This window comes from Lactuca saligna, chromosome 3, assembly GCF_052625555.1.
Source record: "Lactuca saligna cultivar CGN05327 chromosome 3, ASM5262555v1, whole genome shotgun sequence".
In the NCBI taxonomy this organism is placed as follows: Eukaryota; Viridiplantae; Streptophyta; class Magnoliopsida; order Asterales; family Asteraceae; genus Lactuca; species Lactuca saligna.
In genome coordinates this window covers 121,647,479-121,719,567 of record NC_136419.1, presented here as the reverse complement: position 1 = coordinate 121,719,567, position 72,089 = coordinate 121,647,479, and the positions used below count along the sequence as shown (strand labels likewise).

Here is a 72,089-nt window from a genome sequence, read left to right as displayed (position 1 = left end):
GATTCTACTTGTATCCCCCCACCCATAAAACATTTAAAAAGAGTTTAAAACATTAGTTAAGGGGTATGAACTCACCTGCAGTAAGTGACTGGAATTGAACGAACTATTATCGTACGGAAGGATCGGACAAGTGCTGGGTGTCAAGTGGAGACTTAGACACACACAATGATCCTAATTACATATGAAAACATATGTATATAAATAACTAGTGATTATAACACTAATTATACAAGTAATAACATTTAAGCGCGAGGATAACACTTTTGGTCAAGTGCTAGGAGGCTAAAGGGTTGCAACAAAGGAGTGCAATGCCCCTAATGTGAGTTTAAGGTCAAAAGACCATATTCTTTGGAGTTTACGGCCCAAGAGAGTAAGCTCCTGGCCGTAAACTCCCAACCAAGGCTTGGGATGGTACTTTCAATTACTACAACCTTAGTGGGAATTGTTTCAAGGCATATACAAGTGTTTGGGCACCATATTGACTCCTTTGGGGAGTTTACGGCCAAAGACCCTTTTCCCTTGGAGTTTACGGCCGTAAACTCCCTTGGGAGGGTGATTATGGTGCTTTCAAGTCTCAAACATTTCTAGGAACAAGTCTAGGCTTTAGTACTTGGCTTTAGGAGGATTTATGGCACCATTTGGTACCATTTCTTGGAGTTTACGGCCATAGACATCTTGGGCCGTAAACTCCCTCACACATGGGGTTCTAAATGTTTTAGCTAGTCCATAACTCATCTAGGTACTTGTCCAAATTGTCCCTTGGCCTAAGGAAGTGTTTAGGGTGTCCTTTGACCCTTTTATGGGAGTTTACGGCCCAAGAACCATTCTTGGCCATAAACTCTTCAATACTTGTGCTTTTCTTATGTTTGCTAGGTCCTAAACACATTAAGGTTTTTGCCAAAAATAGAGTCCAAGCCTTTGGGGGTGATTAGGGAACTTTTAGCCCTTGAAAAAGGGGTTTACGGCCCAAGAGCTTTTCTTGGCCGTAAACTCCTAGAACTTTATGATTTTGAAGTGTTTTTGTGTCCAAATTAGCTACAAGCATTAGAGGATAAATGCCTTAAGCCTTAGGGGGTCATTTAGGGCACACTTTGGCCCTTGGAAATGGTGTTTACGGTCCAAGAAACTCTTGGGCCGTAAACTCCAAAAGCTTTATGTTCTTGGATGGTTTCTAGCCTCAAAACATCCTACAATAAGTCCTTAACTAGTTGTCTAACAAGGAAATGGGACTAGGTGGCCTTTAGGCCTTGTTTTGGAGTTTATACCCCAAGAACGTTCTTGGGCGTAAGCTCCCAGATCTTGTGTTTTGGACATGTAAATAATGTTATTAAGCATATAAAAAGTATTAAAACACATCTAGGGAAGTAGACTCACAATCTGGGATGAAAACCCGAAGATCCGTGAGAGAGAAATTGGCTTTTCTCTAAATGGAATTCAACTAATGAACCAATTTGGTTCAGAATTCTATTTATAGTCCTGAGATTTTTGGCAGAAAATATTTCTATTCTCGGAATGGATTCTAATGATCTAGGGTAATGGAATTTACAGTGTTTCACAAAATCCTAGTGCAACCCCTCTCCTAATACCCTTTTTTTGTGTAAAACCCTGAAACTGCCAAACTTATATTCTAAGTCTGAATTTTCACTGTAACTGCTCTACTTCTATTGGATTGAAATGGTTTGATTAGAATGGAAAATTTCATGTTGTCACATCATCCCCCTGTTAAAGGGAATTTCATCCCGAAATTAGAATTTAGGCAAGGAAGTATGCACGAATGATCGAGTCGTGAGGAGAAAACTTCCTAATCGATTGGTTCTAGCGCACTTAAGTGAAATCGGGCTCTCGGTTGGCATTCCAACGAACCTTCACTATCTGGCAATGGCGTTTCTTCGTCCGGTTGACCTCTTGGTCGAGGGTCACTACGGTTCTAATACGAAGGCGAGGATCTCGACGAGTGGACTTGCAAGAGTCCTAACGGAAAGGTATGGTTTCACGATCGAGAAGCGGAGAGTAGAAAGTATGTTACTTAGTTCGTGGAGTAGGTCTAGTTTGTGCGAGGCACAGGACTGATTCTGATAAGAATCTCGGAGGTCCTATCTAACTTGGATTCAGTTTTCCAAGCTTTACGAAGCGTATTAAGCCATTCCCAGAGTGAGTTATTCTAAAGAACTTGGTCACTCACTTGGAATCTCAAAATTTCTTTTTCTTGCGTAACTTCCCAGTCAAAGGCCACCCCTTGCTGGGTTAAAGTCGTACGAGTTTCTGTAGCTTGCGAGGAGTTCTAAATGAACTAAGGCGGTAGGTTGGTAAGACTTATAATTTGGTGAGTGACTGTCGGCGTCTTTGGTTTCGATAAATGCTCAACGGTTTTGACAAATCGAAAGAGTACTCAAAATTTCCCACACTACTAATAGTGGGTCTTAGAAGTTTGACTCTTCAATTTCAAAACTCGTGCTTTGAGAACATTGTTGAAAGTTCCTCTGAAGGAGGTGTTTTCCCATGGGTTCCTTCTTACTACAAGGGTAGATAAGTAAGTCATTTCATGGAGAAATGACGAACTGATCCAGGTAAGAAAGACGTACCCTACTCGTTTAGCTCATAAAAGCTATGGGTGCTTTGGTCCTATTCGAAAGGTATCACTATGGACTCGAAGTGTCCGTATCGAGTTCGGGTGATAGTCTTCTGGACATCTTTCCCTAACACTCGAACTGGTGATATTCGGATCCCTGATCCATTCCTGGAGGTAGTTTCTTTCTTTGCGTTTGCTCAAACATTTTGTCTACGCGTGGCAGAGACAACGATTTCTAATGAAAAATCTCGACGGAGTCCTCGATAACCGAGGTACATGCAATGCGATCCGTCGATCTCTGGAAGAATATGACGAGGTTCTCTAGGGTGAGAAACCTAGTCTTCTAATTCTACTTATGTGTAGTTTGCTAAGTTGTCCAAACTGTTCTTGTATCTCCGTGGGCGTTTAAACTATAAGGTGATCTGTTTACGGGAGTCGTACCGGGTTCTATGCTTGTGCTCATGACGATGTGATTACTCGTACTTAGGCAGTTCTCCGTCCTGAAGTTCATATTAGAATTCATACCTAGTTTCACAATCACACTTTCGTGTATACGAGTCATATATAATTAAGGTTGAAAAGGTAGTCGAATAACTGGTTCTTCTTTAAGTTCGCATCCCATCGGGGAAAAAGAATTTAAAGTGGAATCATCAATTCTAAACATGTAGAACCTTGATTATATATCACTCTTATGCATACATTCTTCAGTGATAGATCAACCGCATGAATCCCTGGATTAAACTTGACGTACTGTACGAGTGGTACTTCGGGGATTTCTTCGGAAAGAAATTAACTAATAGGTACTCCTGGCATGATTACTTCGATGTTATGATGTGACGTTTTCGCTGGAAAAGTGATCTAGAAGAAAGAGGTGTACGTATGAAGCTGTTTTCGTGAGGATCAAATTGAATCGAGTCGTATGATAATATCGGAATCATACAGAAACTTAAAGACATTAGATTTGAACATAAAACGTTTACAGACAAAAACAACCGTGCAACCATGAACAAAGTTACAGTACTTTAGATTTACTACCAGACTATTGCTGCGAATAAGGTATACTACAAAAGACAAGTGTACGCAGCACGAGAATCCCTATTCAGATAGGGTCTCGCAAAAGGTAAGACTCTAGTTGCACTAGTTTTAAACATGTTTCTGATCATACAAAAATTGACGATTTGGAGAGAACCTATACTATATTAGGGTTCTTAGCCGTCTTTTTCTACTCTACGATCAAACTCCGTCAGGTTTGTTGTTGTCCTTCTTTGCTGGACAGTCCCTCTTGAAGTGTCCCATGACGCCACATAGATGGCATATCTGAGAGGTTTGGACATTGGTGGTTGATGTGATGTGCTGAATCTGAATTCTACAACAGGTGGTAGTATGTCCATTCCTGTTGCACCTAAAACAGTGTAACAGACGACAACTACCCAGATGATGAAAGCTACACTCATAGCATTTTGGTAGGTTTCTAGCATATTGCTTGGCTGGTGTAGGGACAATCGGGACACCAGAAGGAATGGTGGTAGGAGGTGTAGATGTAGTAGCTGTGAAGGTCGTTACCGGTGGTTGTTTCTTATTCGCCCCTCGAAGCAATTTGTCCTTCTTTTTGGCCCAAAACTTCCGTTTGGTACTCTTGGTCCTAAAACTCGGGGTATCGTGGTGGTTTGTTTCTCGTCGAGGTATTGGTTTGTCACTTGGATTGGCATTGTTGTTAACAACTCCACTAACATTTGCATCGTTAGCGTGAAGGTGGGTCAGAATAGCTGACACGGCAGCCGAGACTGCAGCTTGAAAGGTAGCTGCATCAATCTGGAGGGTTGGTGCTTGGTTGATGGGTTGCTCATCCTTCTTTGGCGACATGATTCTGTTTCACGGAAAGAAAATGAATTTATGAGCGATTCTGGTTGACCCTGATGTACTTAGATTGTTCATGTAAAGAGTACGACTATGTTCTCGAAAGTTTGACCTACATCCCTATGATGCAATCCTAACACGGAAATGGAAGTATGATCGCGAAGGTTTGACCTACATCTCTACGATGTAGTCCTAGTACTGAGTAGAAGTGTGTTTATGAAAGTTTGACCTACATCCCTATGATGCAGTCCTAGTAACGGGCGGAAATAAGTTCGTAGAATGGTCTCAATACGTTTGTTGTTCAAGTTGAGGTATCGTGGGTTGGTGAATAACAAGATCCAACCACTGAAGAGACTTGGAAATGTCTCCAGAGATAAATCACTATAGTCCAATGACTTGACTAAAGCATGATTCAGATATACTCTAATGAAAGAATGATAAGAGTACTTGAATGAAGAATGACACAGAAGTTAGCCGGCTGTCAATATCTTTGATATTCACGATGTAAAGATTCTGGAAAATGACCTTGTAAAGGTCTTACATCATATCCGCAGAAGATATTTCCTGACAGTATAAAGACCTAGCTAAAGTACTTACAGAACAAGATAATTTCATAGAAAATGCCACATCCGGCATAGACAGAAAAATACGATTCCTTTTTATAAGGGAAATAAAGTAAAGCGTCTACTATTGGCGATGGTCATCCCTCTGGTGAACTCTTAGTTCAACCAATTGACGTTCCATGTCAAGTAGGTGTATTTCGCACACCATCTGGCGTACTCGGAGCTCTATGACTTCGGCTCGTGATTCGGCCAGTGCTTGCAGCAGGGTTTCATGGTTTCTCTCTAATCTCTCGTGTGCATATTCTAGATGAATGGTGTGGAGGGTATGCATTCTAGCATAGGCGACTACTTCTATAATCTGATGTAGGGCTGTCCTGCCTTGAATCTCATTTCGGGCCACTCTGCAACCCAAGATTGGCAAGACTATATCTGCTAAGCCCTCATTGCTTCAAGTCGTAAAAAGCTTCGGTCGCCATTGAATGGCATAGAATGATCTTTTCCTTGGCTCCTCGTTTCCATGCATTCCACTCACTCAGGGTCGGGTCATGAAAAGCCGGGCGAAGGTTAGGAATTGGAAAAAGAGCTGCTCGGGGTATGTTCTCAACCTCTGCTTCGGAGTTAGCATCATACGAAAAGTCTTCATCATGGTGATCATTCAAGGAGATAGGATGATCATTCTCTGGTTATTCTCCAAACCAACCAGCTATGACTTCATTCGGAAGGTACTGGTTGCCGAGGGGATGGAGTCCAGTTATGTTTTCTATGCGAGAATTTAGGGTAAAAGAATAATTATTAGATGAACTATCTAGATAATTATTTAGAAAATCTTATTAGTTACATCGCTATTTGTGAAGTGCATACCAGCTATGTGTAATCTAAACAGGATAGACCTTCGAATAAGTGACCTTAATTCCAAATTCACACAGAATAGGGGTAAGGCAAAATTATCACAGATTCTAAGTCTATAACATCCTAATTACATATAGCCTTAGTGTATCCACTTAGCAACTATCAACTTAGTAATGAAGATCCCGTTTTAAATTCTCAAGTATAAAGTACTTCTAGTAACACCAAATACTCCTATAGTATTTTAAATTTTAATGTTATGTTCTATTGTTCTCATTGTGGTAGGGTTGGTAAGATTTTAGCATTGTTGCAACCACACACTTAAACTTAGGCACATGCTAGTCAACCCTCGGATAATATAGGTGATCAGGCTACATCTTCCCAGTTTTGACCATATGTCTCTAAGCCCACTTGTGTTGCCCAACAATCGTAATTCTTTTGTACTGTCCTAGTGACACTGATTTTAGTATGAATGTAGCACGTATACTTACTTAAATATTTTACTATTTAAAGTATAAACTCTTGGTCAGAGTATATTTTAATCCCTTATGTATTTATAGTTAGTATATCTTTTATGGGTTGATATACTTAATTCACTATAAACAATGCTCTGATACCAATCTGTCACACCCCAAAACCAGGAACGGCGGAAACGTTCTGGGGCGGAGGACGTCATGTATAATATCAACAACAATGTAAAGTAGTAAACAAGCAACAACATCATCCATTGCATTAATAATATAATTATTATACAAATGTGTTCTGTCAAATTTTGATAAACACTAAAGCATAAATCAAAATGAAAGATAAGTCTTGAACAAGCTCCATCTTCCTTTCTCCTTGCATCAGTACATGTCTATGATGACCTGAGGATACAAGTAATTTTGAAAGCGAGTATCAGCTTTAAAGCTGGTGAGATCATAAGTATTAATGTATCTTAATTTGTAAAACTTATAATTTTTAAGACTTGACATTGTTTTGAAAGAAAGCTCGTATAAGTATAAAAATGTTTGTAGAACAACTGTAAATGTTTGAAAAACCCTAGAAATCCCTATGATTCCTATTAGTAACAAAAGGAGTCTTCTACCAAGACTTGACTGTTCTCAATGTAATCTTCCACCAAGACCTAACTGTTCTGAATGTAGTCTTCTACCAAGACCTAACTGTTTTGATTGTAGTCTTCTACCAAGACCTAATTGTGTTACTATTATTATCATTATAAGAATTTGTATCCTTTGGTACTAAGATACTTACATATAATTCACCTCATTGGTTATGTGAATGAGTCACAAAATAAAGGCAATAATACAACTAACCTGAATATTACCCTTTGGTACTAGGGTAACTATCATTGTTAACTTTAAGACATCCGTAGACGTACTCTTACCTCTGTTGCTAACAACTGGGTATAGGAATAGTTAATCCCTTAATCGTATACCTGTAATGGTACCAACCGTTGACATCCATGGATGTACTTTCTGTTGGATAAGGTGTCTAAGTCCATAACTATTTCTGGTATGTACTTGACCCGACCCGGCATGGTCCATTTGGGTTGCATGGCATCATGCAATTGGATAGACTAAATGAGAGAAATAACACTTGGAGATTATTAATATATTATAAGTTCTAATATATTAATAATATTATTTGATTAGTTTGATCAAGAATTAATTTAGAATTAATTATGTGATCAAAAGATAACTAATTAAATATATGGGTTGATTATGTAAATCATCCATATCTTGTATAGTGGGCTAAAAGGCTCCATGGACTATCAAGTTGGGTTCCACCCATAGGATGCTCCATGGATGCTCCATGGGAGTTACAAACCCATGGGTCATGGAAATGAAGAGTCATGACACATTAGGGTGTAACCCTAGATGTGTCAACACTATATAAGAAACATGTTCTCTACCTAAAATCGGCTACACTAAGAAACAAGAGGGCTTGGCCGATTTTTGAGAAGTGTGTGTTCTCTCATAAGTTCTTCCAAGAGCATTTGGTGTTGTGTGAAGCATTTGAGGCATCACACTTGGGGTGCTAGGCTCACAAGGTTTCAATGAACACAAACAACAACAAGGTAAGTTATTCTATCTATACTTTAAGTTAAAATTGTTCCCCATGTATGCTAGATAGGAATATAACCTTGGAATTCAACTTTGCATGATAATTAGACAAACATAGATCCAAGGTTATTAGGGTTGCATGTACACTTAGGAAGTGTTAGAATGCTCAAAACCCATCAGTGGTATCAAAGCCAAGTTTGTTTGCTCTTATTTGTGCTTAAAAGTTGAAAAAGAATCGAAAATCTTGCTGTCTGCGAATGGACTCGTCGAGTCTATAGGGGGAACTCGTCGAGTTCATGAGTATCTTCAACCAACTCGGCGAGTGAGTTCATGCACTCAGCGAGTAGGGACGACTGATTGCAGAATTTCGATTTAGTTGCTGGGAATGAATTAGAAACATTACCCTAATCTGTTTTGGTAATTGAAAACTTGTTTTTGGTGGTGTAATGTCTTTGCTAATTCCTTTACAACAACTAGTTATCAAAATTACAAAGTTTTAAATGTAATTTTTGATTGTGTTCATATTCATGTTCTTGTTCTTATGATGTTTTAGATGATCATAGGAATTATTTGTAACCTATGTGGTAGATTAATTCTTGATCTTAATGTGTTTTAATGGAGTCCATAACTTGTCCTCAAGTTATGGAAAACCAAGAGTCACACTTGAATTAAAACCATTAAAACAAACACAAGAGTTAGAAAAATGAAGAGTCTTCATTTTATTACTCTATTAAACTCATAAGTTACAAGAAATGAAAAGTTTTGAAAGTTACAAAACTTGCCCTAAAGTTTTGGAACAAGAAAAGTTAAGTTAAAACTTTAAGTTCCAACCCCTAGAATTTTAAAAGTTAAAATTCAACCCTTAGACTTATATTATGATGATTTAATAATTATATATATATGTATAAGAATAAAGTCGTCTTACCGCTAGTACGCCTCATTCACGAAGCCGGTCTATAAGGTGGGTATAAGGTTGTTGCCTATAAAATGGTGACTTAATGGGTGTCTACTCTCACCCACCGCTTGCTTGACTGGTGGAGGGTCGTTAGCCGAACGGGTAAGACAAGGACTTATAAACTCTCATTCAAAGTATGATGAATATTATAAAGTAACTAAAATGTTTTATTAAATTCCCAATCTTAGTTACTTTAGGAAAGTGTGAATAAGGTGCTAATCCATGAAATTACACTTTACACTTTGTCTAAGTCGTTGGTGGAGCGTGTGTGGTTAACCGGCACACTAACTTGGACTTAACAAGGTAGGTAAAGGGTGACTTAAGGTTTATTATAGTATCGGTGGAGCGTGTGTGGTTTACCGGCACATCGATTGAGTGATAAACTTTAAGGGTACCAAGTGATTTGCATGGTTACTTCACACCTCGTTTTGTGATCCTCGGTATCCCAGTCACAAAACTTGGAGGGCACTCTCGAGATTGAAACATGCCTTTGAAAAGTTCATTGAATCTCAAAGAATCTAGGAATTTCTAAAAAATCAATAAAACCTAATATCTAATATTTCGGTTTTCGTGGTGGAAATTGGTGAATCGTCATTCACCTACCTTTCAAATATAGTATAGCTTAGATTACGACATACCTCTTCTAAGTTATATTATATTGTGATTGGATCCTAGCCTTAATATTACATTTGGGTGTTTTATTAAGGACTCTCTTAAATCTATACTAAACTTGTTCTTCTCTTTCAGATGTCTTCAAATAATGCTTCTGGCTCGAATCCTAATGGCTCCTTTACTCTTATGAGTTTGTGTGGGAAAGTCACTTTTGATGGATCCAACTTCAATGAATGGATCAGAAACATCAGGATGATTACCCGCTACAAGGACAAAGAATATGTCCTTGACAAGGAGCTTAAGGAGATTGATGAGACCACTGCAACTCCTCAGGAGATCGCTGACTTTCAGGCACATGAAAGGGATGCTACGAAAGTAGCATGCATCATGATGGCCACAATGACAGCAGAACTCCAAAAGTCCTATGAGGATTTCTACCCTTATGAAATGCACCAAGATTTGATGGAAAGATACCATCAAAGTGCACGACAAGAGAGGTACGAAATCATCTGCTCCATGATAACAACCATGATGAAGGACGGGGATTCCGTCACGAGCCACATGCAGAAAATGCAAAGGTATGTGGATCGATTGCTGAAACTTAATGTGAACCTCCCTGAGGAGCTAGCAATAGATATAATTTTGCGCTCCTTACCATCGTGCTATGATCAATTCCGCATGACATATCACATGAATAAGGAAGAGGTCACTCTCAGCAAACTTCAGGGACTTCTCAAGACTGCAGAAACAGGTCTTAAGGGGAAGTCGGTTGCTATCACTCCTACTCCAAACTCAACTCCGGTTTTGGCAATCGGGAAAAGTCGAGGGAGGAAGAGAAAGAGATCTTCGAAGGGTACCAAGGCTCGGACCCTTGATGGCTCTTCTTCAAGTGGAACCAAGAAAGGTTTCATTACTCCTTCTTCTGACCCAAAAGAGGCTGAATGCTTCTATTGTCATGAAAAAGCTCATTGGAAGCGGAACTGCCCAAAGTACCAGCAGGATGTGAAGGATGGTAAAGTCAAACCCAACCATGCAGGTATTTACACTATCATTTCTAATAACTCACCCCATTCGAAATCTTGGGTCCTTGATACCGATTGTGGTATTCATATTTGTTGTGACTTGCAGGGACTAAGAAGAAGTGAGGATGTGGAGCAAGGAAGAATAAACTTGATCATGGGGAACAGGAAAGCTTCACCTGTCACCAAGATTGGAGTTTATACTTTGTCGCTAAGTAGTGGGTTTAGTTTAGATTTGAATAAGTGTTGTTACTCGCCAGGAATGGCAAGAAATATTATTTCCTTTCATGCTTTGTACAAACAAGGGTTTACCTTTTCGTTTAATAATGAAGTTGGTTCTACTGATGCTTTCTTTAATAATGTTCTTTATTTTAAAGCATTACCTTGTGATGTTGTGTATGAAGCTGTGTCTGTTGTAGATAACTTAGGAAATAATGTTTTGTGTATTGATTCTACTACTAATAATAACTTGGATAAAGCATCATTATGGCATTGTCGTCTTGGACATATAAGCAAGAAACGCATAGGCCAACTCCAAAAGGATGGAGTCTTGGAGTCGTTTGACCTAAAGTCAAATGATAGTTGCGAATCATGCTTACTTGGAAAAATGACAAAGTCACCCTTCATAGGCTCGTGTGAAAGGGGTGAAGGTTTGTTGGAACTTATACACACGGATGTGTGTGGATCATTCAAACATGCCACAAGGGATGCTAATCGTTATTATTTGACTTTTACGGATGATTACAGTAGATATGGATATGTCTACTTAATCAAGCATAAGTCAGAGACTTTCGAGAAGTTTAAGGAATTTAAACAGGAAGTCGAGAATCAATTGGGCAGAAACATTAAGATGCTTCGATCCGATCGGGGTGGTGAGTATCTTAGTTCAGAATTCCTTGACTATCTAAGGGAATGTGGGATTGTCTCACAATTGACACCTCCCAGGACACCGCAGTTGAATGGTGTAGCTGAGAGGCGTAATCGAACCTTGTTGGACATGGTTCGTTCCATGATGAGTCGAGCTTCGCTACCAATCTCATTCTGGGGGTATGCCTTAGAGACTGCCGCCCATATCCTTAATCTAGTCCCTACAAAGAAAGTTGCCAAAACTCCTCACGAGATGTGGACTGGTAAAGTACCTAAACTAGACCACATCAAGATTTGGGGTTGCGAGGCTTTCGTGAGACGCGAGACTCATGATAAGCTCGAACCTCGAAGCGAGAGGTGTATTTTCATCGGCTACCCACAACAATCCTTTGGTTACCTCTTCTACAGACCTAGTGACAATGTGGTCTTTGTATCAAGAAGAGGAGTCTTTCGAGAAAGAGAGTTTATAAGCCAAGGAGACAGTGGGAGGCAAATTGATCTTGAAGAAATTCAAGAGTCAAGTGGTGATGGAACTTCAAACTCTAGCCCTCAACTTGAGGAGGAAACTCCTGTTGAGCCAATTGACGAATCTGTACCTCTGAGGCGTTCCACGAGAGTTAGGAGTGCACCTGAGCATTACTATGGATTCCATATTACTGCAGAAGGTGAGACACTTATTAGTGATGGAACACTAGTAAGTCAAGATGACCCTAACAGCTACGAGGAAGCCATGGCAGGCCCCGAGTCTGCTAAATGGAAAGAGGCTATGGATAGCGAGATACAATCCATGCATGACAATCAAGTTTGGAACTTGGTTGAAAATGTACCAGGTCGTAAGACAGTGGGGTGCAAATGGGTCTTCAAGAAGAAGACCGACATGGATGGTAAAGTACACACTTATAAGGCTAGACTGGTTGCAAAGGGCTTCTCTCAAATTCCTAGAGTGGATTATGATGAGACCTTTTCTCCGGTAGCCAAGATTAAGTCTATTCGGGTTCTGTTAGCCATAGCCGCATTTCATGACTATGAAATTTGGCAAATGGATGTCAAAACCGCTTTCCTTAATGGAAAGTTGGCTGAAGATGTTTACATGAGTCAGCCAGAGGGTTTTGTCAGCAACAAGTACCCCAATAGAGTGTGTAAGCTTGAGAAATCCATTTATGGGTTAAAGCAAGCACCTCGCTGATGGAATCTTTTCTTTGATGAAAAGGTCAAGGAATTTGGCTTTTCTAGGAGTGAAGATGAATCTTGTGTGTATGTCAAGGCTAGTGGGAGTATAGTTAGCTTCTTGGTATTGTATGTGGATGGCATACTACTCATAGGAAACGACATTCCAACCCTGCAGGAAGTAAAGTCCTGGCTTGGAAAGTGTTTCGCTATGAAGGATCTTGGTGAAGCTGCCTATATTTTAGGGATAAGGATCTTGAGAGATCGGAGTAAAAGACTAATTGGACTTAGTCAAAGTACCTACTTGGATAAGGTGCTGAAGAGATTCAGAATGCAAGACTCCAAGAAAGGAGAGTTGCCCATCCAGAGTAACGCCAAACTGAGTAAGACACAAAGCCCTAGCACTGAGGCTGAGATAGCACAAATGAGTCGAGTACCTTATGCTTCGGCTGTAGGATCGATCATGTATGCTATGACGTGTACTCGACCTGATGTAGCTTTTGCCCTGAGCATGGTTAGCAGGTTTCAGGGGAACCCTGGCAAGGAACACTGGACTGCGGTAAAGAATATTCTCAAGTACCTACGAAGGACTAAGGACTGGGTCCTTACCCTCGGTGGGAGTGATGACTTGAGAGTTGTAGGGTATAGTGATGCTAGCTTCCAGATTGATAGGGATAACTTCCGCTCTCAGTCGGGCTGGGTCTTTACCCTAAATGGAGGAGCAATTTCTTGGAAGAGTTCCAAGCAAGAGACAGTGGCAGATTCTACTTGTGAATTAGAGTATATTGCAGCTAGCGAGGCGGCAAAGGAGGCGTTATGGCTGAGGAACTTCATTGGAGACCTTGGAGTTGTATCAGCTATTAAAGAGCCAATGGAAATTTTCTGTGATAGTGAAAGTGCTGTTGCCTTAGCCAAGGAACCAAGGGATCACGGGAGATCCAGACACATCGACAGAAAATACCATTTCATCAGACATCGGATCGAAGAAGGACTCCTCGTGGCAAAGAGGGTATCATCAGATGAGAATCCGGCAGATCCCCTCACGAAAGGACTGACTCGGGTTAAGCATCTCCAGCATGCTCGGAGCATAGGGCTGAAGGATGATATTAGATTTAGTAGTTAGGTAACCTCGAAAATTGTAAAGTGTAATTGACATCTGATGATGAATAAAAGTGTTTTATTTATGAGTAAAGTGTTGCTATCTCTTGTCAATCGTTTACTATATTTCTTTTGCATGTTTTGACTTCCAGAATAATTTTTGTTTGGTATAACATATTATTCAAACCTCCACAGTCGGTCATATGTCGGAAGTAGGTATTAATCAAGACTGTCATGTTTGGTTGTAGAGGTCTTGGACAAGGCTACAACAATCATGAGTGCTCATAAGTTCTGAGCATTGGACTCAACCCACGCTCACTGGAATCACTTCATGGAATTCTATCTCGAGTGATCGTGAGACGGTAATATCGTATAAGTCTTCAAACCTAGAGATATGATTTGTTACTTACAAGTTGGTTATGCATTGATTGTACGAAAAATGCATTGGTAACTCGATGTTATAAATCGCGCTCTTGTGTGTAATTCAATGAGTAGTAGAACAAACATATGAGTCGAAGTTTATCTGTTCCTTCTTGGATTAGAAGCCGATATCTGGGCCCCTCGATGATTTTGTTTTGACCTATGTACCGGGCCCGGTCAGAACCAAATTGATGTGTTCAATGAAGTTCTTTGTCAAACAAATCGGAAATCGGGAAACAAACTGTTGGACAATAAGTAAGACATTGTTCCGTGTATTTGTCCGACTGATATCTAGAACAGAGGATTATATGATCACTTATCTTAAATGGCGTACCATCATCTTCTCAGTTTCGAGAAACCTTGTAAAGAGCTACGATTGCCGATCGGTTCCTAAAGTCATATTTGCAGTAATAGTTATTAGACTTATCCAAGTGGGAGACTGTTGGATAAGTTGTATAAGTCCATAACTATTTCTGGTATGTACTTGACCCGACCCGGCATGGTCCATTTGGGTTGCATGGCATCATGCAATTGGATAGACTAAATGAGAGAAATAACACTTGGAGATTATTAATATATTATAAGTTATAATATATTAATAATATTATTTGATTAGTTTGATCAAGAATTAATTTAGAATTAATTATGTGATCAAAAGATAACTAATTAAATATATGGGTTGATTATGTAAATCATCCATATCTTGTATAGTGGGCTAAAAGGCTCCATGGACTATCAAGTTGGGTTCCACCCATAGGATGCTCCATGGATGCTCCATGGGAGTTACAAACCCATGGGTCATGGAAATGAAGAGTCATGACACATTAGGGTGTAACCCTAGATGTGTCAACACTATATAAGAAACATGTTCTCTACCTAAAATCGGCTACACTAAGAAACAAGAGGGCTTGGCCGATTTTTGAGAAGTGTGTGTTCTCTCATAAGTTCTTCCAAGAGCATTTGGTGTTGTGTGAAGCATTTGAGGCATCACACTTGGGGTGCTAGGCTCACAAGGTTTCAATGAACACAAACAACAACAAGGTAAGTTATTCTATCTATACTTTAAGTTAAAATTGTTCCCCATGTATGCTAGATAGGAATATAACCTTGGAATTCAACTTTGCATGATAATTAGACAAACATAGTCCAAGGTTATTAGGGTTGCATGTACACTTAGGAAGTGTTAGAATGCTCAAAACCCATCACTTTCACCTCTGTAGCTAACAGAGATTTTAGGAATGGTCAATCCCATAACTGTATCCTTGGGTACTAGGATAATAAATCCAATCTATCTCGTCGATTATGTGATTGAAATCACAATGTAAAGATAAGAATGAGGGTTTTGATAACAGAGTCGATACATATAAAATGTAGTAGGACTCCTCCTGATATATCTATGTAACAGTGCTCTTATAAGTATGATCATGTAAAAGTAAACATGTATATGTACTTATGTAAATGTGCTCGTGTAAGTGTAATCATGTAAAAGTAAACATGTATATGTACTTATGTAAATGTGCTAGCTGTAATGTGTGTTCTCTCTATCTAGCAAGTATAGTAATGTACTGTAATGTTCTAGAAGGTATTGACTCATGAATGAACTGACTCATTTGTATGATATCTCGTTCTAGTAATTGTTCTAGCATCTTCTTGAACTACCCATATGGTAGCTTTCTAGTAATCTAAATGGTACGTATGGACATGGATGTATACCCTTGCTACCCAAGGGCATAGGATGAACTGGAAGGACCTTTTATGACTATATATGTACACATGATATATAACTAATATTTAAACGACTTTCGAATGAATACCCAATATCCCACCATACCACATCTTAAGGCGCGAAAAGGAAATAGGGTGGATAGCCTTCCTAAGTCTTTTAAACATTTCTTATATAACTATACATATAGAGGCATGAAATTTATAATATAAAATCATAAATAAGTTTTGTAAGACATTTGAAACATAAATATTATTTTAAGAAAAGATCGACTTGATGTCAATCTGTAAAACAATTTGAAGGCATAAGTTTAATAAAACAGTTTAAGTATAAGGAAACATTTGTTTGAAACAGAGTTGTAAATAAGTTTGAAAGATAATGTACGGAGTAAGCTGTACAGTGTAAAAAGGAGTTTAAAACATATAAAATGTTTATAAAAAGTCATTTGAAGGAAACTGTTTAGTAAAACGGCTAATGAGTAGCCAAATCATTTGAATGTTGTATATTAATCACATGTGATTGATGTAATAAGTAATATAATCCTACTTACTAATCACATGTGATTGAAATAATAAGTAGCATGATTCTACTTGTATCCCCCCACCCATAAAACATTTAAAAAGAGTTTAAAACATTAGTTAAGGGGTATGAACTCACCTGCAGTAAGTGACTGGAATTGAACGAACTATTATCGTACGGAAGGATCGGACAAGTGCTGGGTGTCAAGTGGAGACTTAGACACACACAATGATCCTAATTACATATGAAAACATATGTATATAAATAACTAGTGATTATAACACTAATTATACAAGTAATAACATTTAAGCGCGAGGATAACACTTTTGGTCAAGTGCTAGGAGGCTAAAGGGTTGCAACAAAGGAGTGCAATGCCCCTAATGTGAGTTTAAGGTCAAAAGACCATATTCTTTGGAGTTTACGGCCCAAGAGAGTAAGCTCCTGGCCGTAAACTCCCAACCAAGGCTTGGGATGGTACTTTCAATTACTACAACCTTAGTGGGAATTGTTTCAAGGCATATACAAGTGTTTGGGCACCATATTGACTCCTTTGGGGAGTTTACGGCCAAAGACCCTTTTCCCTTGGAGTTTACGGCCATAAACTCCCTTGGGAGGGTGATTATGGTGCTTTCAAGTCTCAAACATTTCTTGGAACAAGTCTAGGCTTTAGTACTTGGCTTTAGGAGGATTTATGGCACCATTTGGTACCATTTCTTGGAGTTTACGGCCATAGACATCTTGGGCCGTAAACTCCCTCACACATGGGGTTCTAAATGTTTTAGCTAGTCCATAACTCATCTAGGTACTTGTCCAAATTGTCCCTTGGCCTAAGGAAGTGTTTAGGGTGTCCTTTGACCCTTTTATGGGAGTTTACGGCCCAAGAACCATTCTTGGCCGTAAACTCTTCAATACTTGTGCTTTTCTTATGTTTGCTAGGTCCTAAACACATTAAGGTTTTTGCCAAAAATAGAGTCCAAGCCTTTGGGGGTGATTAGGGCACTTTTAGCCCTTGAAAAAGGGGTTTACGGCCCAAGAGCTTTTCTTGGCCGTAAACTCCTAGAACTTTATGATTTTGAAGTGTTTTTGTGTACAAATTAGCTACAAGCATTAGAGGATAAATGCCTTAAGCCTTAGGGGGTCATTTAGGGCACACTTTGGCCCTTGGAAATGGTGTTTACGGTCCAAGAAACTCTTGGGCCGTAAACTCCAAAAGCTTTATGTTCTTGGATGGTTTCTAGCCTCAAAACATCCTACAATAAGTCCTTAACTAGTTGTCTAACAAGGAAATGGGACTAGGTGGCCTTTAGGCCTTGTTTTGGAGTTTACACCCCAAGAACGTTCTTGGGCCGTAAGCTCCCAGATCTTGTGTTTTGGACATGTAAATAATGGTATTAAGCATATAAAAAGTATTAAAACACATCTAGGGAAGTAGACTCACAATCTGGGATGAAAACCCGAAGATCCGTGAGAGAGAAATTGGCTTTTCTCTAAATGGAATTCAACTAATGAACCAATTTGGTTCAGAATTCTATTTATAGTCCTGAGATTTTTGGCAGAAAATATTTCTATTCTCGGAATGGATTCTAATGATCTAGGGTAATGGAATTTACAGTGTTGCACAAAATCCTAGTGTAACCCCTCTCCTAATACCCCTTTTTTGTGTAAAACCCTGAAACTGCCAAACTTATATTCTAAGTCTGAATTTTCACTGTAACTGCTCTACTTCTATTGGATTGAAATGGTTTGATTAGAATGGAAAATTTCAGGTTGTCACAAGGCTGACCAAAAGATACCACCAAGGAAACATAAGTTGCTTAAATAGGGCACAAACCCTAAAAATTAGGGTTTATCCCGTACGCCCAACGTACGTGGGCGCATCCGCGATCAACTAATGAAGCAGTACGCCCAACGTACTCATAGAGTATGACCAACGTACTCGGCTAGAGTATGCTCAATGTACTCGGCTAAGGACTTAAAATGAAAGGAATTTACATTAAGGGTTAAAAAGGAACATACCAATAATCTTGATTGTTAAAGTAAGGGTAACTTAGTCTTTTCCATATCGAGCAAAAGCGTAACGGAAGCAAATCTTAGGTATGGTCTGAGTTAAAAATTCTTTATAGGGACCAAGTGTCCAAATAACCTAAAACCACATGAACCATTCGTGTAATTTACCCTATAATTTATTATTATTTTTATATATTAAAATAAAAAAATATTTGGGGAATTAGGGATTTAGGGTATTAGTAAACGAACTTTTTAACGAGCTCGAATCAAGCTTAAGTTTATTTAGGTATGTTAGACACAAAACGAGCCAAGCTTGTATAATTCTTTACAAGCTCGAGCCGATCTCAGTTCAATAACGCTTGAATCGAGGCGACCCGAATTTGGCTATGCTAAAGCTCGACTCGGCTCATTTTCAACCTACCTAAACCCGAAATACCTAATTAACACCCTGAAATTTTAATAAATACATAATGCGTATTTATTCACTATAAGGCTACAAGGAACATGGTAAAAAGAACTAGCCTATATTTAAATGGGTATTTATTTTCACATATCCCTTAAACTTATATCACACACACCAACTCCCTTTACACCAAATTGCCACACAATGATAAACACACAAGAAATTTTATCTACTAACATACTTTGCAACTCTTCCTACAATATCCGGAACCTTCCGAAGATCCAATCATATATTCACGATGCGTATTACATTCGCCAGCAGCCGCCCACTTGCCGCAGTTCTCATGTTCATCTGTACAACCATCACTCGCGTTATCCTCGGACTTGTCAAAGTTCCTGACATGGATCCACTTTGTTGCTGACCATTTCTCGCCTTCTATCACGGGGCAACTCCCATGTAAGCTTAATACATCGATTGTAGCATTTGGATAAAGACTAAAGAACAACAATGCATCCCCTTTCTCCGGTTTCACTGCAAATTAACATTTCTTATAAACATGTGGATACCTCTATTTCCAAAATGTGTTAGGGTGAGAACAATACTAAGATGAATGACCTCCTAAAAAGTCTTTATGTTGGGTTGTCCAGAGTTGACAATATCTTGGTACGTAGGCCTGACGTATTGTAATAATAGGTTATGGGTCCCATATGGATAGTTGATTGGGAGGTTATTGGGTTGGTTTGTAAATTTGAATATGGGGTGTTATGTATATAATTAATGTGTTTTGATTTCAAATTTAAATTATGTGTTTTTATTAGAAGTTTCAAGGGATAGAAAAAATTACCAGCATAACCCCTTTTCGCACATTCAGACCAATCTCCATCCGCTTTCGGTTGAGATTCTTTTATCTACAAAGATCGCAAACAAATGTAGCTGAGACTATAAAATCTATTGGGTGGTTCGGGCTGTAAATCTAGAAATCATCTTTTGGAGGGTGGAAATTATGTAATGTATGATTTTATGCTAAACTTTTTTAAGGGTTTAAAACAATATATAAAATGTACATTCATTTATTTTTCTTATTCTATTATTTTACTTTCATTTCTTCCTAACAACATTATATTTTGAAAAACCTACCCAATTTCAACAAAGTAATTTAAATACAAACCAAAAACACTCATACCTCTGACCTTGGAAAGACAGTCTCACCACCCTTGCGTACATTAGAAAGATACATAAGAACAGTGGCAACCCTGTGGCCTCCCTTTACTTGGTTGACTTTATCATGGAAGTAATCCCAATGTGGCTCATATTTTTGACCATATTCATAATGCAATACTTGCATAGCTTCTCCATTTTCAACAGGAAGAAATGTCCACGCAGAAATTCTTGATTCAATTCCAGCAACAATTTTATCCTTCAAATCAAAGATCAAACATCATATCCTTCATAATCCTTCATTAATTTTCCATATATTTAGGTTTAATTATGAAAATGAATCAGTTTACCTGAGATTTCCTAAGAAACATGCCTGAACTAGTTCTGATCTCACTTGCTACACTCTCTCCAGATTCATTATCGGCAACCTTGGACAATTCCAGCTTATCCTTCGCCTGATTATCCAAATTCATGTGAATGCCACGATATCAAATTCTATAGTAGAAATTTCCCAGATCGTGAATGAATTTGAAAGAGTGAAAGTAGAAACGATTACGCACCAATTCAATGAGATGATCGCACTCTGCATCTGTCAAAAAGTTTCTATACAGAAACGCCCTGTACAGATTTCAAATTTTAAACTGATGTTGATGCAATCGCATAACAAAGAACATGAAGAGATGAATCAAACCTTGGACGCCATGAAATCTGGGTGACCCGAGTAGGATCAAAGGGGTGACCATAGGAATCACCATTCGGTAATCTGATAACCGACCCACGTCTGAAGAAACAAAAGTTAATTGGAATCCGATTAGAGAGTGAAATTAAGGTAATAGTATGAGAATTTGGTGAAGAAGAGATACATTTTGCGGAATCCTGAAGATTCGATGAAGAAATTGCGGAAGAACATGATGGAACAGAGGAAGTATGGAATCAAGAAGACTCGAAAATCCATGAGGGATCTTTGATAACTCTCAAAAACCATTTTTGAGAATTATTAGAGGGAAAGAAGGGTTTATGAAATACTTTCGATGGAAAGTTGGCAACCATCTTTTTGATCTGAAAATGAAAAGAACTAATTGGGGTAATCAAGAATGGTAGATATGGTGAATCTCTTTAAACGGGTCGGGTCACGTTTCAATACTTCAAAGAGGGAGCTCTGTTGCAGTCTTTGTTTTTGAGTTTACATGAGTTTTAGCTCCAAAACTGAAACTTGAAAGAAAGAAAGAAACATTCAAATAAATTAACACGTCTTTTAATCTCTCACAAGTCGAATCAGCAACTAATATTTTCATGTTTATGTATTTTGGAAAAAAGATGAAAATAGAATAGTTAACGATTATTCTAAAAAGCTATACGTTTATAGTTAAGATAAATTTAGAGCTTAATCAACAGCAAAATGTATAATCTACTTTCATAGTTAGCTGAGGGGTGTGTTTGGTTCCGGAACCAGTATAAAGGAACCGGTTCCGCTATTCCGGTTCGGTTCCAGGTACGAGATAGGGTAAATCGGTTTTGGAACCGTTGAGCATCGGAAATCTTTGATTTTGAACCGGTTTCAGGTTTAGAACCGAAAAAAACCGAACACGGGGGCTGATTTCGCATAGAAAATATTAAAAAGGAGTTGTTTGATACTTTTGTTGACATGCAAGGGGGTGTTTTGTGACATTGTAATTCATTTACATGCAAGGTGCTGTTTGGGACTTCTATTAGCATGCATGGGATTGTTTGGTACTTCATTTGTGTCATATTTGGGTAAATAAAGCGATTGATAGTGCAATCTGAATTCATATATAGAGTGATGCATCAGTCTCTTCCTAACGTGTCATATATAAAGTGAATTCATGTATAAAATACCAATCTGAATTCATATGTATAGGAATTACGAACGGAAAACTGAAATGGGTACACCACTTCGGTTCCAACCGGTTCCTGTTCTAACTTAGTTCGTTGTGAATACATGTTACGTGGGCCACACGATGCTGATGTGGAAGGCTTTCATGGGTTTGAACACCGCCCTCTTTTGCGAACGCTTTCACTCTTTTCCAAGGTGATACTTTCTACATTACCAGGTCGTAAAGTCAAATAGTCTTCTTTCAAGCTTGCATATGTGGGCCACCTTCACATTTTTTTGGATCGCCTTTATTTTTCATTTGTTAATTTAACTATATTTGGGCCCACGAGTTTACTCTCTCCCAGTTCAAGCGAACACAACCGGGTTCTCGATTTCTCTCGTTGAGTACATAGTGGTATATCAATACTAGAATGGTGGTTATTATTGTAAGAGATTTCCATGTAGAGTAAATGTTCATCCCACTTGCCACCGAAGTCAATCATCAAAGTTATTAGCATGTCTTCAACCATTTAGATGGTTCTCAAATTTCCCACTTGCCACCAAAGTCGATCTTCAAAGTTACTAGCATGTCTTCAACCATTTAGATGGTTCTCAAATTTCGTTATTAGCATGTCTTCAACCATTTAGATGGTTCTCAAATTTCCTTTCCGTTGGAGAATGATATAAGATGGTCAAGTTTTATTTCGTCCTTAATTCTTTTTGAGGATATTTCCAGAAAATCCTGATATTTTGGGCAAATTTTTAATAAAATCATAAAGTTTATTTTTTGAATAAAAAAGTCCTGACTTTTTCACATTTTGAATAGAAAAGCCCAAGAAACCGGCTAATTTATTCACTTTAGCCATTTTTGACCTGTTCAGCAGGTCATGGGACCAAATTTTTATTTTTTCGAAAATAACAGGACTTTTTTTGCAGATTTCGTCAAAATTTTTATATAATGTATAAACATATTTTTTTACATATCTATATTAAATTTTACGTATTTGTGTATTTATTATGTTTTTATATGTATATATTTACGTATTTTTATATATTTTAAATGTATAAACCTATTTTTTACTTATTTATATGTATTTTAAACAATTTTACATATTTTTTTTATGTATTTTTATGTGTAATTTTTTATGTATTATGTATTTATGTGTATTATGTATTTTTACGTATTTATGTATTTTTTAAGCTTTTTATATAGATGTTTATGTATTTTAAATGTATAAACGTATTTTTTACGTATTTACATCTATTTTTTTTAGTATTTTACATATTTTTATGTATTACTATTTATGTATTCTTTTAAGTGTTTTATTTAGATGTTTTTGTATATTTATGTATTTTAAATGTATAGACGTATTGTTTTACGTATTTATATGTATTTTTAAAACTATTTTACATATTTTTTGTGTTTTTTTTTTATGTATTACGTATTTATATGTATTTTTGGGTATTTATGTATTCTTTTAGTTTTCTTATATAGAATTTTATGTATTTTTATGTATATTAAATGTTTAATTGTATTATTTTTACGTGTTTATATATTTTTTATGTAAAAATAATACACTTTAACATTTAATGTACATAAAAATACATAAACATTTATATATGAAAACTAAAAGAATACATAAATATGCAAAAATATATATAAATACATAATACATAAAAAACATAAAAAAATATATATGTAAAGCACTTAAAAATACATATAAATACGTAAAACAATACGTTTATACATTTAAAATACATAAATATACAAAAACATCTATATAAAAAACTTTAAAAATATATATAAATACATAATACATAAAAGATATGTAAAATACTTAAAAATAGATATAAATACGTAAAAAATACATTTATACACTTAAAATATATAAACATCTATATAAAAAGCTTTAAAAAAATACATAAATACGTAAAAATATATAAAAATACATATAAACACATAATATATAAAAAATAACACATAAAAATACATAAAAAATATGTAAAATGGTTAAAAATACATATAAATAAGTAAAAAATACGTTTATACATTTAAAATACATAAAAATACATAAATATATACTTATAAAAATATACAAAATACAAAAAAAACGTAAAAATAGATATAGATATGTAAAAATTATGTTTATATATTATATAAAAATTTTGACGAAATCTGCAAAAAAATCCCTTTATTTTCTAAAAATTTACAATTTAGTCCCATGACATCTATCTCGCGAAGGGGAAACGTCACCCCAATAGATTCATCTATATCACGTTATGGGGAAATCATGGCTCGACCAATATATTCTTGTATCACTTTTCGTCTCTTATCATTACTTTCCATAATTTACACATTTCTTGTGTTAGTATCAAAATACTCATTTCAAAGGTAAAACATCTATATTTCAAAAATATTTTGAACACGTTATCAGAACATTCGTTCTTTTAAAACATTCTTTCTTTTCAAAACATTCTTTACTCTCAAGACATCCTTTCAAAACATTCATTTCAAAAGTATTTAACACATTCATCTCAAAAGTATTTAACACATTCATCTCAAAAGTATTTAACACATTCATTTCAAAACATTTGATATATCAAAGCATTGATCTTTCATTATCATAAAATCAATTTGCAATGTACTCCACAGTGGGAAAATGCTAACACGTACTCAACTAGGTCACCAATGTAGATTGCTACTCCTTTCGAGCTCAAATCCATGAGTAAACACTCCTTAGACACCACCTATACAATGTAAGTGAAGGTCAACAAAATAACCAAAATACCCTTGAGGGTCATAAAAACTATAAACTCTTCTAAACATCGTTTTTCAACCATTTCTAACTAATGCAATTGGAATTAGGTCAAACAGACTCTTAACGAAGAAGTTAGAAATCTTTAAATTTTCAAACAACCAAATCTACTAAGCCCGAATGAATGGTGTTGCACACATTTTTGCTTCTTTTAATATCCTACTATACATAGTTCTTGAAGGCCCTTTCCAATTCGCTTTGTACCATCTGTATTGTTTCTCACACATGATTAAGAGGTATTTTATCATGCTAAAACACTTCACTTAATTCATTAAGTGCTCACTGAAACCTTCAAGGATATGATGATCCTCAAGCTTTAAATGAAGGTTTGGCTAGTCTAGTTTCTAATTTCACATTCTAAATCTCACATAGTTTGTTCCTAACTAACTGAATACCCATGTGAAAGTTTCTAAGCATATAAAACCACCATTAATCTAATTATAAGTAGATAAACTAACTATGTAATCCTCAATTCCATTCTATGTTTCCCGAATTGCCTTTTGGACCAAAACAATCACTAGATCTAGAACTTCACTAGCATCCCTTCATGTTTATGTTCCAATATCATCTCTAGAGTGTCAATTCATATTAATGAATGTCATTCACTTATAATATGTCAATCATCATGTAGGTATCCTTAAACTTTCCAAAATACCTTTATGGCCAAATATTCCATAATTTTAACTAAAGATAATTCAAGTCTTCATGGTTTTGCATTCAAATCACTAAAATAGTATCCATTCATGATTATGGACTTCCTTTACTCTAAATATTCTGAACTACAAGGGGGTTTAATTGTTTTTATCACAAATTCTCCCAAAACCACCTAAAATCCATGTTTATGTAGCATTCTACCGTCATGGATGAACTTGAGCATTCCAACTGGATTTGTTGCTATCAAATATCATCTAGGCTAGAGAATACAATCTAATTTTATCATCAATTGAAATATCCCCAATTTGGGGTTTCTAGGGTTCATGGATATTTTACCCAAATCATTAAATCCATCAATGTGATGATTAGATTGAGGTTAGAACCATGGGAACCACTCAAGGGAGGTTAGAAAAACAAATCCTAATAATAATTTGAAGCCAAATCGACATTGGAGTTTTTCCCCAAACATTGAACTCGAAATTTAGAACAAGGGATAAGAGATTATACCTAGCAAGCTTTTGATTCCTCTTTCCTTTGCTTGATTGCTCAAATCTTGTCTTGTATCAATCCTTAGATGAAAAATAGAAAAAAAATCATCATAAGAGAGTTCCTTAGCTTTCTCTCCAATTCTTTTTTATGAATGAAGGGAAATGGATGCATCTTATTTCCGCAACATTTTCAAATTTAGTCCCTCAATATTAGTTATTTTGGCCAGAACCCTCATAACCTCAATATCTGTGTTTTTAACTTAAGTTTTGACATAATAAGTCCTTCCTCACCCATTATAAATTTGGTAGTTGTAACGTCCCGGTTTTCAACCGAATTTTTCATTTTTGTTTACTAAAATATATCAGAGTATAATTACATTATGAGGGAACATGTTGTGAACGCACATATGTACATTCAAACCTTGCCCTTCTCACGAGTCGATGAAGTACCTGAAAAACATTTATATTCAACTGGGTAAACACGAAGCTTAGTGAGTTCCCCAAAATATCATATACCGCAATACATAAACATGTATTTGAACAATGGCTCCTGTACCCTAACTAAATCTACGTGGGTCTATAGGCTCCCGTACTTTGGTCGTTCCACCATCACCCTTAACTAAATTATGAAAATTATGCACATAGAGATTGCTCTCTAGATTCTACTGACACATATATAATTTCTACTTTACCAGTTTACACTTAAGCACATAGAGACTATTCTATCAGCTCTACTCTACTAGTTCTCTATCATAACATACATGTACATGTATTGTAATACATAGTATAGTGATATAAATTAACCGGATAGTTACTCAGACGATTGACAACTATCCGGGTGATTCCAATGGCAATCCAACTGCCATATAACACGCCTAACAAATATTAGTCTATAATACTATAACTTATCAATCCTATGACAATATGGTAATGAAAGCAAGATCTTTCACTTTTCCCGATGAATACCGAGAGTTCTATCAAATAAGGATCAGCCAGGCCGGACTGTTGGGAGGCAGGACCATTTCAACATATAGCCTTTCTGAAATCCAACAACCAAGCCAACATGACCATTCTAGACACCTCTCCCATAAGTAGATCAATCAGCAATATAACTGGAATTACTGATAAATCTTATTTATATATTCATAACAACGACTATAAATATAAACATAAGTTACAATTAAAGCATAGTAAGTGTAGCCTAACATACAAAGAATTTCAAGCAAAAACTGGAAAAGTCGCGGGCAGAAATTCGACCCGCACACTTCTATCTCTTCGGCAAATCAAGGCTCCACAAATTATTTCTAAAATTTAGGGGAAAACCGAACTCAATAGGAGAATCGATTCAGAGAGAGAAAGCGATAGTTCAGAGGATTGTGAGAGAAATAAGAGGGTATGGGTTGTTGGTTATAGGTAGATTTATGAGATGTGTGTCGTGCCTATAAGGGTGCACATCGTGCGCACATTTTTGTTAACGTCACTCCTACTTAATGTTGCCATGTGTCAAGCTCTCTGTGGTTTGCATTGCCAACTTTTAGAAGCGCGTGGCGTACTCTCGGGGTGCTCCTCGTACGCCGCGCAAAATGTCGATTTTGTAAGTAACTTCTTCATAGGAGCTCCGTTTTCGACGTTCTACATATCCATGCGTAGCTATCGATGCTCTTTGTATTCATCGGATAATTCTCACGTTATTTTTAAAGTTATATTTCTATGGGCTTGTACTGTTAAAGTCCATATAAAAATCATAACTCTCTCTTACGATATCCGTTTATATCGACATATAGGTATTGACGAAATCTTCAACTCTCGTTTAGATTGTTTTTCCTAACAGTCAACCGATCTTAATTTCAGTTTCTGTGTCACACGATGTTGTGCTGAAACTTCTAAAAATCATAACTTCCTCCTATGAAGTCAGATTTAGGTGTTATTTATATGCACGAGTTGGCTTTTCCGATTACTACGGGTTTTATCATGGCTATTTATCCTAAATAGTCTTTTATCAAAAAAATTTACTTACGTAACTGATCGTTTGTACTATAAGGCGAAAATAATGTGTTACAGTAGTCACATCCACTCATTGAGTCAACCCTTTGGTCAATGCACTTTGCCAACTTGATACTTTTTCCTCTTTAACTTTTGAAATGTTATTATTTTCACTTCTAACTTTCTAAACTTCATATCAGCTAATGATATGATTATTACATAATGATTTAATTATATAAATCATCTTTCATTTATTTAATTTATTAATTTAAGAACCTAATCTTAAATTTTAAGATGTTATAATTTTTTTTTTATCTTGATCACATCATTCTTCAATGCACCAATTTATGCATCCTTAATCCTTTTAGTGAGGCTTGAAACCAGTTCAATTCATATTGACTTTCCTTTGATTAGCTTTTCTTGTATTTTTGGGTCAAGGCGTTAGCCACCACATTAATTTTCTGACAAGGTGAATTATTTCACATTTTTTCCTCATATGCAATTCTTTCTCGTGCAACCACATGATGTAGAATTTTATGATATGTGTAGAGTTTGCACTTCGTCCTGTAAAGGTAGTGCATCTATATCTTCAAAGCAAACACAATACCTACAAGATCTAAATCATTACCCTTGTATTGTGTATCCGCATCTGTAACACCCTGTTTATTTAATAGATAAATAAATAAATTAATGGACGAATGGTCACCCTAAAGTAAATAATTGGAAGTTTAGAGGGTTAAAATGTAATTCACAAATTAGTTTGTAAAGAATTTTAGGAGTCGGGGTCTAAAGGGTAATTATGGGAGCAAAATCAAAAATAATTTTGGACAGTAGGGACTATTTCTACCATTATGGTATTAACCTTCCTAGGGAACGAGTATATAACCCATACTAACACTAACCCTAACAAAAACCCTTCCAGCCGTCACCCTTTATGCCCCCCATCGGCCACCCTTATTCCTCCGACCACCAAGCCGCCGTTGTGCTGCTGAGCCACTGTCATCGCTAACCGTCACTTCTTACTTCACTTTTGGCATTGCACCACCACGATTGGGACCGGTAACCACCGAAACCACCTTCACGAAATTGTTGTGGCGATTCTGACATCAACACCAGCCGCCACCGTCCCTTCACAACTTCTTCTTATGTTGCCTCTAGCCGCCGCCTCCGTGACGCCATCGTAGACCTTCGATTGTGTGAACCCGATGAAAAGAGTGAAAACCGAGACAGTGGTCGATGTTGTTGCCCTAGATCGCTGCTACCGCCGCCACAGAGCTGTTGTTCACTGCTGTTGCCGTCGTGTGCTTCTGACTTATTCTGCCGCTACCAGCTACCATGGGAGGTGGCTGTAGGTGTACTCGTGGATGTGTGTTGTGTTGCTATGTGTTGGAAGCCAAAGAGACCACTGCCACCACCGAGAAGTGGTGGCTGCCATCGAGAACCCCCACTGCCACCACATGTCATTCCGGCCACCAGATTAGTGTGTGTATATGTTTAGCCTAGTGTGTGTGTGCGTGTGCGGTTTAGTTATTTTGTTGTAATTTTTGTATTAATTGGAATAGTAAAGAAAATCCTATCACCACCACCGGTTGCCGTTTCGGGTGGCGTTGTGCTTGCCTCGTTAAGTTTGATACGTTTAGGGTGCTTGAAACCCTAATGGGCCTTATAAGCTCTAATGGAACCTAGTTGACCCAAATAAAACCCTAGTGGACTTAATGATATTCTAGTGGGCCTAATAGGTCCAATAAAGCCCTAATTGACCTAAAAGCCCAACAAATTGATAAATAGGCTAGTATTTGGGTTGGGAACCCTAATTAGGGTTTGGAAAACCCAAATGCAATGAAACCATAATCATCATTTTATGTGAAACCCTAATATTACTTGGGTTTATTATTGGGCCTTCTATTAGGCCTTGATGATTGCGTTATTAATGGGCCATCCAAAGTTAAGCAAATGGACTAGAATAATTAATGGGTTGCGAGGTAAGGCCTATATGAGGAGTTAGGACCAATTTGGAAAATTTGGCATCGTTTGGGCCTTAATGATTATATGAGGTTGGGCCTTATGGTAAGAACTTGTAAAGATTTGGGCCCAATTTGGAAAATTGGGCCATATGTTGGGTTGTGACTCATAGTTGACTTTTGGGCCTATGGAGTGGGCCTTGGGCTTGAATAAAGCAAAGCATGGGGTAATGTAGTAATGACCCAAGAACATACTTATGATTATGTAGTGGAACCCAATTATTAATTGGGTGATGTTTGTTATTGACAGTTCGAGAATCTGTCATCCAGTAGCTGGGGTTGAGTATGCGGGACTTCAGCAGTGTGGGATTGTGTCTATGGGACTTCAGCAGTGTGAGGTGAGTTACCTTCCAGTGTCGGTGGGTCTACCGCCACAATACCAGCCCACCAGTAGAAGTTGTATGTTAGATGATTGTCTTTGTGATATTCATCTAGGTTTGCTACAACCTTATATGTTTATGTGCTAGGATGATATATTATATGTGATAGTGGTAGTAAGAGGGGAATAGTCCCCAAGTTCGGTTGTTAGTACCGAAGGGTAGGTCGAGCACCCCAGATATGTTTGACAATATGTTTATGATATGATATTATGTGGTAGTAGTAGGAGGTGAAATAGTCCTCGTATCTCGGTCGTAAGTACCGAAGGGTAGGTCGGGCATCCCATATATGCTTGACAATATGATTATGATATGATATGTGTGGTAGTAGTAGTAGGGGGTGTAATAGTCCCTAAAGGTCGGTTGTTAGGACCAACGGGTAGGTCAGCACCCCATAATGGCTTGACATGGGTAGGTCAGCACCCCATAATGGCTTGACATGGGTAGGTCAGCACCTTAGAATGGCTTGACATGGGTTGTCAACACCCCAAAATCGCTTGACATGGGTAGGTCGGCACCCCAGAATGGCCAGACCGGGTAGGTTGGGCACCCCAAAATTGCCTGGCAGTATGTATGCTATGTGATTGTATGGTATGTGGTATGATGGGGGAACTCACTAAGCTTCGTGCTTATGGTTTACAGTTTTGGTTTCAGTTACTCGTTTTCAAAGGAAATGAGCCGGCTTGATTGCAGCGCATCACACTATGGTTTTCCGCATATGAGATATTTGGGATTATACTTTGATATTGTTTTATAATGAGCCGGCTTGATCAAACGAGGCCTGCTGCTCAGGACCCCAACTAAAAGCCATGCCCTTCCAGGTCAACCTGGTGAGAAAAACATCAATCTTGGAGAAATCCTTGATAAATCTCCGATAATAGCCAGCCAACCCCAGAAAACTCGTGATCTCGGTGGGGGATCTCGACACCTCCCAACTCATCACAGCCTCAATCTTGGCCGAATAGAACAATATCCCATTCTGGTTGACGAGATGTCCCAAGAACTAGACCTCTCGTAACCAGAAATCACATTTGGAGAATTTGGTGTAAAGCTTCTACGATCTCAAAACTCTAAGGATCTCCCTTAAATGTTCCTCATGCTGCTCTCTGGATCTCGAATACACCAATATGTCATCGATGAACACGATCACCGAACGATCCAACATCGGCCTGCACACCCTGTTCATGAGATCCATGAACGCCACCGGTGTATTGGTGAGCCCAAAAGGCATCACCACGAACTCGTAATGCCCATAACAAGTCCTGAATGCTGTCTTCTGGATATCCTCATCTTGCACTCTCGTCTGATGATATCCCGACCTCAAATCAATCTTGGAGAACCAAGACGCTCCCTGCAACTGATCGAACAGATCATCGATCCTCGGTAAGGGGTAACGGTTCTTGACCGTCAACTTTTTCAACTCCTGATAATCAATGCACATCTGATGTGAACCATCCTTTTTCTTGAAAAAAAGGATCGGCGCTCCACAAGGTGAGCTACTCGGTCTGATAAATCCTTTCCCCAACAACTCCTGAAGCTGTGAGGATAACTCCAGCATCTCTGGTGGTGCAAGGTGATAGGGCGTCTTAGCGATAGGCACCGCTCCCGAAACCAAATTGATACGAAACTCTACTTGCCTCACGGGAGGCACACCCGACAATTCTTCGGGCAAAACATCCGGGAACTCACGGACTATCGGCACATCACTAACCAAACCCGACCCCTCTGCAGCCACCCGTGAATCCATCACATAAGCCACAAACCCGCTACTGCCCTATTGTAGGCTCCGCCTCGCTCTAGCAGCCGAACAAAATGCTGACCCAGAATGGGTACCCTCTCCATACACCGTAAGTAATCCCCCACTAGGGTCTCGTATCGTCACCAATTGTCGCTTGAAGTCTATAACAACCCCAAATCGGCTCAACCAATCCATGCCTACTATGACACACACGTCCCCCATCGCAATTGGGACTAGATCTATCGGGAACTCAACACCGAAGATCTAGAGTACACATCCCCGAATCACATTTGTAGCATACATTGCTCGCTCTTCAGCTATGGAAACTCATAGAGGTCGATTCAACGCCTCCCGCTAGATACTGATGTGCTGACTAAACGCTAACGACACAAATTACCGACTCGCACCCGAGTCAAATAACACCAAAGCAGGTACATAACTCACAAGAAAGGTACCTACGCATATCATAATATAAGCACAATATCTCAAAATCAACATAAATAAATGAAAGAATACATATCAGCCACGACATCGGGTACTTCGCGGACCTCCTCTGCTGTCAACTCGAAGGCTCTCCCGCGAGCCTTCGGTTCCTCGGCCTTCATCGGCCGAACCTCAGTAGCTCGCACGATAGCAGGGGCAGATCCCTTTGGTGCTCCCTGCGCTGTCCCCCGCAGCTGCGGAGACTCGGCATTCCGATGTCCGGTTTGGTTGCAATGAAAGCAAACCATGAAACCCTTGGGGCAATCCTTGGCTATGTGCCCCTCCTTGCCACATTTGTAGCAAGCACCTGATCGATAAACCCCATCATGTCCCTTGCCGCACTTCCCACAAGTGCGGCCCTTCTGGCCTTCAGATCTCGAATCGGTGGGCTTTGCCCGCTTGGCTGCTGGTTAAGACTATACCGGTCGTCGGTCCTTCCTCCGAGACTCGGCCTCTTCACGAGCCTGAGTCTCCAGGTCGATCTCACTCTTCTGGGCATTTTTCTGGAGCTCAGCAAATGTCCGATATGACGAGTTCACCACGAACTCCCTGGTATCCCTCCTCAAAATGCTCAAGTACCGACTCATGCGTGCCTGCTCAGATGACACGTGCTCAGGGCAAAACAACACCCTCTCATGGAACATCCGTGTAATCACAGTCACCGACTCCATCCCCTGCTTGAGGGACAAAAACTCCTATGCCAACTGTTCCCTCTCCACCGGGGGAACGTACTCATCTTTGAACATGATGATGAACCTCTCCCAGGTCACCTCCGAAATCTCTACAAGAGTGAAGTTTGCAGTCACAAACTTCCACCAGTCCTTCGCTCCCAAGTGAAGCTGGTTCAGTGCAAACCGAACCCTCAAATGCTCCGGACACGAACAGGTGTAGAAGCATCCCTCGATATCAGAAATCCATCTCATCGCAGCAATCGGATTCTGCGTCCCATCAAACTCTGGTGGCTTCGTGTTGCTGAACTCCTGGAACAACATCGAGTCACCCCCCTGAGGTCTAGCAGCAGAAACAACTGCAGTAGCTGCAGTAGCCGCAACCTCAGTAACCGTTGCGTACCGCTCATCAAAGGTCTCAATCAATGTGGTCTTGATAGACCCAAACATCTCCGGAATCTCGGCTCGGATCGCCGCAGCCACCTCATCGTGGATCATCTGACGAAGCTCCTCGTCACTCACGCCGCTCGTCTCAGGTCTGTGGCCTGTCCCAACCGTGATGTCTCTGACATACAAACATAAAATATTAGAGACTCGCTCGAGTATACTCGCACTCGATCACTCAAGCCTACTTGTTCCCTAGTACCCTAAGGATTTTTACTTGGACTGCGCACTGATCCTGTGCCTTCAGTAGTACGGGCCCTATACTACCATCCGCACCGCATTAGTATTCACCCCAATTCCTCCTCCTTGGATCCTAGATCACAAGTACTCTACATCTCACTAGCATAGGCTACCCTTCGGTAGACCTCTCATAAGCTCCTCATTGCTACCTACTCACCCTCAAGCACCTCATAGTAGCAGCAATCTTCCCAGGCTAAGGCATCACAAATCAGGCTACTCTAGTCCTAATATGAATACCTAGCCTACTCTAGCATGCGTAACACATCATAACATAACTCGTAACACATAATGTTAGGGTATTTTGGGAAATCACCGTTCGGGCGCTGGCTAGTCGTACACACTGCTTCCTTCTGTTTTTCCCAATTTCTTTTACTTTTTAGAAAAATTGTTTATTTTATGAAAAACTTTCTCAAATCCTCACTTTGAGTTCAAATACACCCGAAAGTGCATCCGAATCCCTTAAACCAAGTCTTTGATACCAACTTGTAATGACGTAAGTTTTCAAAACAATTTTTCATTTTTTAAACAACATGAGTTTCATTTAAACATTCTTAAATCTCATGTTCAACAATTGTTATCAAACAAAACATATCCAAAGATCACAAAACATAAGTGTGTACGGATCATGCCGATGCCTTCCCGCGATCCTCGCTAGTACCTGAAACACGTAACACAACAACTGTAAGCATAAATGCTTAGTGAGTTCCCCAAAATACTACATACACACATACGCCACTCAAGGATATAAGACCTTCTGGTCATTGTGTCTCAGAGGACTTCCCTCCCACAACCATGGTAGACCTTTCTCTCCTACCCGTATTGACCTTCCGGTCCATATCACCTTGACCTTCCAGTCCATATCATAATGACCTTCCGGTCCATAGCATTCATAACATACATAACACATCCATATCTTATAACAACATGCAGCACACACATCTCATAGCATATAAGACCTTCCGGTCATACATAGGTACCACTCTAGGTACAGTATAGTGAGAAGACTCACCTCGTCTGATGTCTACTAACTCACGTGCTCAAATTCCTGAATCTTGAATCAACAACCTATTCTCGCCTAATCACATAAGGTAATTGTTTCAAATCATTAACGACTCTCAAGGCTAGACTAATCCCTTCCTATTTCCTCTCAGAAGGCTAAAAACATTTTACCCATTAATAGTCCCAAAAGTCCAAATGTTGACCAACCCTAAAATGCAACGAAAGTCAACTACAGGGTGGTACACGACGCGTACCATATCTGTACGCGGGGTGTACTCCGCGATTATCCAGTGTCAGGAAACTCGCCCCCCTACGCAGCGCATACTGGGATTACGCCCAACGTAAGTCCCAGATTTATCGTTTCTTCATTTTTGGTTTGAATAGGTTAAGTCATGGGCTCAAATCACAGATCTCGGCTCTCTACTGCCTCCTAAGTCATAAAGTCGAAACCTTTAAGCCTTGCATGGCTATAAAGGTCACCAACCACTTCAAACATATAACATATTCCCCCCCCCCCCATTAAGCCCTAATCTCATGCATGACTTAATCTTGACATCCGAGATTGGATTTTTATGAATCCACAATGCATATTACACTGAAATAAGGCAGATCTATGCTTATGGAGGCCATTTGCTCAAAAAGTCTCCATTTTGGGACCCAAAACCCTAAAAGTTGGTCCATCAAACTCAAAACAAAAATGATAAGGAAAGCTTTGAGATTTTACCTCCAAGTGAAGCTCTACCCTCTATAGAACTCTGATCCAAGCTTGTACTCCAACTTCTAGCCTCCACAAGAACTTCCTCTTCTTCTCCACTACCACACCAAGACACTTTTTAGCCCAAACAGACACACAAGCTTTGAACGATGGAATTGCTGTCTTAGGGTGTCTTTCTCTGTGAAATGGTGGTTGAGGCTAAGACCATATCATTCCTTTTATAGTCCTCAAGTCACATTAGGGTTTTGCATCTGGACCGGCTATGCCCAGCGTAACCCTGGGTACGCCCAACGTACCTAGGCGAGTCCGCATCCAACTTAAGCGCATGAGTACGTGCAACGTACTCTTCAGTACGCCCAGCGTACTCATTTGCCATAACTTTTCTTTTAAGGGCTAAACTTGAAAACTTGGAAAAGAAGAAGGGTTTCAGAGATGTACCTGAATTTCGGGATGTTACATGCATGCTAGATTAGGGCTAAGAATCTAGGAGGATGCCTTATATGCCTATTGTATGTGCTTGTAAAATTGCATGCTAGTACTGATCAGTCAGTAATAGGATAGCTAGTTTAGGTTATACCTAATTGTATGAGCCTTTGAATTGCATGTACAAGTTCCTGATTAGAGGATAAAATGATTTTATTGGAATATGAAGGTTAGAGTTTCCATTGTCTGAATGCTGCTTGCTTTGTGGTTTGTGGGACTTTTAGTAATGTGAGCTAACTATTAAGTGAATATGCTAAGTCACATGCGACACATGCTGGATAATCTCAGAGTGATAGATTTGACCCTATTGCGCAACTCTTGTTTGAATCCAACCGTTCTAGGGATGGGTCTATTACTCGAAGGATTATCCGATCTCTGTTGCATGTGGCTATATTCATGAGGTAGCTAGTTGACATTACTAGGAATCTTTCAGCAGCTGAGGACTGGGTAGGTACGAGAACCTAAGGAAGCCTAGGATATGTTTCAGTGGATTAGTAGTGAGGCTCAGTGAAACTTGCTTGTACCAGTTTAAGGAAGTGACTTAGAGGATTCAGGAGGATTGCTGAGGAAAGTATGGATAGGTGTGGAAGGTAGTATTGGGCCCGTACTACTGAAAGCACAGGATCATACTCGAATCGGTGAGAGTCTCGGAGAATCTGAGAAGCTTCGTGGAGAAGTTTGTGACCCGGTTTAGGGACAGAGGATGTTCCAGTTGTTGCAGCTTAGCCATTGGCAAGTGATTTAGTCAGCGGGGTAGGGTGTCAGACCCTGAAGGATATGATTTCCAAGAAGTTGCATTTGCGAGATCGATTTGGAGCACCCTGGAAAGAGAGGGTTATGCCAGGTGTGTATAGTAGAGGGTCCCTGGAAGAGACCCATGACTTCTGATCATCGGGTGAAAGGCCAGCAGGGCCTGAGTCAGTGCAGCACGTACAAGACAGTGCACAAGGGAGTTTGTCGCTCCAAGGGTTTAGGCTACTACAGGTAGATAGTATGGAAAGTGTTGTAAGACTACGGGGGTAGCCATAGCATTCACTAGCAGGTAGATAGTATGGAAAGTGTTGTAAGACTACGGGGGTAGCCATAACATTCACTAGTGGTTAGTTAGCATGGGAAGTGTTGCAAGACTGCGGGGGTAGCTGTAGCATTCACTAGCAGTTAGATAGTCATAGAGTGTCATGAGACTGCGGGTGTAGCTGCTATTGGATTAATGTCTAAGTCCATAACTATAATTGGTGAGACTTGACCCGACCCGGCATGGTCCATTTGGGTTGCATGGCATCATGCATTTGGATAGACTATAATGAGAGAAATAACACTTAAGGTTTGTTAATATATTATAAGTTTTAATATATTAATAAGATTATTTAATTAGTATTGATCAAAAATTAATCTTGGATTAATTAAGTGATGATATATGGTCCATTAGCACGGCCCAGACTGCTCTAGCGTGCCAGCCTAGCCTGGCGCGCTCCCACCAGCCTTGCCTGGCATTCTCCTGCCAACCTTGCTAGGGACTCCCTCGCTAGCCTCACTGAGGACTCTCCTGTTGGTTTATATGACTAGTTCCAGTCCGATGTCATTGTCCGCACACCAATAACACCAGACTGGGGGGACTTGATGGGATATGGTCCACTGGCGTGGCCCAAACTACTCTAGCACGCCAGCCTGGCTTGGCGCGCTCCTGCCAGCCTTGCCTAGCGCTCCCTTGCCAGCCCTGCTGGGGACTCTCCTGCCAGCTCGGCCAGGCGCTCCCTCGCCTGACACTCCCTTGCCATCCTCTCCTGGTGCGCGCCCGCCAGCCCCGCCCAGCGCCTCCGGGTGGCCTTGCCCAACTCCTTGCTAGTTGGGCTTGAATTGGGCTGCCCAAGGCCTGACCTAATTGTCCCCTATATAATGAATAGTACCTCCTCCATGGAGGGGGACCCTTTCCCTAGACTCTCCCCCAAGTGGTGCAGCCACCACTAGACTTCCCCATGGCTCAGCCGCCACTATACTCCGGCCGGGTGGCTCAGCCGCCACCCGCCGCCGTCAGCCACCACCAGCACCAAGATGGTTCTCTCCAGCTATGGAGGACCATCTCAGATCTTCTAGCTGATCTAACTTGACCGTTGGAGCCCGCTCCCGGGGCACAATCCCTGGGGCGGCTCTAACGCGTCTCTTTGATTGTGATGTCAGATCTCCGTCGCAACAGAAGACTCGCCGGAGACTGATGTTCCATCATTTGGCGCCATCCCGGACTCGAGCAAGCAGCAAAAGCCTCAGTTGGTTTCAAGCTCGTTCTTCCTCAGATCTGATGTGTTTCATCTTAGGTTTCCTTAGATCTGTTAATTTCTAGTATCATTTGTTCAGATCCGTTTGGCTCTTGCCAAGATCTACTCCATTTTCACTTCAGATCTGTAGATCTGTGTTACCTTTAAGCTCAGATCTCAAGATCTGTAGTGTTTTTCGTTTAGATCCCCTGATCTGCTTAGTGTTTTTGTTCAGATCTATGGATTTGGTTTTTAAGACAAGGTCCTTGGATCTACCCTAGTTTTTGTTCATTCAAACACTTTTCAAGTTCGTAAAGACTTTTCAGATTAGCTTCGTTTTCTTTTCAGTGACCCATTTAGCAAGTTAGGGAGGAAAGAAAATTTTACAAGTTTTCGAGTTTATACTCCACCTTTGTTTATATTTACGGTGTTTTCTTTCCAGAAGTTTAGAAAAGGAAAACGAAAATCTGTTCAGATCAGTCTCTTTGTTCATACTTTGATAGCTTGTTAAGCAAGCTGAAGAGTGAAGAGAAGCAAAAAGTTTTCTAAGAAAAACAATTTATTAAACCCGTTTTTACTTGTATTTTCGGAGAGAGAAGAGGTTCTCTTGATCATTTCTCCATCTTTGTTCATACCTTGGTGTTTATCCAAGCAACTTGAGAGGAGAAGAGAATTTTCGTGATTTTTTACCTTATTTTTGGTTTATGTTACACAAAATCACCTTCAGTTTGTGATTTTCTTTGCAAGACTCCTTTGAAGTTGTTTACATGGTGTTTCTTTTCAAAAATGTAGAAAAAGAAAACGAAAATATTTTCAGATTTGTTCCTTGTTCATGTTCTTGTTGAACAAGTTGAAAAGAGAACGAAAATTTATCAGATCTTCTTGGGTTTCCAAGATCTGTCCAAATTTACTTCACAAATCTGTGGATCTGTAGATCCATTTCGTTTTAGTTCAAATCCATGGATGTATACGATTTTCTTCACCAAAATACTCCCCAAGCTTGCAAAAACCTTTTTAGATCGGTTTTTTGTTCTGATTTTGGGGGCTTGTTTTAGAAGAAAAGAAAGTTTTATGAGTTTTTCTCCCATTTCAGTACATATATTATCAGAAAATCATTTTTAGTAAAGATTTTCTGTGAGCATCTTCACTCCCACTTCAACAACTATTTGTACATACAGCCATATGGCTTGTACGTTTCAAAGAACCTTCAAAAAATAAAAAGAGGAGGAGAAGATTTGATGGGTCTTAACTCATTTTGAGTTGTTTAAGTTGTACACACAACCATATGGCTTGCACATTTCTATGAACAAGTTTGTTTAAGCTGTACATTCAAATATGTCCAAGTTAACATTAAGAAAGTTACATTTCACATCAGTGTACCATTTCAGTTAATGGTTTTCAAAAAATATGTGCATATAAAGAGTAAATATATATGCAAAATATACAATTTTTACATCTTTCATTTCCATTACTTTTGTCACCATTTCGGAATATAATAAAAAAAAGGGAAAATGGTGCATAGTGCACCAAACAAATGATGCAGTTGTCAATATAAAAAAAAAGTATATCCAATACATATAGCACAAAGAGAAACTCAAATACAACATAAAGCTGTTATTTAGCTGTTCTTGCCGTTTCATAGTTGACGAAAAAAAAGGGGGATAAGGGTGCTCAGTGCACCAGAGACAGAGCTGTATACAGAAGTCAGAAACAAAGGACCAATGTTTTAAAACCCGGGTTTTTAATTGACCCGGTGTGATGACCGGTTCACGGGTCAACCGGTTGAACCGTTGGGTCAACCCGGTTTATGATTTTTTTTCTATTTTTGTATATTTTTACTTTCCTGTATAATGTATAAACATATAAAACCTATAATTTGATATACACAAAGTTTAAATATTGAAAAACATTAAACAAACCACAAATAACTCGTTGTTTTGGTGTTCGATACTTGTATCCAACTATCAAAACCCTATTACAACGGGTCAACCCGGTTTTAACCGGTTCAACATAAGCGGTCGAACCGCGGTTCAAGGGAAACCCGACCGGTTCGATCCGGTCCGTATTTCTACAAAAAACCGTTGTCAATTGACCCACCTTTTACCCCGGGTCACGGTCCAACCGGTTGATCCGGCCGGATCAACCCGGGTTTTAAAACATTGCAAAGGACCCCATCTGGTCCAATTCTTTACGTACATAAAAACAAAGCAGTTGGGACCCACCGGGTTAGCACATTTTCCCGGGCAATCAAGGCAATCCCAGCGTTAACAGCCATCGCTGGTCGACTGCTTCCCCTGACCAGAACGACCTAACTAGTCACTCCCCGGTAGCGCCTAGCCCCGCCAGTCGACCTACTCAACCCAGATCTTACGAACCTCCAATCGCCGACAGCAACCACTAGATCAAACACATTAGCGACCCTAATTAGCCCATCTACAATCAAACTGTAACCACCGTGAACCAGCGTATCGGAACCACTGGGACCACTCTACTCGCTGTCGTCAACACCAGCCTGCGAACCTTCGATCCCGCTGAAGAACCCTCGAAGCTCCGGTCACCAGCCTCATCGCTAGGCAACCACCTCCCCCGACAGCACTCGCCTCCGCTCTGATCTCCTCCAACAAATGACGAAGCACTTTCGAGATATTGCTTGTTCTAATGAAGCACCATAGCAATCGCAGCCCCACCACTCTTGATTTGTCGCTGCCAAGAGAACCAAACCCACTGAGCAAACACCAATCGCTCTGCCAACGATCACAACCCTGTCGATCTCCCTGCAATACAAGCGACACCACTCCACCATCGCTATCCTAACCGGTTAAATTGTCGGCTCTCATACTTGATTAATTGCCCTGCACCCGTCGAACCCTGGTGAGTAATTACCAGGAGCTCTGATCACCAGACGATCTCAAATCGCCAACCAATCATCGTTGAGATCGCCACCCGACGACTAGCAGAATATTGCCGGAAGCCGCATGATTGCCCCGATTTCCTTCAGTGGTGGCCGATTTCCTCCTTCTAGGCATTTCCTTAAACCAAAGCGTGAAAGTGAAGAGCCATCGGGACATTTTTAACTGATGCATTTCATACACAAAGTAGAATTCGGGCCTACGACTTCTAAACCCTAGCGGGCTGGATTGTTACATATGGGCTAACAGTCAATTTGGGCTCCTCACGCATATAGGTATCTAGGCATCCTAAAAAAACAATCAAAATAGCCCAGTTATTGTTAAAACAAATTAGCCTGTTAGCTAATGCTCAAATGCTTGCAATTCCGCCGAACAAAATAAATTTCCAGAATATAAATTGCTGTCTGTCCGACGTTTCATCAAAAAAAAAAAAAAAAAAAAAAGAAGAAAGAAAAAAAAGAAGAAGAAAGAGAAGAGAATACGAATTTGGGTTGTGACAATTTAGGATTCATATAAATTGGTATTTAATGGGCTACCTCCAAAACATCATATATGGGCTAATTTCGCAAAACAAGACAAGCCGCTCAAAGCTTGCGTGTTGTGATTCCGCTCAACAAGATACATTTTCAGAATGCGTTGCGACTCGAACTCTCGCAACGTTTTCAAGAAAAAAAAAAGGGGAGGGAGAAGAGTAGTACGTTACTACTACTCGCAAAATCATTTCGAAATAGCCTACGGTAACCACGTGGCCCGGCTATCAGCATCCACACCGACCAACTTTAGGACGTCTCACTACTCAGGTCTCACCATTAATGTTGACCGACTCCCCTTGCTAGTCTTACTGCCCAGCTCTTAGTAGTTGCACAGCTCGACCTTCAGCAGCGACACGACCTAGCTTAGCAGCTGGAAAGCCCAACCATCAGCAACTACTTTGTTTGACTCCCAGCAGTCGCGCTGCTTAGCTCTCACCAGCCGTACTACCCAACTTTGTTAGTACTTGGGTTGCCTAGCTCTTTCCAACAGCTATGTATCTCGCCTTTTAGCGGCTATACATCCGTCTTCGCCTCCCCTAAAAAAAAGGAAGGGGGGAGGGGGGAGAGTTGATACAACACTATGTAGAAGTGCTTTTTATTCTGAAGGGTAAAGTTAAAGTACGTAAAGAGCTAGTGTTATAGTGCACTCCTGAGGTGACATTAATATTCCGGGTTGAAAGATCAGCCTCATGGTTCAACACTCAGTAGTCTTGTTACCCAAATCTCAATAGTCGTGTTTCTCACTTATCGCTAGCAGCTCGCTGCCCAGGCCTCAGCGGCTCTACTGACCAGTTCCTAACAGCAGCCTCGTTACACACCTCTTAACAATAGCTATACTGTCAAGCCCTAAGTAGCACCACCACATAGCTCTCCGCAAACAGCCAAGACAGTGAGGCATCATTTATTAGTACGGCTAGCGATGCAGCAAAGCACCGGGTACCATTCCACTTTAACCCAAACTGGTCACACGAGCTAGACACATAGATTGTAGGGTGTTGCGTCCAGTCGTGAGAGGGTTAGTACCCTCGCCTTGATTCGCCTGGCTTCTCAGCCCGAATCAATTATAGCGAGATGCTCCACATGTGAGGTTCAACACCCTCGCCTCGAGTCGCCTGGCTTCTCAGCCCGACTCCATTATAGCGGCATGCTCCGCATGCGTGGTTCAGCACCCTCACCTCGAGTCGCCTGGCTTCTCAGCCCGACTACATTATAACGGCACGCTCCGCATGCGGGGTTCAGTACCCTCGCCTCGAGTCGCCTGGCTTCTCATCCCGACTCCATTATAGCGGCACGCTCCACATGCGAGGTTCAGTACCCTCGCCTCGAGTTGCCTGGCTTCTGAGTCCGACTCCATTATAGCGGCATGCTCCGCATGCGAGGTTTAGCACCCTCGCCTCGAGTCGCTTGGCTTCTCAGCCTGACTCCATTATAACCGCACACTCCGCATGCGAGTTTCAGTACCCTCGCCTCGAGTCTCCTGGCTTCTCAGCCCGACTCCATTATAGCGGCACGCTCCGCATGCGAGGTTCAGTACCCTCGCCTCGAGTCGCCTGGTTTCTCAGCCCGACTCCATTATAGCGGCACGCTCCGCATGTGAGGTTCAGTACCCTTGCCTCGAGTCGCCTGGCTTCTCAGCCCGACTCCAGTATAACAACACACCCGATCCATTCCACGCAATGCTCTCCCGCGTAACATCTCCATGATCGTTGGCTGCTAAGCCCAAGCCACTCTCCATCGTCGCGTACCATAAGTCGCGCAGCACAAGCTTCTTCCACACCATGAACTTGGCGCTTCCTCTCTCACAGTCATCATGGTTCTCTTGTGCTCGGACAATCGATGAAGTGTTATCCACATTGCAACCTGCTATAGTGAAGATACTCTCCAGCAAGAAGGTCATCCCGACAGTGGCCCTGCTTCCTATGATCCCACAACACCTTTGTTTCCTGGCTCCCGGAAACAGTCTTGCTGCGCAACCATACATGCAGCCTCGTCGCGTACCCCATAGCACCTCTGTTTCCTGCTTTCGGAAATGGTCTTGCTATGCAACCCCATCCTATAGCCTCACTGCCTACCCCTCAACAATTCTATTGTCTGGATATTGACAATAGTCTTACTACGTGACCCTCGCTAAGCGACCTAGTCGCCAAGTTCTCGGAATCTATTCCTTGCCTCCCCTAAGAAGGGGGGGGGGGGGGATAGGGTTGGTACGCCGCAATACAGACTATGTAGATGGTTACTGGTGGCATCCTATCTCACATGGCTACCACAACAATCACGTCAGATAACAGTCTCATGGACTGAATAACAAGCTTACGCTTCTTAGTTACCCCAGTCCGACATTCCACCAACATCAGTGTCGCGTAACACTCTTTAGCAGCCTTGGTCCGCATGACCGCAACAACAGTTACGTTGCATCTCACCGACCGGCTCGCACTCCTCTCAATGAAGGAGTATCAAGTCAACTCAAGTAGCGTTTGGCTCATCGCATAACCCCACGGCGTTTGTGGGCAAGGTTCGGTCATTTCTCTTTATTATTTAAATGCTTTGGTGCTTTAACTAGTCCAATCCGATTGTCAGCAACCTGATCGCATCAGACTAGGAGGACTTGACGACGCACAGTTTATATGACTAACTCTAGTCCGATGTCATTGGTCACATACCAATAACACCAGACTGGGGGACTTGATGATATATGGTCCATTAGCACGACCCAGACTGCTCTAGCGTGCCAGCCTAGCCTAGCGCGCTCCCGCCAGCCTTGCTTGGCGTTCTCTTGCCAACCTTGCTGGGGACTCCCTCGCTAGCCTCGCTGGGGACTCTCCTGTTGGTTTATATGACTAGTTCCAGTCCGATGTCATTGGCCGCGTACCAATAACACCAGACTGGGGGGACTTGATGGGATATGGTCCACTGGCGTGGCCCAGACTACTCTAGCGCGCCAGCCTGGCCTGGCGTGCTCATGCCAGCCTTGCCTAGCGCTCACTTGCCAGCCCTGCTAGGGACTCTCCTACCAGCTCGGCCAGGCGCTCCCTCGCCTGACACTCCCTTGCAATCCTCTCCTGGTGCGCGCCCGCCAGCCCCGCCCGGCGCCTCCGGGTGGCCTTGCCCAACTCCTTGCTAGTTAGGCTTGAATTGGGCTGGCCCAAGGCCTGACCTAATTGTCCCCTATATAATGAATAGTACCTCCTCCATGGAGGGGGACCCTTTCCATAGACTCTCCCCCAAGTGGTGCAGCCACCATTAGACTTCCCCATGGCTCAGCCACCACTATACTCCGGCCGGGTGGCTCAGCCACCACCCGCCGCCGTCAGCCACCACCAGCACCAAGATGGTTCTCTCCAGCTATGGAGGACCATCTCAGATCTTCTAGCTGATCTAACTTGACCGTCGGAGCCCGCTCCCGGGGCATAGTCCCTGGGGCAGCTCTAACGCGTCTCTCTGATTTTGATGTCAGATCTCCGCCGCAGCAGAAGACCAGAATACTCGCCGGAGGCTGATGTTCCATCATTAAGTGATCATAAGAAGACTAATTAAATATATGGGTTGATTGTGTAAATCATCCATACTTGTCTAGTGGGCTAATGCTTCATGGATTATCAAGTTGGGCTAAAACCCATAAGATGCTCCATGGTGTATTTGAACCCATGGATCCAAGGAAATGGAAAGCCATGAAAATTAGGGTTTACTCTAATTGTCACTAACTATATAAGCATCTTATTGTTGCCAAAATCGGCCACTATGTGTGTGAGAATGAAGGGCTAGCCGATTTTTATGAAGTGTGGCTTTCTCTCTAATCTATTCCAAGTGTATTTGGTGTTGTGTGAACCATTTGAGGTGTCACACTTGGGGCACTAGGCACTCAAGCTTCATGAAGACATTCTACATCAAAGAGGTATGTAATTCTAACTTGATATATTCATATGAATCAATGTTATTATGCTATTTACGATGAATACATTGGAAAGTTCATATTTGCATGTATAATAGAGAAAACATAGATCCAAGGTATTTAGGGTTGCATGTACACTTAGGAGTTTTAGAATGCTCAAAACCCATCAGTGGTATCAGAGCCAGGTTGTTCTTTTTTGTTATATTGATGCAAATATTTTATTTTCAAAGTTGGAAAAAAAATTGACGTTTGTCAAATTTTAAGATAATTACTTGTTTTTGTGAAAAACTAATTATTTGTAAAATTTGAATCATTTGCTATATGAGTTAAATTAGGTCAAATTTAGTAAAAGATAAAATGATATGATTATTTTATTAGTTTTAAAAGTTTGATCTAAAGAGTTTTTTGAAACATCCATAAGTTATGGATATGAAAAGATTTAAAAAAAATTGATTCAAAGTTTTTTTATGGAGTTACAAAAATTGATGTTAATGTTTTAAAGAATTCCATAACTTGTTCTTAAGTTATGGAACATGAAAAGTTTCATCATTAAACAAGCATTAAACTCCGTAAGTTATGGAATCCAAAAGTTTTTTTTAATTATTTTGATCTTCTGAGTTGATTTAGATTAATAGAAAATTATGTGATAATATGTTTTCAATCCATTTTAATCTAAGAGTTGATTCTAAAATTTGTTTTTGTAACTTATCCTCAAGTTACTTGAAAAGTCACATTTAAGTTTCTTAAAACTCATAAAAGTTGTAATTGGTTACAAAATGAAGAGTATTGTCCTCATTAAATGGTTTTATGACTCCATAACTTGTCCGGATGTACAAGAGTCTATTCATTAAATAAAAAAAAATGTGTAACCTTAATTAATTCCATAAGTTACAAAATAAAGAAAGGTTACATTCTTTTATTAGTTTAAAGTCTTCCATAACCTGTCCTCAAGTTATGGAACTTAAGAGTCTTTTAATTAAAACTACTTTAAACACATAAGTTATGAAATTAATTAGTTTTGAATAGTTTCAAACCTTGCCCTCAAGTTTTGGAATTTGAAAAGTTTTCACTTATGAATACTTTAATTCCAAGTTAGCCCTTAGAATTTTAAAAGTTAAAATTCAACCCTTATACTTTATAATATTATAAGTTAATAATATTTATATATATGTATAAGAGTAAAGTCAGTGTTACCGTTAGTAGGCCTCATTCACGAAGCCGGTCTATAAGGGGGTATAAGGTTATTGCCTATAAAATGGCAGTTTAATGGGTGTCCACTCTCACCCACCGCTTCCTTGACTGGTGGAGGGTCGTTAGCCGAACGGGTAGCACAAGGACTATAATTCTCCTTTCATTAAAAGTATTAATGATAAATACTAAGTAACTAAACCTTTTATAAATACCCAATCTTAGTTACTTAGGAAAATGTGAATAAGGTGCTAATCCATGAAATTAAACTTTGCACTTGGTTTAAGTCGGTTAGTGGAGCGTGTGTGGTTAACCGGCACACTAACTCGTATTTAATAAGGTAGGAAAAGGGTAACTTAATGTTTATCATAGTATCGATGGAGCATGTGTGGTTAACCAGCACATCGATTGAGGGGTAAGCACTTAAGGGTACCAAGTATATTTGCATGGTTATTAACACCTTGTTTTGTGATCCTCGACATCCCAGTCACAAAACCTGAAGGGCACACTCAAGATTGAAACATGCCATTGAACAGTTCAATGAATCTCAAAAGATCTAGGAGTTTCAAATCCAATTAAAAAACCTAATACATTTATTTCGTTTTTTCATGGTGGAAATTGGTGAATCGTCATTCACCTACCTTCAAATATTTTATAGCTTGGATTACGGAATCCCTCTTCCAAGTTATAAAAGTATTGTGTTGGGTCCTAGCCTTAATATTTCATATTGAGTGTCATATTATGGACTTTAAATCAACTATCTTGAATATCTCCCAAAAAGATGTATGGTTTAGACATTTATGATCTTCCCAAATCTCTTGAAACAAGCTTTCCTAAATGAAGATGATATCCCATGGAAATCATACTTCTTTCACCTCCTCCAAATTATTCTCCCTAACCCACAAGTTCTTGAAAAGTTTATGGTCACTCAAGCCCTATTGGCAAGCAAAGGTCTATGTGTGGTCACATCTTGGAGATGTAGTCACATATTGACAAGCCCGGAGAGTTAGGTCTCAAAGTCTTGAGATAGTTGGTGGTTCAATCACTTTCTAAGTTACAGAGTGAGTTCCTTTGGGACTCTTATAAAACAGACTATGACAAGACCCTTAATGATCTTATCTATTTGCAAAGATCAACTTCTTAAAACATGTGGACATAGATAATAATGACATTGGACATCCTGTAAAGCTCCCTCTTCCCAATGGAAGGGATCGGCCATAGTTAACTTAGTTGAGCAAATGGTTAAGAGAAAGGCTAAGTTTTTGATAGTCCTATGTTCCATTACCAAAGCGTCCATATGTTAAATTGCCAAAGGAAGGGGCATTAGTTGCGAAGCTGCCAATTTACCTAAGGGTGTTAAAGTCATAAGTTTGACTCTACTTCAGGTAAAGCCCACTATCTAACTCTGCTAAGTTTCTATTATGAGATTCTTGATACATGGTGGGACTGGGTCACATGGTGATATTTTAAGAATCAAAGAAAAGTGAAGGAAATTAAAGAAAGAATATGCTGAATCTGATCGCGTAGATGGATTTCTATCGCATAGTTTGAAGATCGGATTCTCGAGCTACTTCTTAGGAGTTATGAGATATTGCTTAGGAATAGATTACAACAAGTTTTCATATGGATTGTAAGGATAAGTTTTTCCACAAAGTTTTAAAATAAAATGAAATTTTTTATTTTATTTATTTTATGTATCCTTACAATGGCGTTTGTGAAAAATTGTTGCTTATAAGATTCCACTGATATCAATATTGGAAAGTGAATTGGATTCTCTCATTTGTGTTAATGTCTAAATTTACCAAATAAGGAAAGATTCTCGTCACCCAAGTTTCAGTTGGATAGAAACTTGGAATCATGCAAGTTGTATAGCATGATGAATGAAAACTTTCGAGCATTGGAAAATTTAAGACTAAATACTTGTTCACATGGATGTGTGAGTCAAGTGAAGGCCTAAGGGACCGAGTACACATTCTTGTGCACTGGCTAAGTCCACCACAAAAGATAGATAAGAATATTCGTCATAATTTACAATAGCTCAGTAAATATGGTTATACTTACAAGCTTAAGTGTAATTCTGAGACATTGGAAAAGGTTCCAATGTATGATAGAGCGAATAAGAAGAATCAAATTAGGCAGAAGGATAAAATTTTCTCAAATCTGAAAAGATGGGAGAGTACTTTAGTATCATGTTATATGATCATCTTAATGATTAAGAGAACTTATCACAATTCATCCTCTAAGTGGATTCTGATAGTTAAGAAGAGGAGTTATGAAGTGTTAAAGTGGTTAAATCAAGAAGATGATTCATACTTCGTTCCAAAAACAATTTTTAGATTTATACACAAAAATTGTAACTTGAGTGACATATCTTAAAGAAGGTTTAAAACACTTGTCAAATGTAAGAGTAAAAGTATCTTACTCTTGTACATTTGAAATTGGTAAGCTGTGATGTTTTGGATAAAACAAAGACCAACTAAGGCCAATTGTGTGAAGTGGTTGTCTTGATTAAAATCCACACTATCTCTTGAATATTTGACAAGAGAGTCTTATATGTCAAGAGGATAGTGGGAGTCTTAAAGGTCTTGAAAGTCTCAAGAACTAATCAAGAATAAAACCTGAAGCTCTTCACTAGCACACGACTTGAGGTTTATAACCTATCATGTTGACATATTATGTGCCCATTCCAATTAAAGTTGGCTTTGCATATGAGTTCTTAGAGTTCTCAATTGGTTGCACAACTTGAGCTGCCAGATGGCAAGAAATTAAGATTGAGTTCAGTCCATATGAGTTTGGATTTGTCATTATCCTTGTCTTGTAACTATGGTTTTGACAATTCACATGGATAAGAACACATACACCATTAAATCTAAGTGTCATAAGGTTTCTCTCCGTTTCAAGAAAATGATGGTAAGGAAACACTTTCACTAAGTAGATTTTAGCTAGATAGCAATTGTGATATTTTGCATTCTCAAAGTCGTTAGTGGAGCGTGTGTGGTTAATCAGCACACTAACATGGACTTGTGAGAAGTTGCAAAGGTCTAAACAATCGAGACTATGATTATGACATCCCTTTTCATAGTTCTTAAAATTGTTTAGACACACCTGTGAGCTATCTAAGATAAGATGTATGATATTGATAAAGTTTTATCAAAGCAATCTAGTATCAGAAATCTGAACTTTGGTAAGAAAGTCAATAAATTATTGATTTCTAGAAGTCCAGCTAATTTCTGAGTACATGTCAAAGCTAGTGGGAGCATAAGTGTTATGCTAATAATCATCATGTTAGTGGGAGCATGATAATTATGATAAATATTGCAAGTTAGCAATGTTAATTATAGAAAACAAAAGGTTTCAATTGGGAAAAAGTTGTTTTGCTATAATTAAGGGAGAGGAAATTATACTTCATCTCAAATCTAAAAGCTTAGATTGAGGTTTTAATCATATTTAGTCAAAAATATATATATATATATATATATATATATATATATATATATATATATATATATATATATATATATATATATATATATATATATATATATATATGAATGTTATGTTAGAATGGATCAACCTAAGAAAATTCTATATATGGGTCCATTATTTGCGTTCTAAAATTCGATTAGGATTACGGCATCCCTTTTCATAATCTAAATTATGAGAACTTGGCAAATAGAAATGGAAATGGTATAGCAAAAGACTGGTTTAGTCTTTATGTGAGACATCATGAATCGTGTCCCATATGCTTCGGATATAGGATCGATTACATGTGCTATATTCATCTTTTCTAAAATTTTCCAAATGCCTGGGGCAATAAGAAGGGAAAAGGTCTAGAATTGGATATGACTAAAAGGATTAAACAATTGTCGAGGACAATCTAAGGTTTACCAAAGATTGGTTGCCTAAGGACAGTTGGAAGTATAGTGATAATTCTGGAAGGACCATATTGACATAATCTGTAAGGAGGCAACTCTTGTTCAGAAGTGATAGTCAAAATGGAATCTGGAAATGTTTCAAAGTTAGAAATTATTCAATCTGTGTAAGATTAAGAAACTTAATGCAAGAAGGATGTTTCCAAAGAGCTAATCTCCCTTGGAATGCTCTGTTATGGTTGTAGTCAAGTCTTTATGATTTTGTGCATAATCATTATAAGAGGATTAATGCATATAAGTTTAGAATCTAACGGATTTCAGTAAATGGAATGAATTTGGAGTTCTTGCATTTGCAATAAGGATTTTGGACTGTGAAAAGAGGATCATTGGAGTTATGTTCAATTGATCTATTTCACAAAGTAAATATCATAGACAAACATAGTATGCATACTTGGTGTATGGCATGACTAGTGTTTAGAAGACATAGTGTACATGCCTGGAGCATGGGACAACTATTGTTTTAAATTCAAGAATAAAGTTGATAGCTGAAACAGTATACAATGAATAATGTGTAATCATATGGTGATAAATAAAAGGTGTTTTATTTATGTTCATAGGTTTTAATACCATATTGGATTCAGTTATTATTGTGTTTCACTTTGCATGTTTTTAAATTCCAGAATAACTAGGTCATTGTTCTGGATGACTAAGTTATTCAAACCATCCACAGTCGGTCATATGTTGGAAGTAGATATGAATTAAGACTATCATGGGCTGGCTTGTAGAGGTCTAAGATGTTGGACAAAGGGCTACAACACTCATGACTGCTCATAAGTTATGAGTATTGGATTCAACCCGTGCTCATTGGAATCACTTCATGGATTTTATCACGAGTGATCATGAGACAATAATATCTTATATTCTTCAAACCTAGAGATATGAGTTGTTACTATGAATTGGTTATACACTGATTGCACGAAAATGCATTGGTAACTCGATGTTATAAAATGTGCCTTTGTGTATGATTTAACATGTAGTAGAACAAGCCATATGAGTCGAAGTTTATCCATTCCTTTTACCTTCGGGATAAAAGTGATATCTGTGGGCCCCTCGATGATTTGGTGATGACAAATGTAAGTGCTCGGTTGGGCCAGGACTGATTTGATTTGTTCAATTAGTCAGTCGTCATAAATTGGAAATCGGGAAACAACAAATGGACAGAGAGAATGATTATAATCCATATCTAAGTCCATATGATATCTAGAATGGAGGAATATATGATCCCTTATCTACTGGACAAGTCATTAACAAAGGTTAGAGATCATCGGCAAGGTCAGAGTTCGACAGAAGCTTTTGAGAGGTACGATTGCTAGTCGGTTCTTGAAGTCATACACAATAATAGTTTTAGACTTATCCAAGTGGGAGACTGTTGGATTAATGTCTAAGTCCATAACTATAATTGGTGAGACTTGACCCGACCCGACATGGTCCATTTGGGTTGCATGGCATCATGCATTTGGATAGACTATAATGAGAGAAATAACACTTAAGGTTTGTTAATATATTATAAGTTTTAATATATTAATAAGGTTATTTAATTAGTATTGATCAAAAATTAATCTTGGATTAATTACGTGATCAAAAGAAGACTAATTAAATATATGGGTTGATTGTGTAAATCATCCATACTTGTATAGTGGGCTAATGCTTCATGGATTATCAAGTTGAGCTAAAACCCATAAGATGCTCCATGGTGTATTTGAACCCATGGATCCAAGGAAATGGAAAGCCATGACAATTAGGGTTTACTCTAATTGTCACTAACTATATAAGCATCTTATTGTTGGCAAAATCGGCCACTATGTGTGTGAGAATGAAGGGCTAGCCGATTTTTATGAAGTGTGGCTTTCTCTCTAATCTATTCCAAGTGTATTTGTTGTTGTGTGAACCATTTGAGGTGTCACACTTGGGGCACTAGGCACTCAAGCTTCATGAAGACATTCTACATCAAAGAGGTATGTAATTCTAACTTGATATATTCATATGAATCAATGTTATTATGCAAGTTAGGATGAATACCTTGGAAAGTTCATATTTGCATGTATAATAGAGAAAACATAGATCCAAGGTATTTAGGGTTGCATGTACGCTTAGGAGTGTTAGAATGCTCAAAACCCATCAGCCGCAACATTCACTAGGTTAGTAGATAGCATGAGCACGTTGTTAGGACGCGAAAGGAACAGTAGTACCCACCAGTTCGGGTTTAGCACTGAGGATATGGAAATCCACGAATTGGATTTTGGAATTAACCAGATGGATTAGATCTGGTTAGGCCAGCGATACGACCGTTGGAACGTCACTATAGTTTTGAGATCAGGAAAGGAATGGACTGCTTAAGGACGTGTGAGATAAGGCTACCATTGGTCAGGTAGCAATCACTTTTAGTCTTGGATTTGGTGATGACCTGATTCGACGCATGGACCCGATCGGTTAGATCAGAAGGATGTTTGAGCCACAGTGGCATGATAACTAGTGGCAACTAGTTCTAGAGAAGGATTTCGTTCAGAAGTCATGTGAGGTGACTAAGTGGGAGTCCCTTGGCTCTGCAACTGGGCCGGACCCCGGTATTTCAGAAGACTGACAGATGAATTTAGACCAGGGAGGTCTTGATAGATTTTGGGAAGCAAATATGTAGTAGCATATTGCTTAAGGCAGTTCGGTGTTCGAGCAGTCTCAACCTTTGGGCAATGTTAGCATTTGTGCTTCAGGTTGCGCGTACGAACGAAATAACTAGATGATTGGGGAGTGATAAGTGACTCACACAAGGAGTATCTGATCCTTGGCCAAGTACAAGTGATCTGCAGAGATAATTTAGTCTGTGAGAGCATCGAGTTATCAGAAGTTAAGTAGTCAGTTGAGGGATAAAGAGACTAGATTCAACAATAATGATCCATTATGAGCGGCCTGTCAGGGATTCAGATCATCTCAAGACAATAGATTTTAGACGGAGTAGATGTGATCTTATTACGAGAAATTCATTTATATGAGGATTTTAGGGCTTTACGAGGATTGGTCATGGCTACCTTTAGAAGGCTAGGGTGTGCCCAGGTTGGTGACCATGCTACTAGAGTGGTTGGGCGAGTAAGGAATGGTAAGGAATGATTTCGAGGACGAAATCTAATTTAAGTGGGGGTGAGTTGTAACGCCCTGTTTATTTATTAGATAAATAAATTAATTAATGGACGAATAATAGCCCTAAAATAAATAATTGGAAGTTTATGGGGTTAAAATGTAATTCACATATTAGTTTGTAAAGAAGTTTAGGAGGCGGGGTCTAAAGGGTAATTATGGGAGCAAAATCGAAAATAATTTTGGAAGGGAGGGACTATTTCTGACATTATGGAATTAATCTTCCTAGGGCACGTGTATATAACCCATACTAACCCTAACCCTAACAAAATCCCTTCCATCCATCACCCCTTATGCCCCGCATCAGCCACCCTTGTTCCTCCGACCACCACGCCGCCGTTGTGCTGCTGAACCGATGTCGTCTCTAACCGCCACTTCCTACTTCACTTCCGGCGTTGCACCACCACGATTGGGACCGGTAACTACCGAAACCACCTTCACGAAATGCTGCGGCAGTTCCGACGTCAACACCAGCCGCCACCGTCCCTTCGCAACTTCTTCTTCTTATGTTGCCTCTAGCCGCTGCCTCCATAACGCCATGGTAGACCGTCGGCTGTGTGAATCCGACGACAAGAGTGAAAACCGAGACATCGGTCGCTGTTGCTGCCCTAGATCGCTGCTACCATTGCCATAGAGCCGTTGTTCACCGCTGCTGCTGCCGCCGTGTGCTTCTGCCTTATTCTACGACCACTAGCCACCATGGGAGGTGGCTGTGGGTGTGTGTTGTGTTGTTACGTGTTGGAAGCCAAAGAGACCACTGCCACCACCGAGAAGTAGTGGCTGCCATCGAGAACCTCAACTGCCACCACATGCCGTCGCCGGCCACCAGATTAGTGTGTATGTGTTTAGCCTAGTGTGTGCGTGTGAGTGTGCGGTTTGGTTATTTTTTTTGTAATTTTTGTATTAATTGTAATAGTGAAGAAAATTCGTCACCACCACCGGCCGCTGTTTCGGGTGGCGGTGTGCTTGCCTCGTTAAGTTTGATACGTTTAGGGTCCTTGAAACCCTAATGGCCTTGTAAGCTCTAATGGACCCTAGTTGACCCAAATAAAATCCTAATGGACTTAATGATATTCTAGTGGGCCGAATAGGCCCAATAAAGCCTTAATTGACCTAAAAGCCTAATAAATTGATAAATGAGCTAGTATTTGGGTTGGAAACCCTAATGCAATGAAATCCTAATTTGGGGAATCAACCAGGACACACGGGAATTATGTAATAACTTGAGTCTACGGGACTTCAGATGTATGGGATTGTGTCTACGGGAATTCAACAGTGTGAGGTGAGTTACCTTCCAGTAGCGGTGGGTCTATGACCACAATGCAGACCCAACAGTAGGAGTTGTATGTTAGATGATTGTCTTTGTGATATTCATCTAGGTTTGCTACTACCTGATATGTTTATGTGCTAGCATTATATGTTATATCTGATAGTGGTAGTAGGAGGGGGATAGTTCCCAAGTTCGGTTGTTAGTACCGAAGGGTAGTTCGGGCACCCTAGATATGTTTGACAATATGTTTATGACATGATATTATGTGGTGGTAGTAGTAGGTGAAATAGCCCTCGTATCTCGGTCGTAAGTACCGAAGGGTAGGTCGGGCACCCCAGATATGTCTGACAATATGATTATGATATAATATGTGTGGTAGTAGTAGTAGGGGGTGCAACAGTCCCCAAAGTTCAATTATTAGGACCGACGGGTAGGTCAGCACCCCAGAATGGCTTGATATGGGTAGGTCAGCACCCCATAATGGCTTGACATGGGTAGGTCAACACCCCAAAATGGCTTGACATGAGTTGTCAGCACCCCAGAATGGCTTGACATGGGTAGGTCGGCACCCCAGAATGGCCGGACCGGGTAGGTCGGGCACCCCAGAATTGTCTGGCAGTATGTATGCTATGTGATTGTATGGTATGTGGTATAATGGGGGAACTCATTAAGCTTCATGCTTACGGTTTACAGTTTTGGTTTCAGGTACTCGTTTTCAAAGGAAATGAGCCGGCTTGATCGCAGCGCATCACAATATGGTTTTCCGCATATGAGATCTTTGAGATTATACTCTGGTATTGTTTTATAATAACATGTTCTGATTATTTCTACTTTGGTTTTGGCATACCATGATATTATAGATGTTTTCTTATACTGTTGGTTTTATAATAACTTATCTAAAAATGAAATTTTTGGTCTTGAATTTTGGGATGTTATAGCATCTTTAAGTCACCTAGATGTATAGCCATTTATTTTACCTTTTGCATAAGAACACAACCAAGGCTCATGTTTGACGTGTCAATGTACACAACATCATCCATTACCTCAGACAAGGAATGGATGGGTTCTTCATACAATTTTAGTTTTAAGATCACAAATTCTTCTTCTTTTTTATGATCCCATATAAATTTCGCAAATTTTCTTATCAATGATGTAATTGACTCGACTATATGTAAGAAATCATAGATAAGTCTTTTATAATATCCAATTACTTCATGGAAACTTTTCAATTCATGTTGGATTCTTTAGAGGCTCCTATTTTAGCATCGCTTCAATTTTTTAAGGGTCCATATTAATGTCATCACAATAGATTACGTATCGCAAGAATTGGCCTTATCGCACTAAAAATCACATTTTGAAAACTTGGCAAAAAGTTGCTCCTTCTTTAAAACTAGTAAGAAATCCTTCAAAAAAAAATGTTACACATGTTCCTTTTTCGCTATTGAAATAAATGAATATTTTATCTATGAATACAATAATTGATTTATCAAGAATGGTCGTGCATATGCGATTCATTAAGTCCATATAAACAATTTGTGCGTTTGTGAGATCGAATGACATCACAAAGAACTCATAATGATATAATTAGTTATGAACATTGTATTTTCAACATTGGATAAATAATCAACTCCTTATTAATTAATCGAAAAAATCATCAATATTTTATGGTAATAGTATCAGTTCGGGATAGTGATTTTGTTTAATTATCTACAATCTATACATCTGCGCATAAAACCATCTATATTCATTATAAAAATAACACGATCACTTGTAAGGTGAGGAACAAGGCCTAATTAAGCCTTCGTAAAGAATCTCTTGTAATTGAGACGTTAACTCATGCATTTTGGTAGGAGTAAAACGATGGTGTATGGGTAATTAGTGTCATTACTAGAATGAAATTGATACAAATTTTCAGATGCATTGTGGATGGTAAGCCTAATAAATCATTAGGAAACACTTTGGGAAATCTCAAATTATTTTCAAATCTCCAATCTTCTTCTCTTTTCGACAATCTGTAACATGATCTAGAAATGAAGCATCACACCCTTTTTATAAGACAAATTTGAGACTTAACCGCCACGATCAAACTTTGCATATTTTGTTGCGGCTTATCATATACATAAACTTTGTCTTCATTGGTGGCCGTAATCGGGACTAATTTGTTAGCACATAATATTTTGGCTTCATTGGTCTGGAATCGATCCTTTGCTATCACAACATCGAACCCTCTAAATTCCCATAAGCAACAAATTTTACTTGAAGATATTTCCAACAATTTCTAATGTGTCATTCATGTAATATGACATGTTGTAAAAAATTCTTTGTTCGTTATTTCTATCATGTAGGTATCACATAGGACGACAAAAGAATAATTGGCACCCAAATCGAACAAAACACATATTGGCAAAGAATTGCCGACTAATGAACCTATTGTTGGGGTTGGAAAACTCTTCTATTAAACACTAAAATAGAATTACAATAGGAGGAGCAACTCTCACACTCAACTATTACAAAAAACCAACCCTCTCACTAACACTCTCACTCTAAGTGTTATACTATATGTTTCTCTGTGTTTTTGGGATGCATACAACTAAAGCATGAGGTCTCTATTTATAGTCTTGGCAGCCACCATTGTAGTTGCCTTCATTAATTGTGTTCATCATAGGGTGGGAAGAAAAACTTGTCCTGTAGGTTTCATTTTGTCAACAATGGTGGCTACTGTAGCTTTGGAGGCTTTGGAGGCTGGAACACAACAAATCTCCCCCTCCAGTCTCCGTCCAACAATCCTCATCCCAACTATGTTAGCACATAGTTTGTGTTTCTCTTGTGTCACCACCTTTGTTAGCATGTCTGCAGGATTGTTGTTGGTGTTGATCTTTAACAACTTCAATTCCCACCCCTCAATTGCTTCTCTAAGCCAGTGATAACGTATATCAATATGTTTTGTGCGGGAATGGTACATCGAGTTCTTACTCAGGTCCATAACACTCTGACTATCGCAATGAATGATGTACTCTTCTTGTAGAAAGCCTAATTCTTGAAGAAATCGTTTCATCCATATAAGCTCCTTCCCAGCTTCAACGACAACAATATACTCAACTTCTGTTGTTGACAGTGCGACACATTTCTGTAGCTTGGATTGCCACGAGATAGCTCCTCCTGCCAAAGTAAAAATGTAACTTGATGTAGATTTCCTACTATCAAGATCTCCTGCCATATCGGCATCTGTATAAACTTCCACGATTGGCATTTCTCCCCCGTAGCATAAACATAGTTTCGAACTACCCTTCAGGTATCAAAGTATCCATTTGACTGCTTCCCAATGTTGTTTTCCCGGATTAGCTAGATATCTACTCACAACACCGACGGCATGAGCAATATCTGGTCTTGTATACACCATTGCATACATAAGACTTCCTACAACTGAGGAATAGGGGACTGCCTTCATCTATTCTTTCTCTTTCTCAGAAGATGGACAATTTTTCTTACTCAACTTGAAGTGGTTAGCCAAGGGCGTACCAACGGGCTTGGCATTTTCCATGTTGAACCTTTTGATCACACGTTCAACATACTCTTCCTGCGATAAGAACAATTTTCTTGATTTTCTATCACGGATAATTTTCATGCCCAATATCTGTTGTGCTTGGCCTAAGTCTTTCATATCAAAGAACTTAGACAAATCCTTCTTCAAGTTGTTGATCATCATTGCATCTTGGCCGACTATCAACATATCATCCATGTAGAGCAAAAGGATGACAAATTTCCCATCTAGAAACTTCTTCAGATAGATACAATGGTCTGCAACAGTTCTCTTGTACTCATGATTCATCATAAATGAATCAAACTTCTTGTACCACTTCCTTGGGGCTTGCTTAAGATCATAAAGGCTCTTCTTTAATTTACAGACAAGGTGCTCTTTCTTTGGGACTTTAAAGCCATCAGGCTGCTCCATGTATATTTCTTCATCCAAATCACCTTGGAGAAAGGCTGTTTTCACATCCATCTGCTTAAGTTCAAGATCTAGACTGGCAACTAATCCGAGTACAACTCGAATAGACATCATCTTCATAACCGGCGAAAAAATTTCATCAAAGTCGATTCCTTCTTTTTGTTGGAAACCTTTGACAACGAGTCTTGCCTTATACTTCATAATATTTCCCTTGCCGTCTTTCTTCAACTTGAAAACCCACTTGTTTTTCAAGGCTTTCTTTCCTTTGGGGAGTTTCACCAACTCATATGTTTGATTCTTCTGCAAAGAATTCATTTCTTCTTCCATGGCCTTCTGCCAATTTGCTTTATCAATATGAGATTGAGCTTCTTGAAAGCTCTCTGGCTCCCCCTCACTAGTAAGAAGGATGTAGTTTGAAGTTAGATATCTTCTTGATGGAGCACGAACTCGTTCGGATCGTCTAACTTGAGTTCCTTCGTTTGTAGCTTCTGGAAATGTATCTAAAGTATCATGGGGTGGAAGCTCCCCCTGCTCAACACCTTCTTGATTTGCATCATCAACTTCTTCACCGTCTTCTTCAGTGGAAACATCATCTTTATTTTCAGATGTTATTTCTGAAACTTTGGAGCCTGATTGTGATGGGTTTTGTACATAAGAACATTCCTAAGCGTGCATACAAACCCTAATGCTTGGATCTAGGTTACTCTATTAAACATGCTTTCAATCCAAGGCTTATAATGACTTATTAGGTGTAAGAACAACACAAAAACAGATCTAGAAACATACCTTTGATTCTCTTGTTTGATCTTGTTGTCTTGGAGCTCTAGAGTCACAATTGTCACTCCTCTAATGGCTTACAAACACCAACTAGCAAAGAGAGGATGATTTGAGAGAGATGAGAGGGGATGGAATTCGACCAGAGTATCCTTACTTTAGAAGATGTGTCGAATTCGTTCAGCCATAGGGTCTATTTATACTTGTATACTCCTTAAGGGTTACAGCTTAAACCCTAATTGGATAACTTAGACTTTAAGTTAATCCATATCCTTTCCTTGATAACCCTATGGACGATTTTGGCTTATCCTAGCCTTAGAAATCGTCCAATCCTTTATCAATAAGGATTTACAGTCTAAAGTTTAACTATCAAGCAATTGACAGTTTATACCCTCTTATTTAATTAATCTCTTTAAGTCACCAAATTAATACTAATTAATCTATGATTTATATTAATCAAATAACTATATTATTATTCCATATAAATAATATCTATTGTCTCATAATAAATCATCCTACCAAGTTGCTATGGTGAAGGCAACCCAAAAGGACCATGCACAATCGGGTCAAATACTTGCCTAATATAGTTGCAGCCTTAGACACTATTCCAACAGTCTCCCACTTGGATAAGTCTAGTAACTATATGCGCATGTACACTCCGATTTGCAATCATAGCTCTCAAAGACGCTGTCAAACTCTGATCTAATCAATCTTGTCCTTTAGATAAGGGATCGTACAGTCCTCTGTTAGATACCATGCTGACAATACTATGGAATAGTTAGTCCAGCATTTGGTTTCTCAATTTCCGATTTATTTGACATAGAACTTAATCGAACACATCAATTCAATTCCGACCGGGCCCGATACATAAGTCAAATCAAATCATCGAGCGGCCGAGATATCACCTTTTCCTTCTTAGGATAAAAGTTACAGATAAACTTCGACTTATATGCATTTACTTATTCATTAACCAACTACACACAATTTTGCGTTTTATAACATCGAGTTACCAATGCGTTTTCGCATTATCAATGTATAATCAATTAACCAATAACAAACCATATATCTAGGTTTTAAGACTATATGATATTATCATCTTGCGATCACCCATTTACTATTACATTCCATAAGGTGATTCCAGCAAGCGCGGGTTTGTTCCAATGCTCAAATCTAGTTCATAAGCACTCATGAACGTTGCAGCAATCCTTTGCTATGTCTATACCATTTAGACACTCTACACACCTATTCAGGACAATCTTCATTCATATCTACTTCCGACATATGAACGATTGTGGACAATTTGAACAATTCGATTATTCTTAATAAACTCAATTAGTCTGGAAGTCAAAACATGCAAAGTGAAACAATAGTTAAACAATTAACATAAGACAGTAACATTACTCATAAATAATACTCCTTTATTTAATCATCAAATGTTAATTACATTTATCTATCACGCGTTTCTAACACTATCTAATCTATACTAATATCATCCTTCATCCCAATGCTCCTAGCATGCTGCAAGTGCTTAACCCTGCTCAGTCCCTTCGTAAGAGGATTTGGTGGGTTATCTTCCGATGATATTCTCTTCACTACGATTTGTCCTTCTTCTACACGATGTCTAATAAAGTGATATTTTCTGTCAATATGTCGTGATCTACCATGATCTCTCGGTTCCTTGGTCAAGGCAACCGCATCTTCATTATCACAGAAAATCTCCATGGGCTCCTTTATGGCAGGTACTACTCCAAGATCACCAATGAAGTTCTTTAACCATATTGCCTCCTTCGACGCTTCGCTCGCTGTGATGTACTCAGATTCGCACGTTGAATTAGCTACGGTTTCCTGCTTGGAACTCTTCCAAGTTACTGCTCCTCCATTCAGGGTAAAGACCCAGCCCGACTGCGAACGGTAGTTGTCCGTGTCGGTCTGAAAATTGGCGTCACTATACCCTCACACCTTCAAGTCATCACTCCCTCCAAGGACTAAGAACCATTCCTTCGTCCTCCAAAGGTACTTAAGGATATTCTTCACCGCAACCTAATGGGCTCTGCCTGGATTCCCTTGATATCTACTAACCATGCTCAAAGCAAAGGCTACATCAGGGCGAGTACAAGTCATAGGGTACATGATTGAGCCTACTGCGGAAGCGTATGGAACTCGGCTCATTTCAGCTATCTCGGCTTCGGTACTCGGACTTTGAGTCTTACTCAACTTGGCATTGCTTTGTATCGGTAATTCTCCCTTCTTCGAGATTTCCATACTAAAACGTTTTAGTACCTTCTCTAAGTAAGTGTTCTGACTAAGTCCTATTAGTCTCTTACTTCTTTCTCTTACTATCCTTATTCCCAAAATATAGGAAGCCTCTCCGAGGTCCTTCATAGTGAAACACTTCCCGAGCTAGGACTTAATTTCCTGCAGAGTCGGGATGTCGTTTCCTATGAGTAATATGTCATCGACAGATAGAACGAGAAAGCTTACTACACTCCCACTGGATTTGACATATACACACGACTCATCTTTGCTTCGTACAAATCCAAACTCTTTGACTTTCTCATCGAAGCAAAGATTCCATCTGCGAGATGCTTGCTTTAATCCATAAATGGACTTCTCAAGCTTACACACTCTATTCGGATGATTCGGATCCACAAACCCCTCTGGCTGAGCCATGTAAACATCCTCAGCCAACTTTCCGTTAAGGAAAATAGTCTTGACATCCATTTGCCAAATCTCGTAATCATGAAATGCGGCAATAGCTAGCATTACTCTAATAGATTTTATCTTCGCAACTGGTGAGAAGGTCTCTTCATAGTCAACTCCGGGAGTTTGAGTAAAACCCTTCGCAACTAATCGCGCTTTATACGTGTGTACCTTTCCATCCACGTCGGTCTTCTTCTTGAAGATCCATTTGCACCCAACGGTCTTACGTCCGGGCACATTATCAACCAAATTCCAAACTTGGTTATCATAGATGGATTGGATCTCGCTATCCATTGTCTCTTTCCATTTCGCAGACTCCGGGCCTGCCATGGCTTCCTTATAGCTATTAGGTTCATCAAGATTTATTAGTGTACTATCACTAATATACGTGTCCCCTTCGGTAGTAATATGAAAACCATACAACTGGGGTTGAAACCTAACTCTCTCAGAACGTCTAAGAGGTAATGATATGTCAATTGGTTCAACCGGAGTTTCCTCCTCGGGTTGAGCGCCAGCGGTTGAGGTTCCTTCATCTATCGACTCTTGAATCTCTTCAAGATCGATTTGCCTCCCACTGTCTCCTTGGCCTATGAGTTCTCGCTCTCGGAAAACTCCTCTCCTCGCAACAAAGACAACATTTTCCTTCGATCTATAGAAGAGATATCCAAAGGATTTCTGCGGGTAGCCGATGAAAATACATCGCTCACTACGAGGTTCGAGCTTGTCGTCAGTATCTCGTCTTACGAAAGCCTCGCAACCCCAAACCTTGATATGTGCTAACGAAGGAGCTTTCCCCGTCCACATCTCCTGAGGTGTTTTGGCAACCTTCTTAGTAGGGACTCGGTTAAGGATATGGGCGGCAGTCTCTAAGGCATACCCCCAAAAAGAGATAGATAGCGAAGCACGACTCATCATAGAGCGAACCATGTCCAACAAGGTTCGATTATGCCTTTCTGCCACACCATTCAATTGTGGTGTCCTAGGTGGCGTCATTTGTGAAACTATTCCACACTCATTGAGATAATCGTGGAATTCAAGACTTAGGTACTCTCCTCCTCGATCAGATCGAAGCATCTTGATCTTCCTGCCTAATTGATTCTCCGCTTCATTCTTAAACTCTTTGAACTTTTCAAAAGTTTCTGACGTTTGCTTGATTAAGTAGATACACCCATATCTACTATAGTCATCGGTAAAAGTCATGTAGAAGCGGTTATCATCCTTCGTGGTAGATCTAAACGGTCCACACACATCGGTAAGTATGAGGTCCAATAGACCCTCACACCTTTCGCACGTACCAGCGAAGGGTGACTTAGTCATCTTTCCAAGTAAACAAGACTCGCATGTGTCATCTTCCCTAAGGTCGAATGACTCCAACACTCCATCCTTTTGGAGTTGGGCTATGTGTTTCTTGTTGACATGTCCAAGACGACAATGCCATAAGGATGCCTTATCCATACTATTGGAAGAATCCAAGTACAAAACATCATTTCCTAAGTTATCAACAATCATAACAGTTTCATAAATTCCATTACATGGTATAGCTTCAAAGTAAAAGACACCATTTAGATAAGCTAAAATAGAACCATTCTCATTATTAAAAGAAAATCTAAAACCTTGTCTAAACAAACCATGAAAAGAAATGATGTTTCTTGCCATTTCTGGCGAATAGCAACAATTGTTCAAATCTAAAGATAAACTATTCCTAAGCACTAAAGAATACACTCCAATCTTGGTCACAGGCGACGATCTTCTATTTCACATGATTAGATTTATTCTTCCATGCTCCACGTCTCTACTTCTTCTTAGTCCCTGCACATTAGAACAAATGTGGTAACCACAACCGGTATCAAGAACCCAAGAAGTATTGTGGGAATCATTAGATTTAATTGTATATATTCCTGCGAAAGATGGCTTGATCTTTCCTTCCTTGATGGCGTGCAGGTATTCCGGGCAGCTTCTCTTCCAATGTCCTATCTTGTGGCAGTGGTGGCACTCTGCCTCCTTCGGATTGGAGCAGGGCTTAGAGGGATCAAATTTGGTCCCACTAGAAGAGGCACCATCTCGGGCTTTAACCTTGCGATGGTTCTTTGACGAAGCCTTCCTCTTCTTTCCCTTTCCTTGTCCAACTGCCAAGACAGGAGCAGCGGGTGGATTGGGAGTTCCTGCAACAGACTTGTCCTTGAAGTTGCTCTCAGTGACCCTCAAGAGACCTTGGAGTTTGCTTAGGGTGACCTCTTCTTTGTTCATGTGATAGGTCATCCTAAATTGATTGTAGCTCGGAGGCAAAGTGTGAAGCACCATGTCGATCGCCAAGTCTTCCCCAAAGTCAACATTTAACTTGCGAAGGCGGTCGACATACTTTTGCATCTTTTGCAAGTGCACGGTAAGAGATTCTCCATGACCAATCTTAGCGGAAATCATGTTCGTGAAAATCTCATGACGCTCTTGTCTTGCGTTTTGATGGTATCTCTCCAATAAGTCTTGGTGCATTTCGTATGGATACATGTCCTCGTACGACTTTTGGAATTCGGAGTTCATAGTCGCGATCATGATGCAATGCACTTTCGTTGCATCACGCTCGTGAGTTTCGAAAGCGGTGATTTCGGCGAGAGTAGCAATTTCGGGGTTGATTTTCTTGAGCTTCTCATCGAGGACATACTCCTTATCCTCGTAGCGAGCAATCGTGCAAATGTATCTTATCCATTCGCCACAGTTCGGTCCATCAAATGTGACCTTTTGACAAAGGCTCATCAAGGTGAAAGAACTCGCAGCAGCATTGTTGGCGTTCGATATCTATAAATAGAAAGGGCAAAGATAGATTAGAATTTGAATCCCTAATGTTCACCAAATTAGAAAATTAGGGCTAGGATCCAACAACAATATTTACACATTAGAAAAGGGATGTCGTAATCTAACATGCAAACAATTTGAAGGTAAGTGAATGACGATTCACTAATTCTCCACCATGAAAAACATAACATTAAGTCCTAAATGTATTGAGAATTCCTAGGTTCGGATGAGATTCATTGAAACTTTTCAATGGCATGTTTAAATCTCGATATGCCCCTCTTGTTTGTGATTGGGATACCGAGGATCACAAAGCGGGTGTGAATTACCATGCAAATTAACATGGTGCCTTCATTGTAACGATCACCTATTCGATGTGCCGGTAAACCACACACGCTCCATCGAACTATGATAAATAATGAATCACCCTTTGCCATCTTTGCTTAGAACCAATTAGTGTGACGGTAAACCACACACACTCCACTAACTTCTTAGCAAGGTGCAAAGTGTAATTTCATGGGATTGCATCAATTCACTTTTCCTAAAGTAACTAAGATTGGGAAATTTTAATAAAACATGTAGTTACTTTGTATTTCTTATTATACTTTTAATGAGAGGATGAGGTTGCCCTATCCTACCCGTTCGGCTAACGACCCTCCACCAATCAAGCGAGCGGTGGGTGTGAGTGTACACCCATTAAGCGCCATTTTATAGGCCGCAACCTTATACCCACCTTATAGACCGGCTTCGTGAATGAGGCCTACTAACGGTAAGACTAGCATTTAAGTTATATATATATATATATATATATATATATATATATATATATATATATATATTAATCTTGTGATATTATATTAGTATAGGGTTGTATTTTAAACTTGTAAAATTCTAGGGTTTGAAATTTAAATTGTCTAAATTAAACTTTTAATCACAAAACATAAATTTCAAAACTTGAGGACAAGTTTTAAACATTTAAAACATAAAGGATCAAATAACAAATAATCTAAATCACATAATTATCTATATTTAATTAATAATTATCATATAAGGAAATCAAATATTTTATTAATTGATAATTATCTTCAATTAGATCAAAAATATAGTCATATATATCACAAAATCGGATTAGGGTTGATCTAATATGATTAAGGTAAGTTTCCATAAGACAAATATGAAAAAATCCCGTTTTTGGCTAATCCTGACGCTCGGACTCGCCGAGTACCCACACTGGACTCGCCGAGTCCACTATGGGACTCGCCGAGTCCATGACTCAGAAACATAAAAATCGAATTTTTTCAGTTAAGATTCAAACATTCAAGCATCAATTTAATAGAAACCAATCAAGGCTCTGATACCACTGATGGGTTTTGTACATAAGAACATTCCTAAGTGCACATACAAACCCTAATGCTTGGATCTAGGTTACTCTATTAAACATGCTTTCAATCCAAGGCTTCTAATGACTTATTAGGTGTAAGAACAACACAAAAACAGATCTAGAAACATACCTTTGATTCTCTTGTTTGATCTTGTTGAGTTAGAGCTCAAGAGTCACAATTGTCATGTAACGCCCGGGTTTCAGGGCTAAGCATTTTTGTCAATGTAATAGTCTAGGTCAACTATTGTAACTCTTTTTGAAGTAATAAATATGAAATATTTGAGTATTATGTGAGTTATGTGTGTTTATGTGTTTATTATTTAATTATAAATGTATAATTAATAAAGAATAAAAATGAGCGTCAAAATTAAAGTGTGAGATAATCCCGATATCTCTACATAAAGTTGTAGAATATGTCTCAAGGTTTCCGTACATATAAAGAATGCCGAAATCCGAGCTATAACGAAGAAGTTATGACCCGCCGAAGTTTACGGCAAAACCGGCACGGCACCGGAAGACATAAAATAGTAAATTTACGATAGAAGACTTTTTAGCCTTAGAAATCTAAACAAAAGTCGTAGAATATGTTAAAGTAAGAACATCGATAAAAAGAACGCCCAAATCTGACTTCGTATGAAGAAGTTACGATTTTTCGAAGTTTCGGACTAGCAGTGTACAACCCGAAATTCAAATGTTTGATCGAGCGGTTTTTAGCCGACACGACCTAAATGAGAATCGAAGATCTCGTTAAGAGTAACGTAACGAGAAAAAGATGGGCGAAAACGGATATCGGATGAAGAAGTTATGAGGATTTAACAGACCAATCCTATCCCGACCCGTTGATAATATAAAATTTAAAATCGAGTCAAAATTAGCCAACGAAGTCTAAACGAAAGTTGTAGAGTATGTTCCCACCTTCGTGTGGATATAAAGAACGTCAAAAACGGAGATCGTATGCAAAAGTTACGAATTTTTGAAGTTAGAACTCGAAAAATGCGAAAACTGTTGCGAAGCTGATGACGTGGCCGCTTCTGAACCGTTGCTTGCTGACCAAGGCATCGCTCCGGATCGCGCCACGACGATTCGCATTACGCCCCGCGTACGAGGTCCGGTACGCCCCACGTACCTTCGCTTCCCATCCGACCAGTGTGCGAAACAGCTGGCTGCGAGCTGGCATCCTCATCCGCGAGAACGCGCCGCGTAGCCGAGGATTACGCCCCGCGTAGTCCGAAGCTCGCAGGCTATAAAAAGGGGCGAGGGTCTCCGGATTTTTCACACCATTTCTCATTCTCTCTCTAAAATCTTTCTCTCTCTAGGGTTTTGAACCCTCCCTAAAATCTAGGTGAACCCCTAGCACCCTAAGGAAGCCCCGAGGCTTCCGGAGTCCCGAGAAAAAGGAGTTTTTCGGTTTCAAAACACTGCTCCAATTAAGTCCCGGTTTTCGATAAAATTCGCTGTAAGTATGCTACGCTTACGCAATTTTTAATATAGCTTTCAAATAATTATAGGAATGTTATTAGGTCCTTAAAATAATTATTTGGGATATTATTATGAGATATATCGAGTATTATTAATGCTTAATAATACTCAGACTAATTAATCTGTCGCGGTTATCATTAAACTAAACCCTAGTGGTATCGATACTAGGTTTTATCGAAGGAATATCATTTTGAGAGTATCGAAGCGCTGTCCGAGTGCTGAGTCACCACCTAATCAGGTGAGTGCATAGTTACTTTCAACTTACACATAGATATGAAGTATTTAATATAAATTACGTGCTATGTGTGCATATTATCTGAATACTTGCTATCTATGCTGGATGAACGTTTTATACATGTTTTCAAAGATTTAAACTGTATATGTATTTTATATCTACAAAATGTGTTGGGTAAAACATGGGTAGATGTAATAGTTGCTGTGTGACAAAATAAAATAATGAGAGGCCTCGTTATAGATGTTATTGATGATCCAGTCATCTAGCGGAGTATAGATGACGACCACAAACTATTCTAGACAGTCCAGTGGAACACTAGCAGGCTCGCAACCTGTAGGTGTTTATTTGAACTGTGTGCTCACCAGATGTACTCCATCCCCCACATGGTTGCCTATTAGGACATTTATTGCTGAGGAATCCCCTTAGCAGTAGTGTCCATCCCGATGATGATCCTTAGGCTAGGTCCCTTATGATAGGTGTTTAGGGACGTAAAATGAGGATAACGGGAACGGGTAATCGGGTTATTATTGATTGATGAAACTAATAAACTTATTTATTGTGGGTTGAAAACCCTATGTGCTCACCAGGCTCCCAAGCCTGACCCACTCAGTTTTATGCATTACAGGTAGTGGCGCATGAGCATAGGTGTGATGTTTTGGACGAGGGATTACGGATATAGGCTTGTAGATATGAAATAATGTAGTAAGGCTTATATTGTACTGTTTATACTTTTGATCTGTACGAACATGACATCCCGAGTCTTTTAATGATTACATTTCTATGGAAATGCTTTTGATAAATCTTTATCATATTATTGTTTTGGGACAAATTCCGCAAACCTTTTATTAAAAGATAACTCTGATTTTGAAATAAAGTATAAACAAAACCGGTCTTTTCTGGCCGTGATTTTGGGGATGTCACAGTTGGTATCAGAGCATTAGTTTAAGCGAACTTGGAATTTGTAGGATTTCTAGACTTAAACTTAGAATGCTAAGCGTTGATTGTGAGGTGTGAGTACTAGCTTATTTTAGGAATTGTGCCTAAAATGCTTATATGTGCTAAATGCTTTATGCATGATATGCTGTTATTATGTTCGGATCTATGGTCTGTTGCCGACCGGATCTGGAAACCTTATGTGTTTAGGATTCTAAACGTACGACTACGCTATTAGAACTAGCATGTAAACGTTTCGGAGTGATAAGGACGATTTAAAACGTCTCTCCTAAATAAAGATCTAAATTCACCTTATTCGGTGTATAGATCAAGATGGTAAGGACCCGTAGCGGAAACGTAAACGCAAATGGGAACGGACACCAACCCCCCGTGATCGAGCAAATACCAGTTATGGAAGCCGCTGTCGGACCAATAACGATGGCCGGAGTGCAAGCGATGATCCAGGCAATGTTGGATCGTCAAATGGAGGAAACCAGGCGTTTGCTCCAGCAAAATCGAGAGGAAGCGACTATTCAAATCGAACAGCCCGAGTTGAACGAAGGGCAGACTGAGGAAGGAGACTACAGTGGAACCGTTGGTCAAGCCAACCTACCACTAGTTCAACAAAACAACTAAGGTGATGAGGTCGAGAGGAATGGATGCAAGTACAAGGATTTTCTTACTTGCAAGCCATCGACTTTCACGGGAAAAGAAGATCCAATCGGGGTCATGGATTGGATCTCGGAGATGGAGTTAGCTTTCATGACGTGCGGTTGCAGAGGAAAGCTACAAACCACATTTGCAGTACGTCAGTTTCGAGGAGGCGCTGTACGTTGGTGGAATACCTTGGGGAAGACTTTAAACCCCAACAAGCCCCTGCAACTGACATGGGCAGAATTTCTGGTGCAATTCAAAAGAAAATACTGCTCGGCTCAAAACCTGCTAGAGTTAGAGAACCAGTTTCTAACCCTGAAGAAGGGAAGCATGTCAATCGATGAATACACAAACAACTTCACATAAAAGATGGAGTTTGCCTTGCGTCTTGTTCCGGATGAGCTGACGAAAATTGATAAGTACGCAAAGGGACTTCCATGGGAGTACGCGGTGCCAGTACGTCAGGCACCTACTTTGGAGGCAGCTATCTGGGCTGCCAAGTCTGTGGAGGACATGATTAAGGGAAGAGCTGCCAGCAAAATCGAGGTTGGCGAGAAGAGGAAATTTGAAGGGTCTGCTAAACCCAACAAAAAGAAGAACAAGTTCGGTTCAAAAAAATTCGGGGGAGGAAACGAATTTAAATGGTGCGAGAAGTGCAAGAAGAAGCACTCGGGAAAATGTGGCGATGAAGTAACCTGCTACAAGTGTGGGAAAACAGGGCACTATGCCAATGAGTGCACCACCAACAAGAAGGTGTGCTACGAGTGTCGTGAAGAAGGGCATATTGCTAAGGATTGCCCAAAGAAGAAAGATGCGGGAAGGACCAACATACCACCAAAGCCAAAGGCGAGAGCCTTTCAGATGACGCTCGAGGCTGCGAAGGAGGCAACAGACGTCGCTTCAGGTACCTTTCTTGTAAATGGTTTACCTGCAAATATACTATTTGATTCCGGAGCCAATTACTCCTTTGTGTCGCATAAATTTGGTGGAAAATTAGCATTACCTGTAGAAAAACTAGATAATGCCCTGATTGTAGAAGTTGCCAGTGGCAAATTCGTACCTGTTAGTAATCGTATTAGGAACATCGTCATTGACCTAAACGGAAACGAATTCCATGAGGAACTATTACCCATAGAGTTAAACGGTTTCGACATCGTTTTGGGTATGGATTGGCTTAGCGCCAACGATGCCGAGATATTATGCCGAAAGAAGACAGTTAGAATAAACCCACCCGGAAAGGAATCATTTATGGTGTACGGGGATAAACGCAGCGTAACTTCTAGAATCATCTCCCTGATGAAAGCCAGGAAATGTTTGTCCAAAGGATGTGCATCATACTTGGCATTCGTAATCGATGCTAAGAAAGAAAAGAAAGAGGTGCAGAATATACCGGTTGTGTGCGATTATCCGGAAGTCTTTCCCGAAGATCTTCCCGGATTACCACCTGATAGGCAAGTAGAATTTCGTATAGACTTATTACCAGGAACAACACCGATAGCAAAGGCACCTTACCGATTAGCACCGACGGAGATGAAGGAGCTCATGACGCAACTTCAGGAGCTGTTGGACAACGGTTTCATTCGACCTAGTTCATCACCCTAGGGAGCTCCAGTGTTATTCGTGAAGAAGAAAGACGGAAGCATGAGGATGTGCATAGACTACCGAGAGTTGAATAAGGCAACGGTTAAGAACAAGTATCCATTGCCGAGGATTGATGACCTATTCGATCTACTGCAAGGTTCAAGATACTTCTCAAAGATCGATCTTAGGTCAGGATATCATCAGCTGAAGGTGAGAGAGCAGGATATTGAGAAGACTGCATTCAGAACAAGATATGGACACTACGAGTTCTTGGTTATGTCGTTCGGACTAACCAATGCCCCCGCAACATTCATGGATTTGATGAATAGGGTTTGTAAACCATTCCTCGATAAATCTGTGATAGTGTTCATCGACGACATTCTCGTCTACTCGAAAAGCCAGGAGGAGCATGGCAAGCATCTACGAGAAGTGTTGGAGGTATTAAAGAAGGAGAAGCTTTTTGCAAAGTTCTCCAAATGCGACTTTTGGATACGGGAAGTCCAATTCTTGGGTCATGTTGTTAACCAAGAAGGAATAATGGTTGACCCCGCCAAGATCGAAGCTGTAATGAAGTGGGAACGTCCGAAGAATCCCACGGAGATTCGAAGCTTTCTAGGATTAGCCGGATATTACCGACGATTTATCCAAGGCTTTTCTTTGATAGCTGCTCCATTAACAGCTTTGACCCATAAAGGAGCTACGTATACGTGGAGTGAGAAACA

The 72,089-nt window shown here is 39.6% G+C and overlaps 1 protein-coding gene across 2 annotated transcripts; it reads right to left on the bottom strand.

Moving 5' to 3' along the window:
- Window positions 1–18,756: 18,756 nt before the first annotated feature.
- Window positions 18,757–66,796, bottom strand: LOC145037191 (putative prolyl 4-hydroxylase 6). 2 transcript variants are annotated; one of them, XM_078985789.1, is made up of 8 exons: window positions 66,616–66,796; window positions 20,713–21,055; window positions 20,541–20,630; window positions 20,410–20,467; window positions 20,200–20,304; window positions 19,875–20,108; window positions 19,536–19,599; window positions 18,757–19,222 (listed from the first exon to the last, which is right to left on the bottom strand). In XM_078985789.1, the coding sequence occupies exons 2-8, from the start codon at window positions 20,832–20,834 to the stop codon at window positions 18,924–18,926; spliced, it is 972 nt and encodes a 323-aa protein (XP_078841915.1). In that variant the 5' UTR covers window positions 20,835–21,055; window positions 66,616–66,796; the 3' UTR covers window positions 18,757–18,923. The 2 variants fall into 2 exon arrangements, with proteins under 2 accessions (XP_078841915.1, XP_078841916.1); XM_078985790.1 differs by lacking the exon at window positions 66,616–66,796 and adding an exon at window positions 59,630–59,660.
- Between the last annotated feature and the right edge of the window lie 5,293 nt (window positions 66,797–72,089).

Coding starts and splice junctions, on each gene's coding strand:
- LOC145037191 (XM_078985789.1), bottom strand. CDS start 20,834: ATGGTTTTTGAGAGTTATCAAAGATCCCTCATGGATTTTCGAGTCTTC. Junction 20,109..20,199: donor TGTTTCTTAGGAAATCTCAG/GTAAACTGATTC, acceptor TTTGATTTGAAG/GATAAAATTGTTGCTGGAAT. Junction 19,600..19,874: donor CTGTCTTTCCAAGGTCAGAG/GTATGAGTGTTT, acceptor CGATCTTTGTAG/ATAAAAGAATCTCAACCGAA.